The sequence below is a fragment of the Xenopus laevis genome, chromosome 2S (assembly GCF_017654675.1).
Source record: "Xenopus laevis strain J_2021 chromosome 2S, Xenopus_laevis_v10.1, whole genome shotgun sequence".
NCBI lineage: Eukaryota > Metazoa > Chordata > Amphibia > Anura > Pipidae > Xenopus > Xenopus laevis.
The window spans coordinates 152,713,815-152,785,903 of NC_054374.1; the positions used below are offsets into that span (position 1 = coordinate 152,713,815).

At 39.4% G+C, this 72,089-nt stretch overlaps 1 protein-coding gene, 2 long non-coding RNA genes and 1 pseudogene across 3 annotated transcripts; all 4 read left to right on the forward strand.

The window, feature by feature from the left end:
- Positions 1-15,706: 15,706 nt before the first annotated feature.
- Positions 15,707-16,797, forward strand: LOC108709022. Its single transcript, XR_005965697.1, has 4 exons — positions 15,707-15,759; positions 15,876-15,914; positions 16,461-16,508; positions 16,718-16,797. It is a non-coding gene; the product is annotated as an uncharacterized LOC108709022 (long non-coding RNA).
- A 1,377-nt stretch (positions 16,798-18,174) lies between these two features.
- Positions 18,175-18,955, forward strand: LOC121400367. Its single transcript, XR_005965698.1, has 3 exons — positions 18,175-18,256; positions 18,739-18,774; positions 18,891-18,955. It is a non-coding gene; the product is annotated as an uncharacterized LOC121400367 (long non-coding RNA).
- Positions 18,956-20,392: 1,437 nt separating this feature from the next.
- On the forward strand, positions 20,393-23,074 carry LOC108709023 (traf2 and NCK-interacting protein kinase). The gene is made up of 6 exons (XM_041583278.1): positions 20,393-20,610; positions 20,733-20,851; positions 21,370-21,424; positions 21,710-21,788; positions 22,407-22,558; positions 22,918-23,074. Exons 1-5 carry the CDS (start codon positions 20,481-20,483, stop codon positions 22,555-22,557), a joined length of 534 nt encoding a protein of 177 aa, XP_041439212.1. The 5' UTR covers positions 20,393-20,480; the 3' UTR covers position 22,558; positions 22,918-23,074.
- A 6,559-nt stretch (positions 23,075-29,633) lies between these two features.
- Positions 29,634-35,569, forward strand: LOC108709024 (annotated as a pseudogene).
- The last annotated feature ends 36,520 nt before the right edge of the window (positions 35,570-72,089 follow it).

Sequence of the window (72,089 nt, forward strand, 5' to 3'; positions counted from 1 at the left end):
TAGCTGTCTTCTTTATACAGGTATGGGATCCATTATCCAGAAAGTTCCAAATTACGGAAAGCCTATCTCCCATAGACTCTCATTATAATCAAATAATCAAAATTTTTAAAGATAATTTCCTTTTTCTCTGTTATAATAAAACAGTAACTTTTACATGATCCAAACGAAGATATTTTTAATCCTTTTTGGAAACAGAACCATCCTTTTGGGTTTATTTAATGTTTACAGATTTTCTAGTAGACAAAGTATGAAGATCCAAATTATGGAAAATCCATTATGCAGAAAACCCCAGGTCCTGAGTATTCTGGATTTCAGGTCCCATACCTGTACTTTGCACACTCTCCACTATGTAAATGACTACATAGGGGACTGTGCAGTGTATTTTAGGTTCACCTTTAAATGAAGTTTCAGTATGATGCAGAAAGTTCTCAGACAATTTGCAACTGGTTTCCATTTTTTAGTTATTTATTTATTATTTTGTGTTTTTTTAAAAATGATCTTGCTTTTTGTTCAGCAGCTCATCTGCTGCTGCTGCTGCTGTACCAATTTTCCCTAGCAACCAGGCAGTGGTCTGAATGAGAGACTGTAAGATGAGTAGTAAAAAAAACAAAAGCCCTGAATAGATAAGTAATAAAAAGAAGGAAGAAAACTGCAGCCTTAAAGAGCAATCTTTTTTTTAGTTGTTAGGGTCAGCTGACCCCCATTTGAAAGCTGTAAAGAGTCAGAATAAATAACAAATACAGGTATGGGATTCCTTATCTGGAAACCCGTTATCCAGAAAGCTTTGGTTTATGGAAAGGCCATCTCCCAGGCACTCCATTATAATCAAATAACTTATTTTTTAAAAATTATTTCCTTTTTCTCTGTAATAATAAAACAGTACCTTGTACTTGATCCCAACTAAGATATAACGAGCCCTTATTAGTAATTTTAAAGTGGACCTGTCACCCAGACACAAACATCTGTATAATTAAAGTCCTTTTCAAATTAAACATGAAATCCAATTTCTATTTTTTATTAAAGCATTCATAGCTGTTGTAAACTCATTTAAAAATCTCAGCTGTCAATCAAATATTGTCTGCCCCTCCTCGATGCCTTAGGCAGACAATTACTTTCACTTTCCATTCAGCACTTCCTACATGTCACTGCTCTCCCCACATTCCCCCGTTCTCTTCACCATTTAATTGTGTAGCCAGGACATGGGGATGGACATCAGGTCCCCCATTCTGGTGCACAAACAAGATTCTGAGATGATACAAGGCTTGTCTTAATAAAAGTGTCCACAAAATGGCTCCTGCCTGCTTGTTATAATTATGCATTCCCAGACTGAAGAAAACAATATTCAAATAATGTATATCATGTAATTAAAGTTCATTTTGCTTGACTAATGTGATAAAATAGGATTTTGAATAATTTTTTTGGGTGACGGGTCCCCTTTAAGCTCTGAACTTCCTGCCACAAAATGGGGGGTGTCAGATGGAGGCTGCTAATATGTGCCCTGGATACTAAGGCTGCTAAAAGGAGAGCTGTGTGGTTGTGCAAATGGAGAAGATTGGGGTGGGGGTTGGGGGAGTCTTAATATCTCCCTTGCAGCACCCAATATATCTTGTTTGAATTACATCCAGATGGAGCCACATATCAGACTACATGTCTGACACACATTGGCATTTATTGATTCTAAGGAGAAATATTCAGAGCCCGGAGAATTCTGGGACCTTGCCAAATAATATAAGGTGCTTCTCAATAATCTAAATAAAGCATTTACAGTGAATGAAACTGAGCTGGCCAGGCTACAGTAACTGCTCAATCTCTTTGGGCTTTTCCCTGATTCAACACCTACATTTGCTTGCCACAGGGCCCCTCCAAGTGCACGAGCTACGGACCCCAAAGGAATATCACACAGCAGTGAAATATACAGTGCAGGTGATTACATGTATACAGTATATACTGTATATATATATTCAAGGTTGGACTGGGGGGCCTGGGGCCCACTGGGACTGCTGTCCAGGGCCCCCCTACTGTGAAGCTTGGAGGCACAGCTCGGCGCTGCTCGGTGCGCATGTGCAAACTACGCCTTTCTCATGTGCAAACTGCACGCTCTCTGCACATGCGCAGATGGCGCGACGCTGCACGGAAAAATTCTTTTGTACAATCCCGAATAACGGGAGAGGGGGTCTGGCCCGACGGGGGCCCACAAGGGTCAGCCCCACTGGGATTTGTACCCGGTCTCCCGCCAGTAATGCAAGACTTGCAATTTGGGCACATGGGCCTATCTGGCCAACTTTAAAAGCACAGACAATCTAAATGTCTATCTAAAAGTCTTTTTTTCAAAGAAACAGAACCCTAATGAATCCAGGCCCCAACATTTACAGGCCAAGAAAGAAGTTGCTGCCACATAGCAGATCTTGCTATAGACTTGTTCCTCAAGTGTCCTTCTCAGTAGGGTGCTCAGCTGGTCAATATATTACTAGGAGTGCGCTCAGTGGCTGTCTCCCTTGAGAACAAAGGCCCATTTCAAGATTTCGAATGACTGAACTAATATTTAGTTGTATAATCAGTGTTTCTAAGAACTGCTGCACATCTGTGTTACATGGACTCCACCAACTTCTGGCACCTGTTACATTCCACAATTCTTCTGCATTTCTTGGTTTTGCCTCACAAACACCATTTTTGATGTCATCCCACAAGTTTTCTATTGGATTAAGGTCCGGGGATTGGGCTACTCTATAACTTCAATCTTGGAACCAAGATGTTGCTCATTTACTGGTGTGTTTGGGGTCGTTGGTCTTGTTGAAACCCCCATTTCAAGGGCATTTCCTCTTCGGCATAAGGCAACATGACACACTTCAATTCTATTGAAACTAATCCATGATCCCTGGTACATTATAAATAGGCCCAACACCATAGTATGAGAAACATCCCCATATCATGATGCTTGTGCCACCGGCTTCACTCTGTACTGTGACTTGAATTCAGTGTTTGGGGGTCGTCTGCAGGGCCGGAACTAGGGGTAGGCAGAAGAGGCACCTGCCTAGGGCGCAACGAAAGGGGGGCGCTGGGCAGGTACGTGACTTTTGCCTACCCCTAGTCCATGTTCGCTGCTCCTACCACTCCTCCAGTGCTCCTCCCCGCCTCCCTCCCCTCAAGCGCTTTACCCCATCTCCCCAGTCACTTTCCCCGCCTCCCTCCCCTCCCCTCAGTCAATTTCCCCGCCTCTCACCACGCTTTGCTCTGCCTCCCTGCCTCCAGCGCTGTGACACTCTCCCCTCCGGCGTTGTGCGCATGTGTGCGCACAATGGTTTCAGGAGCGTGCACGTCCGCGCGAGCGCCGAGGGGAGCACGGAGGAGATCGTGGAGGGGAGCATGTTGGGGAGCGCGGTGGCCACCCGGGTCGCCTAGGGCGCCTGGTTGGCTTGGCCCGCCACTGGTCGTCTGACAAACTGTCTGTGGCCCCTACACCCAAAAAGAACAATCTTGCTTTCATCAGTCCATAAAATGTTGCTCCATTTCTCTTTAGGTCAATTTGTTCTTTGGCAAATTGTAAGCTCTTCAGCCCATCTTTTTTCCAACAATGGGACTTTGCGGGGGCTTCTTGCCGATAGCTTGGCTTCACAGGTAACTTTACTCCTTCTTTCATCTTCCTGGAGCTGATCATTGGCTGAGTCTTTGCCATTTTGGCTATTCTTCTATCAATGCGGATTGTAGTTTTCCATTTTCTTACACATCTTTCAGGTTTTGGTGCCATTTGAAAGCATTTGAGATCATTTTAGCTGAGCAGCTTATCATATCATACTTTATATGTTTTCCCCTCTCCAATCAACTTTTTAATCAAATTACTCTGTTCTGAACTATGTCTGGAATGAGCCATTTAACTCAGATTTTGAGAGAGAAATACAGTATAACCAGCAGCACAATATTTGCTTCTTCCTTAAATAAAGGCCAGAATTTTCACAGAATGAATGAGCTCACTAATTGTACTCCACACCGCTATTATCTGGAACAAGCCATTATTATTATTTGGAACAAGCCTTAATGAATGATTCAATGAAACAGAATCAGCAGCAGGTCATGACGGGTCTGTTGGTTTCCATTACTCTACTACACCTACTAGTAAATTATTTGCCATGTAGAAATATAATTTCTACCAAAGGTTAGTGATATCGGACTGCTATTATTCTGAACACAACTGTATTTTCTTGTAGGGAGCTTAAGTAGTGGTTGTCAGATGTTTTTTTGGTTCTAGCTCCCTCTGGAGGTCTGACCTTTGTCCAAAGTTTCTCTTAATGCTTAACAAAGTTACAGATAAGAGAATGAATGTGCAGCCTCAAAATGAATGAATGTAAAATTGCTGATAATGTTCTCCGGAAGTACTTCTGCAATTTGAATATTTTGGTTTTCAAGATACAGTTTTTACACTGGCAATTTAATGAATTAGAAAAACCAGCAACACCTGCTGTTTATTTCAGCCGACTGACCACAGTTGGCAGAAAATTAAGATAGTGGAAAGTCTTGTGATGTTCTGCTTACAACAGAGAAATGGCAGATCACTCTTCTCTGCTCAGTAACAAAAATTCTTTTGCCTGCAGGTGGCATTATGGAATGGTTTTCCAGCCAATTGCCCTTTCTTCTGTATTCTCTATGTTGAAATTGCTAACATATTGTTTGCTTTGGGGAACCAGCCTTATTACATACTAATGCATATGAAAGTAGCCAATTGTTGGGAAAAAATAAAAAATTACGCCATCATGATCGACAATGGCCTTCTAACTTCATCATTATCTTCATCCTCCCCTCCATTACCTAAATGTATACTTGTTTTAGTATTTACATCATGAATGTCCAGTCTGTGGCCCTTCTGTTGTTGCTGAACTACACATCCTTGGTGTTAGGGCCTCAATATGGGCATATTTGAGATCTCTTTTTCCCAAGTTGGTGCTGCAATATTCTTATATCGCCCTGGATCCCTTCCTTCCGGCCTGAACCTTCCTAATGTTCTAGAATGCTAGCGATAGGGGAATAAAACCCCTTTTTAGTTATGTGAAATTGAGAATGCAGCCTTAGCAAGTGCTCTGAATGGGTACATTATACAGCAATGCCACAGCGCCACCTGGTGTTTTGAACTGACATTTTGTGACTGCCCAAATACTAAATATTATTGGAAATCATCGCACACCTAGAATCAATGTATTTGATATCTACAGATCATGAATCATATCTAAGGAAGTATTTATTTACACAAATAAGGTAATTTAAAAAAAGAAAGAAAACTCCAGTTCTCTTGATTGCAAACAGGTCTCTGCTTCTCCTGATTAATTCTCTACTCCGTATACAATGGGAATATCCCCTATATCTAATAAAACCACGGGCCAACCCAAAGGTGGGTCAGAAATTATGTAGAGTAGGGAAATTATTGGCAGCCTTATAGTAGTGATTAGTGATGTGTGAATTTATTCGCCAGGCGCGAATTTGTGGCGAATTTGCCCGATTCGCCGCCAGCGAATAAATTTGCGAAACGCAAAAAAACGGACGCCGGCGTCAAAAACGGGCGCCGGCGTCAAAAACGTCAGAAACGGGCGCTGGCGTAAAAAAAAACGTCAAAAACGAGACGCCGGCGCCGTTTCGCGAATTTTTCGCCGTTTTCGTGAATTTCGCACAAAATTCGCTAATTTTTCGGCGAAGCGAAACGCCGCAAATTCGCCCATCACTAGTAGTGATGTGCTGGTCGAGAAAAACTTGACCCTAACCTGATGCTCCTCCTCCAACACCTGACCCAAACCTGGCGAGCTCCCCTCTTTATATACCTGCGCTTTACTAATACTTGATCCAAGCTAAATTATAATATATCCTTATTGGAAGCATAAAAATTCTATTGAGTTTAATGAATTTATTTTTTAGTAGACTTCAGAAATGGAGATAAAAATTACGGAAAGACCCCTTTATCCAGAAAACCCCAGGTCCCGACCATTCCCTATTAATGGTCCCATACCTGTACCCATACTTTGTCCAAATACTTAAAGCAAGTGTAAACATTCAGAAAACAAGCTCCTTGTCCTCTAAGTACTGTTGCAATTCATATCTTTTTTTTCTAGTTTTTAGGATATTTTCACTTTTTTAAATTGCGAATATAATAAATGTGAAACATCCCCACCAGCTGTTCAGTTTGGACTACTGGTTCCAGCTAGCTGTGAGCAAAGTCAACATCTTGTGATGATGCTCTGCTTAGAGAAAGTTAGTGAGCAGGGAAGAGCCATGCGATACGTCTCTGGTCAGTTCTAAGAAGAGCACCAGCCTTTCGTTTTCTCACAAAATTAATTTTAACAAAAAAAAAAAGCAGGAATCAGTTTTAATAGTATAATGGTTTATTCATAAATAACAAGTTTACAGAATCATTTAAAATGTAAAAGAAAAATCGAGAGATGCCTGTAAAACCAACAGGGCAGCACAGTATTTGTAGAAGTGATTTAACAGAGGGGCAAGTTTGTTGTCTGAAGATAAATACAACTCTTTTCTATTCCTCGGAATTCATATGTTGAAAAAAATATTCCCTTGAACGGGTCCCCTTTCAGATGGGCTGCGACTTCTCTCCCTCAAAGGGTGCAAAACACTAACATGGATTTTAGATCTGTTACACTAAATGCCCAACGACTGTCTGAATAACAGGTTTGGAAATAATTTCCTGTGGAATACAGTGTGCAGCTCTTGCTTCTGAGCATAAATCCTGCTTTGCGCCACTTTGAATTTCAAAATTGGAATTTTTCATTAATTATAATCTCTAATAAGGTTCTGAGTTAGTGATGTGCGGGTTGAGGAAAAACTCGGAAGTCGGCCCAAACCCGCAAGACCCACAGGTCCCACAGGCTTCGGCAGTGGCGTAACTAGTTGTTACTGGGCCCCATAGCAAATTCAATTTAGGGCCCCAAAATATTTATAAGTTGGCCTATTTTACCAAGATATATTAAAATTGCTAATTAATTAGGGTCTCACTGGGCCCCCTACACTCCTGGGCCCCCCTGCAACCGCAGGGTCTGCTTCCTCTATAGTTACGCCCCTGGGCTTCGGGCCTCCTGTTTTCTCACGATTGCCTCTGCTCCTTTCTCTGACCTACTAACATGCACTGTCAGAGGCCTCCCCTGTTCTACTGCAGGAAAGACTACACATCCCAGCATGCATAAGGACAGAATGCAGCCTTTGGCAGTCATTTCCTAAATCCCCGCTACAAGTTTTAAGGTCCCCATACATGGGCCGATAAAAGCTGCCGACAGACCTAGTTGGCAGCTTATTGGCCATCCGATGAGCTTCCCCAATCGATATCATCTGGATCGGGCAGGTTAAAAAATCCCATTGGATCGCAGCCGCATCTGTGCATGTTTGCAGTCCCGCAATCCGACCGCACGTATCGGATGCATTATGATGCATCCTAGGGCCCACGATCGGATCAGCCCGATATCACCCACCTCAATGTGGGTGTATCGGGGAGAGATCCGCTCGTTTGGCAATCTCTTCATCTATGGCCACCTTAAGAGCACTAAGCCATGCAAAAACGCTCCATTCTGAAACACAATGGGGCACATTTACTAAGCTCGAGTAAAGGATTCGAAGTAAAAAAAACGTTGAATTTCGAAGTATTTTTTTGGGTACTTCGACGATCGAATAGGCTACTACGACCTTCGACTACGACTTCGACTTCGAATCGAACGATTCAAACTAAAAATCTTTGACTATTCGATAGTCAAAGTACTGTCTCTTTAAAAAAAACTTTGACTACATACTTCGGGAAGGTACAATGTTAGCCTATGGGGACCTTCCCCATCAGTTTTCTAAGGTTTTTTTGATCGAAGGAAAATCCTACGATTAAAATCCTTCGAATCGTTCGATCGTAGGATTTGTGGTAAATCCTTCAAATTCGTTATTCGAATTCGTAGGGTTTTACTTCGAGGGTCGAATTCGAGGGTTTATTAACCCTCGATATTCGACCCTTAGTAAATGTGCCCCAATGTGTGCTTATGGAGGCTAATGCAGGGCAGGGTGCAAAGCGTGAAAAACATGGCGGCTTGCTCTGAACATAATTTGGTCTATGATCAGAAATTACTAGTGCTTATTTATGTGATGTGGGACTTGGTGCTGCAAAATGCAAAAAATAGGTGCAAAGTACAAAATAGTAGACTTTAACACCCATAGGCACAAAAATGTGTACCTGTGGGTGCTGATGCAGGGCAGGGTGCAAAGCATGAAAAACATGGCTGTAACAGAAGTTACAAAAGTTTATTTATGTGAAAAATAGGCGCAGAGTACAAAAAAAGTGATCTCCTAGGCAACTATTAAAACCATCCAGTTTAGATGAAACACGGTCCCTTGACTTTCTAGCAGCCTGTGACCCAAAAGTTTTTGAATACTTTATCTAGATTATTCCCCACATACTATTCATTAAAATATCCCAATGTCCAGAGACACTGAAATGGAAGGAACATGAGTAATAAAAGAAATATTAATAAAAGAAACATTAATACAATTAGTTTTAGGATTAGGCATTCATTTCAGAAGGTACTGTGAGCAGGGATAACTAAACATACCCTTTTAAAGGAGAAGGAAAGGCTCGGACACTTGGGGGTGCCAAATGTTAGACACCCCAAGTGATTGTATTGACTTACCTGAAACCCCGGGCTGGTGCTCCTATCGGCAGAAAACTGCACCAGCCTGGGGTTTTTCTAGTGAACACCACAGAGAGATCTTCTTTCGGCAACTGCTTTCTTCAAATTTCTCTGGGCAAAGGCATATGGGGTGCCATTTGTCCCAAATACATTCTGTATACAAAACTGTCCCTAATACACAGAATGAATGTCTCTCATGTTATATAAGTATTTGTGACCAGACACAGAGAAAAAAATATACAAAAGACTTATTTCTATTAAAGAATGAAAACAAAATCTGGTTAGTGCACAAAAGGATGTCATTATATCACAAACTCCATTCTGTACAGTTTAACAAGCAATCTGTCTCACAAATGTATAACCTCCATGTAACGGACGCACTTATGTGCAAAGTTACTTACAGAATGAATTATGTAAAAACAAAGTTGGACATAATATATAATAGACATTCATTCTGTGTATTAGGGATAGTTTTGTATAAAGAATGTATTTGGGACAAACGGCACCCCATAGGAAAGCTTCCTATAAAAGGGATTTTGGCATAATTTTGGTATAGTTTTTATTATTAAATTACACTGCTAAATGAATAAACCCACATTTTATAGTTTATTACTGGTCCCCTGTCTGTGTAAAACAATTTCATTCTCTCTCCATCCACATTCTCTGCTGCTGCTGTGTTCCTTCCCATAATTTAGAGCTTTCTGGATAACAGATCCCATATCTGTACTAATGAGTAAAACCCAAATTGTACAGTTTTTTGCTGGTCCCCTGTCTATGTAAACAATCTCATTCTCTCTCCAATCACATTCTCTGCATCTGTTGAATTCCTTCACATAATTTGGAGCTTTCTGGATAACAGATCCCAATAACTGTACTAATGAGCAAAACCACATTTTACAGTTTATTGCTGGTCCCTGTCTATGAAAAACACTCTCCATCCATATTCCCTGCTGCTACTGTGTTCCTTTCCATAATTTGGAGCTTTCTGGATAACAGATCCTTTACTTGTACAAATTTGTTAAATGTACATTTTACAGTTTATCGCTGGTCCCCTGTCTGTGTAAAACACTATAATTCTCTCTCCATCTACATTCTCTGCTGCTGCTGTGTTCCTTCCCATAATTTAGAGCTTTCTGGATAACAGATCCCATACCTGTACTAATGAGTAAAACCCACATTTTACAGTTTATCACTGGTTCCTGACTCTGTCAATGTAAAATGCTCTCTCCATCCACATTCCCTGCTGCTGCTGTGTTCCTTCCCATAATTTGGAGCTTTCTGGATAATAGATCCCATACCTTTACTAATGAGTAAAAGTGTTTGTTGTGTTTCATACAGTTGATATCTCTGTCGCTGTGTGTACAGGCCCATTGGGAAACATGAGATTGGTTAATAAATGTGTTGCTGCCTAGAAGCGCAATGTGCAGCAAATCATCCTGTGAGTGTGGGAGTCTGTACCTTTAAAGGGGTGGTTCACAGTTAACGTAACTTTTAGTTTGGTGTAGAATGGGCAATTCTAAGCAACTTTTCAATTGGTCTTCATTATTGATTTTTTTTTTAATTATACTCCTTCTTCCTTTGACTCTTTCCAACTTTCAAATAGGGGGCCCCATCGAAAAACACAAATGCTCTGTAAGCTACACATTTCTATTTAGGCTTCTCATATTCATATTCCACTTTCTTATTCAAATCAGTGCATGGTTGCTATGAACATTTGGACCCTAGCGACAGGATTACTGAAATTGCAAACTGGAGAGCTGCTGAATAAAAAGCTAAATAACTCAAAAGTCACAAATAATAAAAAATAAGAAACAATTGCAAATTGTGTCAGAATGTCAGTCCAAGTGAGTGTATGTCAGGGACAAGCCAACACTGTGTTCCCTATTCTCATATACATGACATATAATAATGGGGCAGTCTGTGTATTATATTCATTGTACCATTCCTTATACAAATAATTATACATGCTGCAGGGCTGTCATTCCCTATACTGAGAATGGATACTGAATAAACACACTCTCATCATGGCAACAAAACCCACTGCATTTTACTCTACAACTTATTTGAAATTAACTGAACTCAGTGACCGTTATGTAACTTGCTGATATAACTGCCCTGCCTTCAGCTGCACATGTGATGTCATAATGCTCTGAGTCTTTGTGATGTCATAATGGAAAAAACGTCACTGTGATGTCATAATGGAAAAAGTCAAGCTGTACTGCTGCAGCCTGAGATTTCTCATTCTTGATCAGGCGACTGAGGTGAGTAGATCTCTGTATATTTGGGAGAAAATATTATTACAAATAATCATTTTATACTTGTACAATGTGGTATTACAGACGGCTAACAGTATCATCAATAAGTTAGAATGTATGGAGTTACAGAGAATTTTATTTTGAACTGTGTTCGGGACCCAGAGGGGTTTGTTAAGGGATCTTTCTGTCATTTGGATCTCCAGGCCTTTAATCTACAAAAACATAATTTAAACATTAACTAAACCCTATAGGATTGTTTTAACTCAAATAAGGATTAATTATATTTTAGTTGGGATCCAGTAAAAGGTATTGTTTTCTTATTACACAGAAAAAGGAAATCCTTATTAAACATTTTAATTAATTGAGTCTATGGGAGACGGCCTTTCTGTAATATGGAGTTTTCTGCATAACAGGTTTCTGGATAACAGATCCCATAGTTGTATATATCTATGTATACATGCACACACAGACATATATTGGGATTACTAAAGTGTTTCTTTTTGTCTCTACAGAGAGAATATTTTGAGATCAAACCGAACAAAACTTCAAAACAACAAAACTACAATCAGAGAACAAAAAAACTACAATCAGAGAACAAAAAAACTACAATCAGAGAAAAACAAAACTACTATCAGAGAAAAACAAATCTACTATCAGAAAACAACGATCAGAGAACAACAAAACAAGATCGGAAAACTACAAAACAGCAAAATGCTGAAATTAATCCGTAAATGCTTTTGCTTTCGAAAGGTAAGGACATCGTTCTTTCTACTGTAACATGACATTTCACATGACATTTAGAGTCAATGGTTTTTTTTTTACTTTTGGCGACTTTTTTATCCTAATGCATTAATGTCAATGGGGGATTTTCTGATGGCGACTTTTTTGTCCTAATGCATTAAAGTCAATGGGCGTTTTTTCGTATCGCGACTTTTTTATCCGAATGCATTAAAGTCAATGGGGGTTTTTCTGATGGCGACTTTTTTGTCCTAATGCATTAAAGTCAATGGGTGTTTTTTCGTATCGCGACTTTTTTGTCCTAATGCATTAAAGTCGATGGGAGTTTTTTCGTATCGCGACTTTTTTGTCCTAATGCATTAAAGTCAATGGGAGTTTATTTCGTATCGTGACTTTTTGTCCTAATGCATTAAAGTCAATGGGCGTTAGTTCTTATGGCGACTTTTTGTCCTAATGCATTAAAGTCAGTGGGGTTTTTTCTTATGGCGACTTTTTTGTCCTAATGCATTAAAGTCAATGGGCGTTTGTTCTTATGGTGACTTTTTATCCTAATGCATTAAAGTCAGTGGGGGTTTTTTCTTATGGCAAATTTTTTGTCCCAATGCATTAAAGATAATGGGATTTTTTTCTTATGGTGACTTTTTTGCTGTTATGCATTAAAGTTAAATTGGTGTTTTTTCTTATGGTGACTTTTTTGTCCTAATGCATTAAAGTCAATGGGCGTTTTTTTCTTATGACGACTTTTTTGCCGTTATGCATTAAAGTTAAATTGGCGTTTTTTCTTATGGTGACTTTTTTGTCCTATTGCATTAAAGTCAATGGGCATTTTTTTCTTATGGCGACTTTTTTGTCCTATTGCATTAAAGTCAATGGGAGTTTTTTCTTATGGCGACTTTTTTGTCCTAATGCATTAAAGTCAATGGGCGTTTTTTTCTTATGGCGACTTTTTTGTCCTATTGCATTAAAGTCAATGTGAGTTTTTTCTTATGGCGACTTTTTTGTCCTATTGCATTAAAGTCAATGGACGTCTTTTCGTGGCAAAGTTTCCCACGGCAACTTTGCACACTGTAAAATTTGGAAATGCGCAGCAAATCTATGGATGGCAAATTAATTTGCACATCACTAATTAAAACCAAATCATTCTATACAGATAACCAAATATTTCGATTGATAATAAATCCCAATACTTTTCCCCAATTTTAAGTGTTTGGATTCGGTTTCACCAAATTCAAAATCTAAACTAAAAATGTTATCTAATATGTGATTTTTTAAAATCATACTGCTATCTACATATTTACATTGTTTCTATTAACTAAGAGAAGTTGTATTTATATAATTATAGTTTCCTATTTGCTCATTTATTTTTTTCTCTCTCTTTTAGAAAAAAAGAGTTAAGATCAACAAAGAATCTGTAGTGGTAAGTGATGAAGAATTGGCGACATAAATATGTGACCCCATTTCCTACCTATTTGTGCTACAACTCCAGTTTATTTCCTTGCCTATACATTTATATATTGATGAAGCTGCGCCATATACATATTCAATTCATACTAATACAAAATAAAACCACGGGGTTCAGTGGAATTAGCCAGTCAATTCAAATCTCCCTACAATTTCTCATGTACATAGTTAGTTAGTTACATAGTGAAATCTGGTTGAAAAAATACAAAGTCCATTAAGTTCAACTCCTGCAAATAAAAACCCAGCATCCATACACACACCCCTCCCTACTCTCAAATAAATTATATATACCCATATCTATACTAACTATAGAGCTTAGTTACACAATAGCCTTTGATATTATGTCTGTCCAAGAAATCATCCAAGTCCCTGTTATAGTCATTAACTGAATCAGCATCACAACATCACCCGGCAGTGCATTCCACAACCTCACTGTCCTGACTGTGAAGAACCCCCCTACGTTGCTTCAAATGAAAGTTCTTTTCTTCTAGTCTGAAGGGGTGGCCTCTGGTACGGTGATCCACTTTATGGGTAAAAAGGTCCCCTGCTATTTGTCTATAATGTCCTCTAATGTACTTGTAAAGTGTAATCATGTCCCCTCATAAGCGCCTTTTTTCCAGAGAAAACAACCCCAACCTTGACAGTCTCCCTCATAATTTAAGTCTTTCCTCCCTCTAACCAATTTAGTTGCACTTAGTCTCTGCACTCTCTCCAGCTCATTTATATCCCTCTTAAGGACTGGAGTCCAAAACTGCACTGCATACTCCAGATGAGGCCTCACCAGGGACCTATAAAGAGGCAGAATAATTATGTTTCATCCCTTGAGTTAATGCCCTTTTTTATGCAAAAATTTTATTTGCTTTAGTAGCCACAGAATGACACTGCCCAGAATTATACAACTTGTTATCTACAAAAACCCCAAGATCCTTCTCATTTAAGGAAACTCCCAACACACTGCCATTTAGTGTATAAACATTCCAGTTTGCTGCCCAGTTTCCTAATTTAGACAAATCACTTTGCAAAGTGGCAGCATCCTGCATGGAACCTATAGTTCTGCACAATTTAGTATCATCTGCAAAAATAGAATCAGTACTTTCAATGCCCACCTCCAGGCCATTAATAAACAAGTTGAAAAGCAAGAGACCTTATCCTTTATTAACCCTTCAAAAAGCTTTCCTACCACTGATGTTGGACCAACTGGCCTATAGTTTTGAGGCTGAGAACGGGATCCTTTTTTGAATAGCGGCACCACATTAGCAATTCACCAGTCTCTCAGTAGTGATGGGCGAATTCGCGGCGAATTTGCACGTTTCGCCGCCAGCGAATAAATTCGCGAAACGCCCGCGAAAATTCGCCGGCGTCCAAATTTTTTTTTCGAAAAAACAGACGCCAGCGCCAAAAACGGGCGCCGTTTCGCGAATTTTTCGGCGAAGCGAAACGGCGCAAATTCGCCCATCACTAAATATGACTTCATAATCTGTGCTTTTATTTATTTATCAGATGACCCCCCCCCTCTTATATTAAAGGTCCCACCCCATGTAGATAATAATCAATTTGTCCATGACTTGATAACCATGGGACCTTCCTTACTTACATTGATGACACATTTCATACAGAATGAACTTTATTAAAACTTTTTTCTTTCTTGATGATGAAATCTCATTATCTCATTTCAGAGGGATAACCCCTTGGATTTTGCATTATTATCAAAATAAATCCCTATTCTTACCCTGCATTTATTTATTTTTGTTATTATTATTATAACATATTTACACACATTAGTTATATCTAATCAAAAGCATATGTTTCCAAGACTAATCATACTCCTTTAGAATGAATGACAGACCTTTAATTACATGAAGTAACACCATCTTTTTATCACTCAACCAGGTGGAAGCCTTTGTGAAACCCCACGAGATTATCTGCTTGGTAAGCAATGAAGCAGTTGGTATCAAACAGTCCTAATATTTTATCTTTCCTTAAATGTTGTGTTAGAAATGCAGTGGTTAGATTAGATTCCTTCTGTTTGAGCCCTCCCCTCCCAGCCAAGTTTAAAGCCTTTTCTAGGGGGCCCAGCTCCACAAGTTTGTAACCATATTTCTAACATGAAAACTGTTCGCTCAGTGCTCCCCATTGGAACATCACCATATTCCCAGAGGAGAGATCTGATATAACAGTTTTTTATACCATTGCTCTTAACCAGTATAATCTGGTGAACACAGAAGAAGTGGTATAAAGTGATGGGAATAACATAGACAGTTGTTTTGGCAAACTGGTTACTCTTAATGGAAACATAAACCTTTACCATTTAACATGATGGTTTGCAAACAGCAACTATAATCAATTAACCCAAAAACAGTAATATAAATATGATTTATATCCACAAATGGATTTGTACATACAATAGATATATCCCCCGCCTCCCTCTCACCAGTGATATGTGACTCTGATCTATTTTCCTTTCTTAACCAGGTACAACCAGCAGAAACTGGCAATACCATCTGCCAAGTAAGTGCCAAATAATTACAAATATAACAATCCTAAAATATTCAATATTGAACTGTAGCATTATAAGAAGTTGAACATATCACTTATTTTATCCCTCTTAGGAGGAAAAACCAGAACAGCAACTGGAGCTGGACACGACCAACTGCCAGGTAAGCATAAGAGAGGGAGAATAGGGGAAAATAAAATCCCCCTATATCTTATGCAAGATTGTATTTTATCTTCTTTGCAACAGAAATAAAACAATGTTTTTCCTTTATTTTTTAAGCTGGAGATTCCAGAAACCCCTGATGTTAAGATCAGTCAGGTAAGATAAAATAATATTAAACCTACATTCACATTGGGTGGCAATTAGTCACACCCCTGGTAAGCCTGTCCCATCTACTATTCCAAATTGCATGTAAATTCAGTGTGTTTATGGTCTTATGGCTACAAACACAGGAGTGTGACTGTTGCCTCAAAAACATCAACGAGGTACGAGCAGAAAGATCTCATTAAACCTTTTTTATTAATTTATTAATTATATCTCCAGAAAAGCACATTAATACTTGCAGCAGACTTGTACCTAATTAATCCGGGAAAATCAATATTTTCACACTAAACTGGAATTGCAGAATAAAAATCCCACATTAAAAATAATAAACACAGGGAATACATTACATACACAATGCATTGACATAATCTCACTTGCTTCTTTACAAGGCTGGTTTCAGAATATTTTTTTATTGGGCTAAACCCCCCCCACCAAAGCAGTGAATCCAAACATACTTTATTTTTATGTATTGGGGTACAGTGCAATACATACTTTGAGCTTTACAATATTGGTTTTTGACCATTTTTTTGTCTTAACCAGGAGGAAGAACAAGAAGATCAGGAGAAAGCTGATAGCAGCCCCTGTCAGGTAAGCAGCTCTCACTGTACACACGTCAATCAGAGAAATAAGGGTTTTAACAATAATGATACTGACAAACAACAATCATTCATCCCACTCCACAGCTCTGCTTTCTTCACTTACCTTTGGACATAAATATAGAAAATTGAATGTTGCAGTTTATCTTTAAAATCAAGGTTTCAGTTTATCTAAACATACATGTCCTTTGTCCTAAATAGGAGATACCAGAGGAACCAGGCTCTAACACCTGCGAGCCTGAAACATACAACAGCTCCGAAGAGCAAGCGGAAGCCCTGGAACAACAGGTAGGCCTTAAAGCCTTTAAAATGGTTTGAGCAGAATTATTTAATTAAACCTTCTGTATAATGAGCTGCTCTTATCTCAAAGACTAATATATCTGCTTGTAGTTTGAATTAAGAACTTGACTTAGAAGCCCTCGGTTTAAACAAACTGCTCTCTCTCACAAACCCTGATCATTAAAATACACTTAAAAAACAAATATAATGTCCATTGACGCACCTGCACTTGAGAGTTGGGGGTATATTTATCAAAGAGTGAAGTTCCGCCACTAGAGTGAAATTCCGCCACTAGAGTGAAATTCTGCCACTCTCCATTCATTTCTATGGGATTTTTATAGGCGTATTTATCAAAGGGTGAACTTTCACTTTCACCCATTGATAAATACGCCTTTCAAAATCCCATAGAAATGAATTGAGAGCTGCGGAATTTCACTCTAGTGGCGGAACTTCACTCTTTGATAAATTTACCCCTTGATCTCACTTGCTTATATACAAGGCTTGTGTCCAATACCTTTGGAAATAAATATAGAAAATTGCATTTCATCTTTAAAATCAAGGGATCAGTTTATCTAAACATACATGTTCTTTGTCCTAAATAGGAGATACCAGAGGAATCAGGCTCTAACACCTGCGAGCCTGAAACATACAACAGCTCTGAAGAACAAGTAGAAACCCTGGAACAACAGGTAGGCCTTAAAGCCTTTAAAATGGTTTGAGCAGAATTATTTAATTAAACCTTCTGCTCTTATCTCAAAGACTAATATATCTGCTTGTAGTTTGAATTAAGGCATGTCTATGGTTTTTGTATCTTCTTAAAAATAATCACCAATTGACTTAGATGCCCTCTGTTTAAACAAACTGCTCTCTCTCACAAACCCTGATCATTAAAATACAGTTGAAAAATAAATATAATGTCCATTGAAGCACCTGTGCTCCAGAGTTGAACTCACTTGCTTCTATACAAGGCTTGTTTCAGAATGTTTTATTAAGCTGAACTGATAAAATAAGGGGGTTATTTATCAAAATCCAAATTTATCTCAATATTTTGTGCTACAAACCCCGACTGCGTCTGTCGGATCAACGCTGCAACTTCAATGCATTCACTTATCTTATTTCCGTCACATCTGTTTTGACACCTGCGTTTTTGCGCAGCACGTTGGATTGCTCCAAAATCATCAGTGTAGTCCGACCCATAATGGTTTGATTTTTGTGAAGTTGAGTGAATTTGCTTTATACAAAAAACATTTCAGATACTGCATTATAGTATTATCAGTATTTGATCATTAACTTTATACCACTTAGGAGATAAAACCAGAGGAAAAACCAGAAGAAAATCCAGAGGAAAACCCTGAGGAAAAACCAGAGGAAAAACCTGAGGAAAAACCAGAGGAAAAACCTGAAGAAAAACAAGAGCAAAAACCAGAGCAAAAACTGGAGTTAGCCACTAGCAACTGCCAGGTAAGAGAGGGAGAGTAGTGAAGAATAAAAAGATCACCTATTTTATGCAAGATTGTAGTTTAGCTTCTTTACAACAGCATTAATATAATGCTGTAATATTACAATTAATACTATTTATTTTATTAACTGATGGTTACTGGGTTGGATTCCTTTGGTCTAGTCTCCCTTAGTCAGGTCCCTAGCACTTTTTAGTGGGGCATCCTTTTTAATTTTTCACCCATTTTTTTAATATATATATATATGAGAGCTGTTAGCTTGGTGCTTCCCAGGACATCACCATATTCCCAGAGAAGAACATTGATCTAACATCTTATACCATTGCTCTTAACCAGGATAACCTGCTGCTATAACCAATTAACCCACAATTTGTGATACAAATATGATTCACATCCACATATGGATCTGTACATACAATAGTTATTCCCACTGCCCCTCCACTTAGCAAAGGTGTGTGGCTCTGATCTATTTTCCTCTCTTAACAGGAACAACCTATTGAATCCGGCAATACAATCTGCCAAGTAAGTACAGAATAATTGCAAATAAAACACCCATCCCTAAATATTACATTTAAATTATTTACACTTCTTCTCTAAAATGAGTTGATTATATAACTTGTCTTTTATCTCTTAACCAGGAACCACCAGAAAACCCTGTCAACCAGGAACAACCCATAGAATCTGGCAATACCATCTGCCAAGTAAGTACAGAATAACTTTCTAACATATAGACACCCCCTATCCTTGTCCTTTAAATTATAATTTTAGCAGGTTTCCAAAAACAGTTGATCTAAAAAAAACTTTTTTTGTCTTCCCCAGGTGAATCAAATTAATATTGGAGATAAATACATGGTAAGCAGCTGTTGAACTGTATTTTGGAACACTAAACAACACAAAAGCTCAACTTTAATGGTTTGAATTAAATTTTCCAACCCTCAACCTTCTCCCAAATACACCAATTCCCAGTTCCCCCTATACTTCCTGTGCTTCTCTCATGTGCTTCTCTCATTGTTTTTTTTTTTTAGAACCCCAGGAGATATCTGCAGCTCTTAGAGCCGGGGTGTGAGGACAACTATGGGATGAACTATAATGTAAGAGATGTTAAAATGGCACATTTTGTGTCATGTTTTGGTTAACTCTGTTTATTCTGCCATCTGGTTGTACCTCTAGAGTTTTATCCCTTCTGTGTTTTTCTTGTGCTTCTAAATCTACCAATAATAATGTTCCACACAGTAATAATCAGAGTCTCTTTTTCTACTTTTGTTGCAGGGATGGCACCGTAAACAGCAAAAAGAAGTGGCCATCACCATTGTTAAGGATATTGAGGTAACATGTCTTGATACGATTACTAAAATCAGATACTAATAAGCCTTTAGTTACACATTTATTATGATTGTTTAATAGGAGAATTTTCTGACCAAATATTGGCATGTTCTCATTTCTGCACCAGTCAGTGTAATATCCTGACCCCTATTAATTATGTAATTATTAAAATAAGTCAACAAGTACTGTATGAGATTTAAGAAGTAAAAGAATAGAGTCAATCATATTATACAAGTTTTATGTAGGGGACAAGCTTTTATTTTTCAGAACTACAAGTTAGGTTGGGGTATTTGAAATGGTCATTTTATCCATTGTATTAACTTTACTTCTTTTGATTGAAACTAGAACAAAAAAGGAATCCTGCGAGAAGTTGAAATCCTAGAAGCAGTTAAGGGCCACAAAAATGTGATTGGCTTTTACGGGGCATTTTACCACCCTGCCTCTGTGAAGATGCCGGAACGTGAAGGACTGTGGGTAAGGAAGTGTTAATTCACATATGTTACACCTTTATGCATCAACAGCTCTAATACAAGCTAGCATTTGGATGCAAATATAATTCAGTTTGGTAAGAAAGGGTCCGGTGCATGTGGACCACATTGTTCTCAGTTGTACCAGATATTGTATTTACATCCAGAATGCTTGTGTAACCTATTTCTGACTTACACCCTTTCCCCAGACATCTCAATAACATTATAGGCCACACAAATCTTATGTATCAATCATTCTCTGTTTGTGTTCTAGATTTCTATGGAGCGTTGGTCTGGTGTAACCGTGCAAGATCTCATCAACACCAGACGCTCCCTGTCAGAGGACTGGATTGCCTATATCTGCAGGGAGGTGCTACAGGTATGTCTCATGTGAATCTCCTCAATACTCTTTTGTATGAATCTAATTAATTAAAGAGCATGACAAATATTTATACTTTTTCTTTATTTATTCCCCAGGGCCTGTGTCATCTGCATAAACAGGAGGTCATCCATCACGACCTGAGGCCCCAGAATATAATAGTGACATCATCCGCTGATGTAAAGATCAGTAAGTGACACTTGGAATCTGAGCAAAGGGATAGTATCTTCTATCTCTATGGTGTATATTGGTGGGTCACATTAATAAATGAACATTAACATAAAATTCGCGCTTTTTCCCTATAATTTCAGCCGACTTCAGCTCTGCCACCATGGGGACAAGCAGTGTTAGTACTTCTGGGACTATACCATACATGGCCCCAGAAGTACTCAGCAACATTAGCACCAAGACCATCCGCTACAACTCTAAGGTATTGTGATGTCTTCTCTCTCGCTTTATATGTAACGTCACTCACTTCACATGCCCCTCTCATAACAGTGAATCCAAAGCTGTAAAGTGGCTTCAGGGCACAGGGATATTAGAAACCAACTATATTTGACTCTTTATGGGGTTTTCCAACTCCTTGAGACACACTCAGTCTGGGGTCTTTGGGGTCACTCTTTAGAGATGACAGTCACAATTATTTTATATCAGTATAAAGGTCAACCTTAATTTCACAACCCTGATTTTATGTTTTTCTACAGTCGACAGCATTATCAAATATCACAAACATTACCTTGAGTTTATATGTTTACACCATTTTTTTCTGGTCCTTTGAAACACCTAAAATATGGGTTCTACTATATTTTGGTATTGTTCATTCCAAATAATATCACTGTCAGGGTGTGGATAGATACACAGCAAAAATGTCTGAATGTAACTAGAATTCTTCATGTGACCTGTGTATAATCTTGTCTAATTGTCTTTTTCCCAAATTCTAATATTTAGGCTGATATATGGTCATTGGGAATATCAGCGCTGGAAATGGCAGAAGGATATTATCGTAAGTAAACCTCAGTATGTGTGAACTATAGTGAATAAATAATGCTTTGTCAAAAGGTTAGAGGGTATTTATATGTATTATTAAATATGAAAAACTAAGGGGCTGGTATACAAAAAATTTTATTAAATAATTTAATATTACGTTTCCAATCCTGGGAACACAATTGAGTGAATTTGACTTTTTTAAAGATGTAAAGAAGCTTAAAAGTTCAAATTTGTGCAAATTGCCCCCCATGTTGTGATTGTCATTTGTCATATTCTCATTTTGTATTTTCTTACAATTTAGCATTCAGCAGATTTCCTGAAAATAAGATGATGAAGAGGGTTATGCACGGTCCCGCACCAACATTACTATGGGACAAATGGTGAGTTATTTGTACTGAATCAGGGAAAGAGAGTGAGAAGGAGAGGTGGGGAAATGAAAAAGAAATTGGGGAGAGGGTGGGGATTGAAAGAGGGTAAAAGTGTGTGTAAATGGGAAAGTGTCAAGAAAACTTGGGAATTGAGGTGAAGTAAGGATGGTAAATGGATAAATGGGAGAGAAGTAAAGGTGAAGGTAAAGAATTGTGTAGCTCTTGAATGCTCAGATGCAGAATCTCATGATTAGCTTGAGATCTTGGGGTTATTACCTGGCAGCCAATAAAACCCAGGCCAAGACGTTGGCAATATATTATGGTTGGATCTGGCGGCTAGGGTCAAATAGACCACTTCTTTTTAAGGCAGATCAGTTGAAGCAATATAAGGGAAGGGGCTCATCCTCTATTGGCTTCTTGAACAGATTCTGCCTGTGTTGTGATTGGGTGCAGAGTGACATCATCAATGTTTAACAAAAAGGCTGTCAGTAAAATAGAGGCTTATGGGGGATACAGGGCACATGGCTGTGCTGGTTCTATGCACAGTCTTTTACATGGGTGAGCTCTGCAAATGTAGTTATTATATAACATGAACAATTGTAATTTTTCCTCTGTTTTTTATTTTTCCAGGAGTGACAACTTTCGTGCATTCATCAGCAAAATCCTCCAAAAGAATGCAGCGTGGAGACCCTCTGCAGAGCAGCTACTGTCACACCCCTTCATATCAAATATCCCAAATGAGAGGGGTGTGACTGATTCCATCAAGTGGTACCTGCATTAAGGTAAGGGAACTGCTCATTCTCATTATAATTCACTTGATGTATAGACTATATCCATCTACTGCTCTTATTCATACAATATTCTCGGCCTTTCCTACATATACTATAATTCTATAACTAAAGCTGCCCATAATAAAGGCTGAGATTGTATAAGGGCAGAGGTCACTGAACTAGGCCAAATCTGTGAGAAACAAACATGATGAGATGGGAGAAAATGTTATTATTAAATAGTTGTAGTTGACCTTTAAATTAACAAATGAGAAGGGATATAAAACATGCAACACATATAAAACAGAGACAAAATGGCACAATTATTATACAAACAGCTTCTCCATGACTAACACTGATCAATCTTTCCTTAGGAATGAAGAACTGAAGAAATAGCAGCCATCGGGGGAGGGACGGGGGCACAATTGTGGGGCCCTAATGTCATCTTTGGGCCCCGCTTAAAAACATGGTCCCGATGGCGGCTTCAGAAGATTAACAACATCAGCTTTAGAAGATTACCATCAATTTGATATTTTACCATATTCAATAAACATCTTAAAATTACATTAATCTCTAGTGTGTTTTTTTTTAAAAGGGAGACATCCCTAATAACCTCCAAGCCCACTCTTGGCTCATATTCATCTTCCTTTTAATATTAGTTCTAATGACCTGGACACAATCCCATAAACACTTACAGTGTTGGTTTTATCCATCCTGGTCCTGCTGGTAATTCCCGGGGTCTCTTAGTGGGTTCCATCAATATCTTTTCTAGCAGCAAGTGAAATAGTCACTAATACCCTTATTAATGCTGCACGTACTGGAGCAGTGAGCCAGGTTAAATATCTGCAATATTGTATTCATTCTAGAGCTATAAAAGAGCTGTTCATTCCAACTTAATAATAGTTAAATAAATCTTAATAATAGTTAAATAGAAATCTGAGTGAAACCTTTGCAAATTCTAGTTGATCCAGAGGAAGGTTAAAAAAAAGCTAAAAAAAACCATCAACAATTGAAGCCTCTCCAATGTTCCCTTTCTGAGAGGGAAACAATTCCTTCTTGACTCCATGGAAATTGGAAGAGTCCCTGGACTCTAGATTTTAGATTTTTATTCAGCAGTTCTCCAGTTTGTAATTTCAGTAGTCTGGTTGCTAGTGACCAAATTACCCTAGCAACTATGAATTGATTTAAAGGAAATATTGGAATATGAATTGTAGAGAGCCTGAATAAAAAACAAAAGCAAGTACCAATAACAATAAATGTATATCCTTGCAAGTCGTTGTTTAGATGGGGTCAGTGATCCCAATTTGAAAGCTGGAAAGACTCAGGAGAAAAATAAATAAATATTAAAAGAAATATAATGATGACCAATTGAAAAGTCGGTTAGAATTTACCATTCTATAACATACTAAAACCTGAAAGTGAACCATCCATTTAATATTACACTATGGGGGGCATGTGCAAGGCCTCTCTGCCAGTTACATTACATGAACATTACACAAGTCCAGTAACAGAAATATCAAAATAGACTTGGAGTTTTATATTGCTGTAAATATCTTCCTTGCCAGAGATCTGTGACTGGACTCTGAAGGGGTGACTGGGGGAAGCCAGGATCTGCATCTTCAGGGGATAGTATGGTCTGGCCCAGATTATTTGGCAGACACTGGCCTATTTGCCGAAACATTTGCCAGTAACTTCCTAATAATTTTCCCCACTGGCACCCGGCATAGGACGAAATAAAACAACAATCTATTTGGGTTATTAATGGTCAACTTTATGGTTAAACATTTTGCATCTTATTTTGAGCCTTCCCCAGTATATGTGTGAGTCTGAGTGATGGGACCCTGTATAGGAGAGTAAGAAAGAGGAGAGAGAGGAGAGAGTAGAGAGAGAAGAGAGTGTGATCGGGCACTGTATAGTATAGAGAAGAGAGAGCAGAGACGAGAGAAGAAAGGAAAGAGAGAACAAATGCCAAGCACCCTGGTCTCGGCTCGTGCTTCACCTGTAGTGTGACCGCCTTTGGCCTCAGGAGGAGCCCTCAGCTACTTGGATGCCACCAGGACTTAAACAAAAGGTGCAAGGCTATGGGTTCTGGATAGGCAGATGGGCACGACTGTAAAGCAAAGTCTTTGGGCAGAAGGTTGTAGTACAAGGCGTTAGGCAATAGAGTAGTTAGATCAGGCTGGGTCGAGGCAGGCAGAGAATAAACATAGTCAGGCAGGCAAGGGTCAAACCAGGAAGTCAATCAGAGGGTTAAGCAGAAGAGGTAGTCGGTATACAGGGAAGGGTCAGGATCCAGAGGTCAGAATAGTCAAAAGCCAGGCATGGGTCACAACAGGAATCAAACAGGTTCAAAACAGGATTAGCAAATGCTCAGGAAGCACCAGGAACAAACTCATATCATGGGCAAGGTCCCACAGCCCTAATGGGCTCTAAATAGTTTTTGAATTTCTCGCCATTGCACACTGACATCATTACGTCAGGGCGACTGTGCCTTTAAATCTCCCAAGAACGCGCCACATGCGCCCTAAGATGCCAGCGCCTGCTGCCTAATGGAGGCCGCTCGTCGTGGCAGGCGTCCCTGCCGTCCCCCCACTAGACCACCAGGTACATTCCTTACAGCAGGTGTGTGATGAGGCACTATATAGGAAATAGAATAGAAAGTAGATAGTGAAGAGCGAGTACAAGAACTATTTGGTTGGGAAGGAAAGTGGAAGGATATGCCTCATGATGAAAACTAATAGAGAATTAACACATGTGATCCCGGTGCAGTCGGACGGAGATGGAAAATCAGCTGATTGGCCGGGCCCTAAACCCGAGCACAGACAGGCCATGAGTTTCCCTTGAGCGATGAGCAGCGGGAATTCGTTTCATTACCCTGGGCAGCAGCTGCACCATGTCTGTATGTACAAGGATCCCACAGCCACCTGCCCCTCCTGCCCCACAGAGCTCTCACTCACTCACTCACCTGGGGCAGGTGCAGGTCACTTCCTGCCTGTGACTCACGTGGGAAGTTCTGCTGCTCTGTTCCTAACACCCCCCTTGCTCTCCTGATGCAGCCAGACCATCCAACGGAAGTCCTCCAGCTCTGGCAGCTGGTGACACCTGGAGAAGAGGTCCACCAAGTCTGGATCCTCAGTCACAGTGGTGTTTATGGTGCCCCAACTGCTGTTCCTGCTGTTCATGGACCCTGAGTGTTACCACCAGTTGCCCCGGTGCTGGGACTTTGATTTGGAGGTGGAAAGGCTGAGGGACCTACAGGAGTCTTCTGCTGCACCATAGCCTGAGCCTAGAATTAGATCCTCCAAGATCTTCAAGTTGTACATTCCAGCCATTGGAGCTGATCAGGAGAAGCCCAAGGTATATTTGGGAAATGTTTGCCTACACTGCGACTTGGCACCCCATGGGCATTGCCATCCCTTGAAAAGTGTAGATCCCCATAGTACTGACTGTCAGGTCTCTCTGTTCTCCAGAAGGTGCAACAAGGACTGAAGTTGCTACAAAGTCGCTACATGATCCAGTTAGGGACAGAAATCCTATTTAATGTTCCCCCGGCTTCCTCTCTCTTTGCAGATCGAAGAACGTAAACCCCCGGGTAATAGTAATAACCAGGGGATAGATCTGATTGATCCAGAGAAGGGAACAGACCCAGCCCACTCTCTGTAAAGTTCTCTGCACTGTGCAGCCTGACTATGACTGGGCTCTGCCTGCAACTGCTGCCCGGACAGCCACCAATCAGCAGCTCCCAGGGAAGAGCACAGCGTTGCCGTGGAAATGCTAGTGAGTTTTAGGTGCCGACTCCACCAAGGTATCAGGCTCACTTTGTAGAGTGGATGGATGGGATTCGCTTAGAGCAGGAAAAACATTTTCCCATGTTTCCAGCAATTATTTTAAAGGGGTGGTTCAGACCAGAGCTGACAGAGAGCCGAGGGGGGTAGGGCATGGCCTGCCAAAACCAAGATAAAAATTGGCACAGCAAGCATGCCCTACGTGCCTTTGAGAACCTTGCAATCTGGACACAACTTTATCCCTCTGCTGGGTTGTGGGCTCTATCGGGGGTGCAGGGCCATGGGCCCTTGTGCCGATGCACCCCTGGTAGTTCCGCCACTGCAGTTAAACTTACCTCCTGTCTCAGGAAGTGACCTCACCATAGACCAGAAGTGACATTACTCCGGCGCCTATTTAGCAGGAAAGGGAATAAAAATTTGTCTGCAGCACTAGGAAGGGAGGGCCGGCTACCCAGGATTTTCTGACCAAAACCCACCCACTTTGCAAGTATTCCACAGGTACCAGGACTCTACTTTAGGGCCCCATACAAGGGCCTATAAGCTGCCTACTCGGTCTGGAGGCTCCAAGTTTTTAATTGCCTGGTGATCCTATGATTTGACTTTTGTGCGTTATCCTGTATCATGAGTACCATTGAGTATTACCCAGTATTCCCAGTTAGTTAAGTTCTTGCCAATCCACCCATAGTCAGAAGATCTGCACTCATGATTTCAGTCTGTAAAATCCTTGACCATTGCCACCACCTGGCTGCCCTTAACCTAATTACTTTTACTTTATTATTTACTGGAGTCTTTAGTCTTATAAAGAAGCCTTTGTGCTGTGTGTGGCACTAGATCATACCCTGAGCTGTTTGAGATCATAACAAGACACACAGTGTGTGATTTAGGGCAGCAGAATAAACAGTTAACCTGGATAGGCAGGACCTGGTTGATTGAAGTCAATGTCTAGTCTAGTCTAGTCCACCCTCCTTCAGTAAGAACATGCTCAGGTCCTCAAAGGGAACTATATCCAACATTTTATTCCAGCAGCATTGTGCACAGAATAGGGTAATAGCTATTGTGTATAGTATTCCTCTGTACAGACAATAAGCAGACTTGGGTAGACTAATACATAGTCAGACATATCAATTCACCTGCAGTAGCTGGTCTGTCACCATCTGTCACTAATTTTCTACTTACCCACTCCATTGAAATGCATATAAACATCACCCAAGTCCTCTGATATCTGTCTGAAGCAATTAAAGGACCAGTAATACCAGTATTTTTTTTATGTAGATAAACCGCTGTACCCTGCTCCAATAACAGCTCAATTCTTCATAAAGTTCATTATATTCAATGCTTTACCATTATAAAACTCGGCTTCCAGATGTCTTCCCAGTAAGGCGAAAGGGCGACATGTACTCTGCAAGATCCAAGGTGCGGTGATCCACATCTCCTCCTAGCCAGATGTATAAGCTAGAAGCTAATTCTTGCAGCTTTAAATCAGATTTTTCACCTTACCTTTAGTTTAGGTTATGTAACAGGAGAGGGTGTGTGTGTGGGCAATTTACATCTTTAAGAGCTACAAGTGGGGAAGGAATGTACCATGTTGACTTATGGGGTCTTGTGTTCGATGTATGTCTGACTGGTGTGCAGCCTTTACCGCTCGCAGCAGGAACAGAGTTAAAACAAGCAGAGAAATAAGGGAATAGGGGCTATAAAACTTTAAGTATAGCAGCAAGAAGTAGCTTCCAGTTAAGAAGTCTGTCTAGGAGGAGATGTGGAGTGCCGCATCATGGATCTTACACAGTTCATGGTGCCATTTCACCTTATTGGTAAGACATCCAGAAGCAGAATTATATAACAGTATTTTTGATAAAGAATATAATAAACTTTAAGAAGAATGGAGCTGTTATTGAAGCAGGGTACAGTTGATTTCTTACATACAGTTTTTTTTAGTGTTACTGTTCCTTTAAGCAGGGAGCAGACATGGACAAGAGGCAACTGGATACTTTCAGATCCCACTTGGCATCTCTGTATGTGATAAGGTCAAAAGTATGTTGACACCAACCTGTCCATCATGTCATTCCCAAACCATGGGATTTGAATGCAGACAAGGCATGAAACTGACTGTAATGGGGAGGTGAAACAAAGCTTTGTTGTTCTTTCTTTGAGACCAGAACCAACAGACACAAAGCACCAAAATATTCTGCATGTGATTCTTTAATGTGTCCCTGTCTCTAAATCAGCAGCCACTCTGCTGACAACTGTTAATGTTCAATGTACATTTCTCAGCAAAGCCTTGTTAGGTTAAAAATATCTCATTATATCTGAATCTAGATAAAATCCATCTAGCATGATAACCGGGTATTCATATGACTATTCACATATAGTGCCCATTGTTCTTTCCCCAAAAGCAGATGAATCCATTTTTGCATATATTAAGGTTGTACATCATGGATGGATTAAAGACATTCAGTATCACAAGTTTTGCTAATTGTGCGCTGAAAGCCTGGTACTGTCATGTGACATGAGTTATGTCCCTTATGTCCTGCTTATTATTATGGAACCATAATGGAGTATTGTTCTTACCCCTCTTTGTTTGTCTCTTCACACATAGACAGAATCCTTTTTTCCTTTTCTCTGATTTATACGTGCCGAACTCTATATGGCTTTCACATTTCATAGGGTGGAGTATCTAATAACCCTGGTCTGTGTGCTCCATTCGTATTCTACCTTTCTATACTCGGTGGGTCCGATTCATCGTCATCATCATTTCAATATCATCATCGTTTATTTATATAGTGCTAACAAGATATGCAGTGCTTTTCATAGATTCATAAAAACAAATGTTCGGCATGACTAGTAACTCAGTGAGGACAGAGGTTTTCATTTTATAAGTTCTGATTTGGTAGTCAAGTAGATCACCCTACTATTTTCTTCATTATTTGGTTCTGGGGCACTCTCATTAAAGACTCAAGCTGACTAAACAGAAACAGATTTGTGTTCCTAACTTGACAATCCATGACCTAGTTGGTCCATGTATGAGCGCAAAACAATCCAATATTAAGATCCTGAATGGGGCTTTTTCAGACATTTGTTGGGCAAATACCACGTCAAGTTTTAGATACAGTTATTCTGCAATACATATGCATGGTCCCTTGTGTGATACAGTTGTTCATCCGTTTGGCCCAGACCTTGTTTAGCCAGGTTTTCCCATGTATGGCCAGTGTAAAAAACATTGAGCATACAGTACTCTCCTAATTCAATTTTGAATAGTTTTCATTTTCAAAAAGATCAGATTATGGATAAAGGGGCTACTGTTTCCTCATCTTTGGACTTTGTGTGAGTATGAGGTGCCATAGTATCTCTGCTGTTAAATACCCTGTGACGTATAGGTGGAGAGGTGGAACGTGGAATGTAGTAGTGGGAATGAAAGGTGTAAAGGAGCAGTCTAAAGGAAAGCAAAATGATGTGGGCTGGTTTAAACAGGATCAAGACCCCAGCCTAGGATGTTCATTATGGATTCTTCTTAATTTTGTTGCCATTCCAAGTCAAATTCAGCCTATAAAGTATATATCCAGCATATGTGCAGCGGCTGAACCAGAATATATGCCTTTTTTGTTATTTTCAGGTTCCCAAATAAACTGCTTTGCCCCCACTTCCTTCTCATGGCGCCAGGCTGCTTATGTCGACTCTTTCTGTTGGGCAGCAGTTCAGCAAAATCACCTGTCTCAGAGCGACTCTGGGAATGTCCCCCTGTGGCTACACAAGGTACGTCCCACATAGTAGTGTATACTGGAACACGGCACGTCCATGAACTTCATGATATTGTAGGGGTGCAGTTGTCCTGTGTATTATATGTGTATATTCTGAGTGATGTGCTGCTGTGTCCTTCCAATTATCCCTCAGCCCAACTTCTAGTAGAGTGCATGCACATTACACAAAGTCCAGTGGGGGACACATGGAAGAAGAAGAAGATGGCAGCACAGATTTTCCCTATGTTTCACGCTGTTCCTTTGTCGTCATGGATTTTAAAAAGAACCTAGAGATGGGGTATGTTTAGTTGCTGCCCTGTATTGCCATGATATGTCTTCATAAAAAATAATATTCACCCATATTGCCATGTCACACTGGCACAAGAGTATTCCATGCCTTGCACAGCTTAGTGTAAGAGCTTTGACTTTCCACCTGTTATAAGGTATTGCCCTTCCCTATGCTTGGGGGATACATGGTTGCTAGCTGGCTTCGAACATTCAGTGCTGGGTCTGCCAGACTATATCAGGGCTTAAAGGAACCATGATCCCATTTTTATTATTGTAAGTTTAATGTAGTACGGCATAGCCATGTGTTGTAGATCTGCTCAGAACTCTCTATAATTTACTTAATCTCTTATAGCCTTGGATGTAACTGTTCTTACATTGTGTGGTCCTCTAGACTTTTATCTAGCCACTTATTATTTGACACCCTCCATTTAATGCATTAGCATCGGACGACTGAAATAAACACCACTACATGGAACCAGAATTATGTCTGTCATTATGTCTGACTGTCGCTGGAGGCTCATACATTGTAGACCTTAGAAGTCTGGAGACGTTTAAGTAATGTACAGAAGGTGGCAGTGCAAGACCACTTGTTTTTCATGTATTGTTATGCTCAATGGCCCATTGCACTCTATTTAAAGGTAAAGTAATTAAAATAGATAAAGTATTTTGTTTCTCTCATTCACACACACACACACACTGCAGAACTCTGCTTATGAAATGCTCAACTTTGGTGCTTGCCTATTTCCTTCCAGTTCTTCCCATATATCCTGCTCCTTGTCGCCATTCTCAAGGCTGCCAATAACCTCTCCAATCCTGATAAGAGAGATTGAGCCGACTCCCCCATTGTTAGCGCGAACCTTCAACAGAGGTAAGAATTTATGTAGAGGGCATGACTGTTACCTGCTGCAGAGGTGAGTAGGGGCGTGGCTATATAAAATCTGTTGCAGAGATGAGGTAGGGGTGTGACTATGTTACCTGCTGCAGAGGTGAGTAGGGGCGTGGCTATGTATAATCTGCTGTAGATGCGAGGTAGAGGTGTGACTATGTTAGAGACCTGTACGGGTCTATTTTTCAAAACCCACACCCAACTGTTTTTCCCCAAGCCTGACCCAGACCTGCTTACCTGCCTTTTCATGTTCATGAATTTTCACCCAGCCCACTTCCAGCAGTCTTCATTGCATTGACCAGAAGTGATGTCACAGAAAGCGTTTTTAACCATTAGCCATTTCCACTGCTTTGTCCATTGGTCCCCCCTATTGCATATGATCAGGTACCTCCGTGGCACCAGCACAGTGGGTAAAAGAAGAATAATCCACCCGAGTCCCAATCATATCGCTGGTATCCCGACTCGATGCAGGACTCAGACTATGTTACCTGCTGCAGAGGTGAGTAGGGGTGTGGCTATGTAAAATCTGCTGCAGAGGCGAGTAGGGGCGTGACTGTTACCTGCTGCAGAGGTGAGGTAGGGGTGTGGCTATGTAAAATCTGCTGCAGTGGTGAGTAGGAGTGTGACTATGTTACCTGCTGCAGAGGTGAGTTAGGGGACAGGCTATTTTGAACCTGCTGCAGAGGTGAGTAGGAATTAGTAAAAACTATAGATAACATTTATTTTTTGTTTAGTGGAGGAGCAAGCAGGTTGCACCTCCCATACAATCTGGGCAGCTAAGTGGCAAATGAGATTCAGTTTTGATAAATTGATAAACTTGGCTGTAGCAAGCAATGTCAGTCAGCAGCATCAAGGGCAAATAAGGTCTTGAGCTGTATTAAAAGGGGCATAGAGTCACGGGAGGAGGGGGTCATTCTTCCACTGTATAGAGCACTGGTAAGGCCCCATCTAGAATATGCCGTACAGTTTTGGTCTCCATCACTCAAACAGGACATTATTGTATTAGAGAGGGTACAGAAAAGGGCAACTAAGCTGGTAAAAGGTATTGAAAATCTGAGCTATGAGGAAAGACTGGCCAAATTGGGGATGTTCACGCTGGAGAAGAGGCGCTTAAGGGGAGATATGATAACTATGTATAAATATATAAGGGGATCATATAATAATCTCTCTAATGCTTTATTTACCAGTAGGTCTTTCCAGCTGACATGAGGTCACCCATTACCATTAGAAGAAAAGAGGTTCCGCCTAAATATTCGGAAGGGGTTTGTTACAGTGAGAGCTGTGAAGATGTGGAATTCTCTCCCTGAATCAGTGGTACAGGCTGATACATTAGATAGCTTTAAGAAGGGGTTGGATGGTGTTTAGCAAGTGAGGGAATACAGGGATATGGGAGATAGCTCATAGTACAAGTTGATCCAGGGACTGGTCCCATTGCCATTTTGGAAGGATTTTTCCCCCCTCTGAGGCAAATTGGAGAGACTTCAGATGGTTTTTTGCCTTTCTCTGGATTAACTGTCAGTTAGGCAGGTCAAAAAAAAGTGAAAAGGTTGAACTTGATGGGAGTGTGTCTTTTTTTAACCTAACTTACTATGTTACTATGTATTATGGAATCCCATTCCATATAATCATAATTTATGTTTATATAGGACAGAGTCAGTACCATTTTAATTTATCGAACACCATGTGTCTGTCGTTGTTCCATTCTTCTGAGTAAAACACTTATTTTGCTTGTGGCTCTATAAGTTCTGCAACCAGTGTCGGACTGGCCCACAGGGATACCAGGAAAACTCCCGGTGGGCCCAGGTGTCAGGGGGCCCTCATGCTGCTAAACTTTTGGCCTATTTCATGGTCATTCCCTATTCTATAAGAAAAAAAGAGGCTAAATAGGTGGAATAATAGATTATAGTATGTAAAGAAAAGAGACTAGGAGAATAGAGGTTGAGTGAGGAGAGGAAGAAAATAGTACTGAGGGTGGGCCCCTGGTCTAAAAACTTTTGGTGGGCCCCTGGTCTAAGGTTTTTTGGTTGGCCCCTGGTTTCCCAGTCCGACACTGTCTGCAACCAACTTATATGTTTATGCTCTTTTATTCCAGCCTGTGGGAAATCCCTCTAAGCCACTACAAGTACCCAATTGTGGAGCAGTATCTGAAGACGAAAAAAAAATCTTTTGCCTAATTATCAAATATCTAATTTGCCGGACGATGAGACCAATCATTGCATTCACAGCGTGTATCTGGGCTATTATATCAGCCTGTTCTCTCTGACAGACGAGTTCACCAGTAACATCCGCACGGGAATATTAAAGAACGACACAACTTTACCTTCTTTAGTGCAGTGCAAGCTTATAGCCGTGGGACTCCTCCGGTTTCTCAGTTACATCAATCTCATTGTCTACATCCTGACGATGCCGTTTATTATTTACGCCATATTTGTTCCCTTTAGGGAAACTATCAATGTCCTCAAGGTTAATGTGGCGCTTCCTAAATTCAGTGTTCAGCAGACTCCAGCCAAATCCTACGATGACCACAGCCTGTTCCTGGAAGAGAATGTTAGTGAGCTCAAATCATACAGGTTCCTCAAGGTGTTGGAGAATATTAAGAACACTGGAGAGAATTTTGACACCATGCAGTACTTAATATCCTTAGGAACTGTGAAGATGGACACAGTGGATGGAAATCTGACATTTAAATGTGCATCTGAGGTCCCAGATAACAAGGAAAAGGATGTAGTTGAGCTTGCAGGTACATTCACAACTTTCAGTGTACCCATTCAAAACCACAAAGATGCCATAGGGCTCATTAACCAGCCTAGTGCACTACATGGATGAAAATTTACGTTGCAGTGTTTCCATAATTTCAGGGTGATAGTTGACCCTTGCTAAATAGCATCCACTGCACCTTGCATGAAATGCACCAAATATTGGATTACGATTGGATTACAACAAAGAGACTGGGTGCTGACAGGATGAGCACCGCATCGACTAACCAATGTGGTCCTTGATCTCCAGAAAAATCCATTGGGAAGACCCATCGGAAACCCCCATGGCCACATTAAAGGAACAATAACACCAAAAAATGTAAGTGTTTTAAAGTAATGAAAATATCATGTAGTGTTGCCCTGAACTGGTAAAACTGATCTTTTTGCTTCAGAAACACTACTATAGTTCATATAAACAAGCTGCTGTGTAGCAATGGTGGAAATTGAAAAACGGCTATATGGCACAGGTTAACGAATGGATAACAGATAATACCATTAGACTGACAGAGCTTATCTGCTGTGTAACTTGAGCTTTTTCTCCTTGGAATGGCTGCCCCCATTGCTACACAGCAGCTTATTTATATACAGTAAATAATAGTAGTGTTTCTTAAGCAAACACAGCAGCTTTACCAGTGCAGGGCAACGCTGCATTATATTTTCATTACTTTAAAAGACTTTTATTTTTTGACATTACTGTTCCTTTAACTCTGAAAATTTGCTGAATCCACTTTTAAAGCCATAAATGTTTCTTTTCGATGGACAGACAATACTATAAATCTAAAGGTATAGCACTCACCCCTTACCTATCCTTATTTCTTTTTTAATTTTAAATAATGTGTTAAAACTAAGGTACAGTAAGTTTACTTTTTGGTCACTGCTTATCTATTCGCTGCCAAAAAAAATGTATCCTCTATTCATGGCCACTAGGTGGTGATGTTTATTTTCTTTGAGACCATTACTAAAATCCTGGTGTGTTTACAATAATAGCATTCTGCAAACAGGTGGAACCTTTTCATTTTTAGTTAGTCAAAATGAATTCAGTGAAAATCTAATTTTTTAAACGGTTGGTTTTTTTCTTTTCCAGTTCAGCCCTTGAGCGACAATGCAAAAACAGAAGAGAAGAAAGTTCTGCAGCGCCTGCTGGATTCATCCTACTGAGTGTTAGCTGTGTGGATAATTGCTAAAACCATGTTCAATGGGGAATCTTCAGTGGAACTGGCACCACCCGTAAGGCCAAGATCCCATTCTGACAGTGTCTATAGGAATCCCCACTCAGGTGTTATGGTTTTATAGAAAATATAGAAGACTGGAATTGCCATTCTGTGCAGTTTGCCCGGTCTTTTCCTAATGGTGAACCTGTTATTTAAAAGTGAGACAATGGCCCGACAGGTTTTCCCGACACTTTTGAAAGACAAGTCTGTGGCTGCTATTCACGGATACTGCACCTGAGCATCAGGGAGGTCCTGTCTGCAGAATCCAAATTGCACTTTTCTGGGAGTTGTGCTACAGTTCAACAAAGCTGCACAGGAGCCGTCTGGGTCTCCCTAGTGGAAAGTAATAATGTATTGTATTATTTTAGGTATTTTTACAGTTTGTATCTTGTTTGCAAAGGTTGTTTCATTTCTTATTTATATTTAAAAAGTTATTCAAAGTTCTCAGCCACCATCATATTGAATGTTATTTTTTATTTTAAACTGTTTACAAATCATGCTAAGCATTATGTAGCTTTCTGGTTTGATCCTTGTTTTACGCCAGTGCTATAAAGCTCGGGTTCAGCAGTCGCATGGACTGGTGACAAGGACAACGTGTTTTTTTACAATATCGTGTGGGTGAAGATCATATCACTGTTTGTGATGGAACATTTATGTTTACAGCCAGCCAGGCCCCGGACGTTTGGGAAAATTTATTGAAATGCTGACCCGATCAGTTTATTGGGCATGGTCCATACTGGATTGATAGACATCATTTCCTACAGCTGCATCTTCATATCTTTAATACTGACCCATATGGTTGGATTTTGTGTGTGTTTTCTATACATGGACAAAATTGTTACCAAAGCCACTCTTCCAGCCATCAGTGTGCCTAAAGCGCTCATCAAAAGCTCCGCCAGGGTATTTTACTGCTTCAGTGGGTTGTGTGAGTGGACTCATAAAGGAAGCTTAAAATTATTTTTACATGATAAAATGGCCATTCGCCTAAGATTCTGCTCATTGGTCGGGTCTCTTATCTTCTAGATATTCGCTCAAACTCACCATCCCAGTAGTGGGCAAAGATGATTCAGATGTTTCACCTGGAACTGGTCATGATGAGGCTGGATTTCCTGTAAGGCCCAGTCATTGGCTGAAAGAGCAATTTGATTGGTTGGAAGCCAAGTTGGTATCTGACCATCTATAGTCTCCTTTAGGCCAGGGCCAGATGATTGCAGATCTAAGCCTGTGTTTCTCTGAGCTCCTGCTCTGACAGCACCCAGAAGCATCGGCTCCACTCAGGTGCAGACAGACATGGTAGATTTTAGCACTGGAATTTAAATTCCAAACTTAAATATTATTTGACTTGTGCTGTTTTGATAATTTATGATGATCCCTAAGCAGCCCAGACCACACTGAGCATGTGCACAGTCTTGGTCTTGCAAAGATGTATAACAAAGTTACAAGATGGTGACCCCCTGTGGCCAAATTTGAAAGCATAAATCATTTGTTTTATTAGGCTTGTGGTGCAGTAAGTTCATATTTATGTTTAGTATACAAAATACAGCATTTTTAGCCTTATTATATTTTATACTTTACTTCCCCTTTAATCCTAATTGTGGTCATATAATAAAATAGTGGCCGTACACCCAGAAATTTGACTATGAGCTTTCTTCATGACAAACGTGTGTACTGTGATTTCCCTTTTCTCACCTTAACATTTCCCAAACTAAATGAAAAACAACTTTATCCTTTAAAGAGGTGGTTCGCCTTTAAGTTAAAGGGATACTGTCGTGGGAGAATTTTTTTTTCCAAAACAGAATTCTGCACTGAAATACGTTTCTCAAAATATTTATTTGTGAAATCTGACATGGGGCTAGACATATTGTCAGTTTCTCAACTGCCCCCAGTCATGTGACTTGTGCTCTGATAAACATCAGTCGCTCTTTACTGCTGTACTGCAGGTTGGAGTGATATCACCCCCCAAACAGCCTAACAACAGAACAATGGGAAGGTATCTAGATAACAGCTCCCTAACACAAGATAACAGCTGCCTGGTAGATATAAGAACTGCACTCAATAGTAAAATCCAGGTCCCACTGCGACACATTCAGTTACATTGAGTAGGAGAAACAACAGCCTGCCAGAAAGCAGTTCCATACTAAAGTGCTGGCTCTTTCTGAAAGCACATGACCAGGCAAAATGACCCGAGATGCACCTACACACCAATATTACAACTAAAAAAATACACTTGCTGGTTCAGGAATAAAATGTTATATTGTAGATTGAATTATTTGCAGCGTAAACAGTGTAATTTAGAAATAAAAACTACACCATAAAAATCATGACAGAATCCCTTTAACTCTTTATATGTTATAGAATGTCCAGTTCTAAGCAACTTTTCAATTGGTCTTTGTTATTTTGTATAGTTTTTTAATTATTAGCCTTCTTCTTCTTTCCAGCTTTCAAATGGAGGTCACTGACCCCATCTAAAAAACAAATGCTATGTAAGGCTACAGATGTATTGTATTGTTTCTTTAATTACTCATCTTTCTAATCAGACCCTCACTAGTGATTGCCGGTGCTTCCCTGAGCCGCAACGGCTTTTGTTGTGTCCGATAAGGCAACTTACATACCTGAACTGTGTCTGTGACTTTCTGATGCCCGTGGCTTTCCATTGATTGAGTAACAAAGACATTCTGAGAACCCTGCCCTGTCATTGCATGAAAATTCCATGAAAATGGAAAGTGAGACTGGGTTTACGTCCCAGAATCCCCCTTTTAAAAGTAGGCCAACAGAAACCCATCAAGAGACCCATGTAGCCATTATGTGTGACTGTCTTTGAGTCACCTACATCATCATCATCATTCACCAGTAAGAACCGAATCCCAATTGCTTGGTGCAGTTCCTTATGTGTTCTGTGCTGAAGTCCATAGTCTTCTTGCTTCAAAGATCTGCACTTTCTGTGTGACATAGAATAAGATTCAACAACGTGAGGAGCAAAATAAGAATTGAGTGTAAATGGTGGTCTTCACACCTCTTGTGTTTATGATGGAACATTTGGCCAGGGTCACTATATATATAAACGCATGGCTTTAGGTTCCTATTGTTCATCCTGATCAAGTTCCATGAACAACAAATACTTGAAATCTCACCCTCACTGGCTTTCATGGTGGGTTTCCAGTAATATCATGGAGGTCTGTGCATGCTCTCCTGAGCTACAAAGGAACAATGGTACTCACTGCCCCCCCATGCTGCCCATACTATATACCCATTATCTTATTTCCACTACACAATATAAGGCAGTTGGGTAGCATGGGGCTTCTTGTTTTGCCCAAACAGCTGCTATTGAGCGCATTTTTGCACCCCCTCATTATTGTATACCCTAGAAATCACTGAAAGCTTCCCACAGAGATCCCCCCACCCCCATTCTGACATCTATTTATCTATCTGTAATCTACTGTATCTATCTACCTATCTCACTATCTGTCATCATTCTACCAATATTTCATCTAATGTATCTACTAATGTGATAAAATAGGATTTTGAATATTTGTTTTGGGTGATGGGTCCCCTTTAAAGTATGATAATTATGGAAAGATCCATTATCTGGAAAACCCCAAGCATTCTGGATAATAGGTCCTGTACCGGGAAAAATAAACCGCAGTTCTCTGTCAGATTTGGCACACACAGGGCAATAATGGGCTGCCCGGGCCCATAGTTTCCTGGGAGGCTAGCAGTGTGGGTGGGAAGGGGGCGGAGTTAGTGTGAATAGGGCAAGGAGTAGGGGAGGAGACATGCCACTGCCCAGGGTCAATGCCAATCTAAATCCACCCATGTTACGATGGCAAGACATTTAGATACATTTTAAACAGGCCTATTATGTCTTTTGAGGAGTGTGTAATAGAATGTGAAAGAATTGTTCTTGATACTACGAGGCACATTTATCGAAGGTCGTATTTTGAATTCATGTGAGTGTCTAAACTCGGAAGAATGTAATTGACCCGAAAACTCGAATCAAATTCAAATATAATTTTTAAAAAAAATTGGAATGTTGGGAAGGCTGCAAACAACTCAAAATTGATCCCTGGACGTCTCCCATTGACTTAAAGGGCAATTCGGCAGGTTTTAGGTGGCGAATAGTAAAATTTGAGTTCTTAAAGTGCCAGAGTATGATAAATATCTAAAATCAAATTAGAATTTTTTTTAAAAAAATTCAAATCGAATTTGAACAACTCCCTAGTCGAATTTGACAGTTTTGACCATAAAAAAAAATCAAAAATTTGAATTCAAATTTTAAATTTTATCCTTGATAAATTTGCCCCTATGTTTCCCTTTAATGATGAATACAGGTCCCCCCCCAAGAAGTGGCCCCATGGGTTTAAGAGCTCATTGTGGAACTGCACCTATAACTGTCACTGCTGCAGTCATCCCATAGCCTCCCAGATCTCAACTAGACCATGAATTCCGTGCAGACGATACAATATCCCCCATGTAGCCAAATATTTGTCCTAAGAAACCAGTATAGGGGAATTGATCTGATCCCAGGCACATGCCATAATAACACAGCAAATAGCAACAAGGAAACGATAATGTACATTATAAACATAATGTTCCAATGGGGGCAGAAGTCAGCAAATGGGCAGCATCTCAACTACTTAAATTAGGGCTGCATTGGGAGTTAATCAAATGTGGTTAGTAATAATGAAGGGGTGACGGGAGTTAATCACATGTGCTTAGTAATAATGCAGGGGTGTCGGGAGTTAATAACGTGTGCTTAGTAATAATGCAGGGGTGTTGGGAGTTAATAATGTGTGCTTAGTAATAATGCTGGGGTGTCAGGAGTTAATAATTTGTGCTTAGTAATAATGCAGGGGGGTTGGGATTTAATGACATGTGCTTAGTAATAATGCAGGGGTGACGGGAGTTAATCACGTGTGCTTAGTAATAATGCAGGGGTGTCGGGAGTTAATAATGTGTTCTTAGTAATAATGCAGGGGTGTCGGGAGTTAATCAAATGTGCTTAGTAATAATGCGGGGGTGTCAGAAGTTAATCAAATGTGCTTAGTAATAATGCAGTGGTGTCGGGAGTTAATCAAGTGGGCTTAGTAATAATACAGGGGTGTCGGGAGTTAATCACGTGTGCCTAGTAATAATGCAGGGGTGTCGGGAGTTAATTAAATGTGCTTAGTAATAATGCAGGGGTGTCGGGAGTTAATCACATGTGCTTAGTAATAATGCAGGGGTGTCGGGAGTTAATAATGTGTGCTTAGTAATAATGCAGGGGTGTCGGGAGTTAATCACATGTGCTTAGTAATAATGCAGGGGTGTCGGGAGTTAATCACGTGTGCTTAGTAAATATGCAGGGGTGTCGGGAGTTAATCACGTGTGCTTAGTAAATATGCAGGGGTCACAATTTTAAATGTGTAAAAACTCTAAAACAAAAATCTCATAAATCACAGAAGAGAACTCTGAGCTATTTTGCCTTAATTTGTATGGACAGGTATTGAGCTACAATGAATAAGTGGGGTTTATTTACTAACATAGGTACTACATGCATCAGTGTAGTTGTAAGAGCTAGCAATCAGTTTGTGATCAGCCTAATAGAACTAAAAAATGATAGGAAAGGTCTTATTGGCTAAACTGGTAAAATGTAGCACCTAGGAAAGCCTCCTATAAAAGGGATTTTGGCATGATTTTGGTATAGTTTTTATTATTAAATTACACCAAATGAATAAACCCATATTTTATAGTTTATTACTGGTCCCCTGTCTGTGTAAAACAATGTCATTCTCTCTCCATCCACATTCTCTGCTGCTGTTGTGTTCCTTCCCATGATTTAGAGCTTTCTGGATAACAGATCTCATACCTGTACTAATGAGTTAAACCCAAATTGTACAGTTTATCGCTGGTCCCCTGTCTATGTAAAACAGTCTCATTGTCTCTCCAATCACATTCTCTGCATCTGTTGATTTCCTTCCCATAATTTGGAGCTTTCTGGATAACAGAACCCAATAACTGTACTAATGAGTAAAACCACTTTTTACAGTTTATCAATGGTCCCTGTCTATGTAAAACAATCTCGTTATCTCTAAATCCATATTCTGTGCTGCCGCTGTGTTCCTTCCCATAATATGGAGCTTTCTGGATAACAGATCCCATACCTGTACTATTGAATAAAACACACATTTTACAGTTTATCGCTGGTTTCCTGTCTATGTAAAACACTCTCTCCATGCACATTCTCTGCTGCTGCTGTGTTTCTTCCCATATTTTGGATCTTTCTGGATAACAGATCCCATACCCGTACTATTGAATAAAACCCACATTTTACAGTTTATCACCTGTCCCCTGTCTGTGTAAAACACATTCCAAGTTGCTGCTGTGTTCCTTTCCATAATTTGGAGCTTTCTGGATAACAGATCCTTTACCTCTACAAATTAGTTAAACTGTACTAATGAGTAAAACCACATTTTACAGATTATCGCTGGTCCCCTGTCTATGTAAAACACTGTCATTCTCTCTCCATCCACATTCTCTTGTACTGTTGTGTTCCTTCCCATAATTTGGAGCTTTCTGGATAACAGATCCCATACCTTTACTAATGAGTACAGTTGTGTTTCATACAGTTGATATCTCTGTCGCTGTGTGTACAGGCCCATTGGGAAACATGAGATTGGTTAATAAATGTGTTGCTGCCTAGAAGCGCAATGCGCAGCAAATCATCCTGTGAGTGTGGGAGTCTGTACCTTTAAATGGATAGTTCACAGTTAACGTAACTTTTAGTTTGGTGTAGAATGGCCAATTCTAAGCAACTTTTCAATTGGTCTTCATTATTTATTTATTTTCATTTTTTTAAATTATACTCCTTCTTCCTTTGACTCTTTCCAGCTTTCAAATAGGGGACCCCATCTAAAAATACAAATACTCTGTAAGGTACAAATTTCTATTCAGGCTTCTCATATTCATATTCCTTTCTCTTATTCAAATCAGTGAACGTTTGCTATGAACATTTGGACCCTAGCAACAGGATTAATGAAATTGCAAGCTGGAGAGCTGCTGAATAAAAAGCTAAATAACTCAAAAGGCACAAATAATAAAAAATAAGAACCACTTGCAAATTGTGTCAGAATGTCAGTCCAAGTGAGTGTATGTCAGGGACAAGCCAACACTGTGTTCCCTATTCTCATATACATGACATATAATAATGGGGCAGTCTGTGTATTATATTCATTGTACCATTCCTTATACAAATAATTATACATGCTGCAGGGCTGTCATTCCCTATACTGAGAATGGATACTGAATAAACACACTCTCATCATGGCAACAAAACCCATTGCATTTTACTCTACAACTTATTTGAAATTAACTGAACTCAGTGACCGTTATGTAACTTGCTGATATAACTGCCCTGCCTTCAACTGCACATGTGATGTCATAATGCTCTGAGTCTTTGTGATGTCATAATGGAAAAAACGTCACTGTGATGTCATAATGGAAAAAGTCAAGCTGTACTGCTGCAGCCTGAGATTTCTCATTCTTGATCAGGCGACTGAGGTGAGTAGATCTCTGTATATTTGGGAGAAAATATTATTACAAATAATCATTTTATACTTGTACAATGTGGTATTACAGACTGCTAACAGTATCGTCAATATGTTAGAATGTATGGAGTTACAGAGAATTTTATTTTGAACTGTGTTTGGGATGTGGGGTTTTTTTTGATAAGGGATCATTCTGTAATTTGGATCTCCAGGCCTTTAATCTGCAAAAACACAATTTGAACTAAACCCTATAGGATTGTTTTGCCTCAAATAAGGATTAATTATATTTTAGTTGGGATCCAGTAAAAGGTATTGTTTTCTAATTACACAGAAAAAGGAAATCCTCATTAAACATTTTAATTAATCGAGTCTATGAAAGACGGCCTTTCTGTAATATGGAGTTTTCTGCATAACAGGTTTCTGGATAACAGATCCCATAGTTGTATATCTATGTATACATGCACACACACACACATATTGGGATTACTAAAGTGTTTCTTTTTGTCCCTACAGAGAGAATATTTTGCGACCAAAACGAACAAAACTTTTAAAACAACAAAACTACAATCAAAAAACAACAATCAGACAACAACAAAACTACAATCAATCAGAAAACAACAAATCTACGATCAGAGAACAACAAAACAACGATCGGAAAACTTAAAAACAACAAAATGTTGAAATTAATCCGTAAATGCTTTTGCTTTCGGAAGGTAAGGACATCGTTCTTTCTACTGTAACATAACATTTCACATGACATTTAAAGCCAATGTGGGTTTTCTCTTATGGCGACTTTTTTTCCCAAATACATTAAAGTCAATGGGCTTTTTTCAATTGGTGACTTTTTTGTCCTAATGCATTAAAGTCAATGGGCGTTTTTTTTATTTGTCTTAAGGCATTAAAGTCTATGGGGTTCTTTTCTTATGGTGACTTTTTTGCCCTAATGCATTAAATTCAATGGGCGTTTTTTCCCATGGTGACTTTTGTGCCCTAATGAATTAAAGTCAATGGGTTTTATTCTTATGGTGACTTTTTTGTCCTAATACATTAAAGTCAATGGGCGTTTTTTTTATTTGGCGACTTTTTTGTCCTAATGCATTAAAGTCAATGGGGATTTTTTCTTATGGTGACTTTTTTGCCCTAATACATTAAAGTCAATGGGCGTTTTTTCTTAAGGTGACTTTTTTGTCCTAATACATTAAAGTCAATGGGCGTTTTTTTATTTGGCGACTTTTTTGTCCTAATACATTAAAGTCAATGGGAGTTTTTTCTTATGGCGACTTTTTTGTCTTAATGCATTAAAGTCAATGGGCGTTTTTTTTATTTGGCGACTTTTTTGTCTTAAGGCATTAAAGTCAATGGGGGTTTTTTCTTATGGTGACTTTTTTGCCCTAATGCATTAAAGTCAATGGGCTTTTATTCTTATGGCGACTTTTTTATCCTAATACATTAAATTTAATGGGCGTTTTTTCCCATGGTGACTTTTTTTGCCCTAATGCATTAAAGTCAATGGGCTTTTATTCTTATGGTGACTTTTTTGTCCTAATACATTAAAGTCAATGGGCGTTTTTTTATTTGGCAGCTTTTTTGTCCTAATACATTAAAGTCAATGGGCGTTTTTTTATTTGGCAGCTTTTTTGTCCTAATGCATTAAAGTCAATGGGCGTTTTTTTATTTGGCGACTTTTTTGTCCTAATACATTAAAGTCAATGGGTTTTTTTTCTCTTATGGCGACTTTTTTGCCCTAATACCTTAAAGTGAATGGGGTTTTTTTTCTTATGGCGACTTTTTTGCCCTAATACATTAAAGTCAATGGGCGTTTTTTCTTATGGTGACTTTTGTGCCCTAATACATTAAAGTCAATGGGCGGTTTTTCTTATGGTGACTTTTTTACCTTAATACATTAAAGTCAATGAACATTTTTTCTTATGGCTACTTTTTTGTCCAGATTAATTTTTTGTGGCAAAGTTTCCTGCGGCAAATGGTGAAATTATGAAATTTGCAGCAAAGCTATGGCTGACAAATTAATTTGTACATCACTAATTAAATCCAAATCATTCTATTCAGATAACCAATTATTTCAATTGCTAATAAGTGCCGATACTTTTTCCCAATTTTAAGTGGATTTGGTTTCAGGAAATTCAAAATTTAAACTAAAAATTTTATCTAATATGTGATTTTTTAAATCATACTGCTATCTTTTCAGGGGACCAGAGAAAAATGATGTAAATCCAGGAAAATGTAAAATTAGGGAAATGTATTATGCATAATATATAGGCGGGACCGCGAAACAACAATATTAAATGAGGGAAAACTTAAAATCAGGGGATGTAAAATGAAGGTTCTACTGTATGTGATTTTTTAAAATCATACTGCTATCCACATATTTACATTGCTTCTATTAACTAAGAGAAGTTGTAGTTATATCATTTATATAATATAGTTTTCCTATTTACTTATTTTTTTTTTCTCTCTCTTCATTAGAAAAAAACAGTTAAGACCAAGAAAGAATCTATAGTGGTAAGTGATGAAGAATTGGCGACATGAATATGTGACACTATTTTCCTACCTATTTGTGCTACAACTCCAGTTTATTTCCTTGCCTATACATTTACACCTTGATGAAGCTGCACCATATACATATTCAATTCATACTAATGCAAAATAAAACCAAGGGGTTCAGTGGAATTAGCCAGTCAATTCAAATCCCCCCACAATTTCTTATGTAAATAGTTACATAGTTACATAGTTCAATCAGGTTGAAAAAAGACAAAATCCATCAAGTTCAACTCCTGCAAATGAAAACCCAGTATCCATACACACACCCCTACCTACTTTCACATAAATTCTATATACCCATATCTATACTCACTATAGAGTTTAGTTACACAATAGCCTTTGATATTATGTCTGTCCCAGAAATCATCCAAGTCCCTCTTATAGTCATTAACTGAATCAGCATCACAACATCACCCGGCAGTGCATTCCACAACCTCACTGTCCTGACTGTGAAGAACCCCCTACGTTGCTTCAAATGAAAGTTCTTTTCTTCTAGTCTGAAGGGGAGGCCTCTGGTACGGTGATCCACTTTATGGGTAAAAAGGTCCCCTGCTATTTGTCTATAATGTCCTCTAATGTACTTGTAAAGTGTAATCATGTCCCCTCGCAAGCGCCTTTTTTCCAGAGAAAACAACCCCAACCTTGACAGTCTTCCCTCATAATTTAAGTCTTCCATCCCTCTAACCAGTTTAGTTGCACTTAGTCTCTGCACTCTCTCCAGCTAATTTATATCCCTCTTAAGGACTGGAGTCCAAAACTGCACTGCATACTCCAGATGAGGCCTCACCAGGGACCTATAAAGAGGCAGAATTATGTTTTCATCCCTTGAGTTAATGCCCTTTTTTATGCAAAAACTTAGTTTGCTTTAGTAGCCACAGAATGATACTGCCCAGCATTAGACAACTTGTAATCTACAAAAACCCCAAGATCCTTCTAATTTAAGGAAACATCCAACACACTGCCATTTAGTGTATAACTTGCATTTATATTATTTTTGCCAAAGTGCATAACCTGCATTTATCAGCATTGAACCTCATTTTCCAGGTTGCAGCCCAATTTCCTAATTTAAACAAATCTCTCTGCAAAGTGGCAGCACCCTGCATGGAACCTATAGTTCTGCACAATTTAGTATCATCTGCAAAAATAGAAACATTAGTTTCAATGCCAACCTCCAGGTCATTAATAAACAAGTTGAAAAGCAAGGGACTAAGTACAGAGCCCTGCGGTACTCCACTAACAACACTGGTCCAATTAGAAAATGTTCCATTTACCGGCACTCTTTGTAGTCTATCTTTAAGTCAGTTTTCTATCCAGGTACACATACTATGTTCCAGGCCAACATTCTTTAATTTAACCAGAAACGTTCTGTGTGACACTGTATCAAATGCTTTAGCAAAGTCTAAGTAAATCACATTCACTGCCATCCCAGAATCGAGGTCCCTGCTTACCTTCTCATAAAAAGAAATTAAGTTAGTCTGGCAAGATCTATTACGCATAAATCCATACTGGCACACACTCATAGTATTATGATTTGCTATAAAGTCCAGTATCTTATCCTTTATTAACCTTTCAAAAAACTTTTCTACCACTGATGTTAGACTAACTGGCCTATAGGTTTGAGGCTGACAACTGGATACTTCTTTGTATAGCGGCACGACATTAGCAATTTGCAAGTATCTCAGCACTAGGCCAAACCTAAAAAATTAAGTAAAGAGGTTTGGCAATCACAGAGCTAAGCTTGCTAAGTACCCTGGGATGAATACCCTCTGGCCCTGGACCTTTGTTTATCTTAACATGTTCTAGTCTCTTTTGAATTTCCTCATGTGTGAACCATGTATCATTAGTTGTATTATTAGAATTGGGACTATTAAGAAGGAAACCTTCATTAACTAGTTCCTCATTTGTATAGACAGACGAAAAATATGAATTCAGAATCTGTGCTTTTTTTGTTTTCGTCAATCAGCCGACCCTCCTCTGATATTAAAGGTCCTACCCCAATGTAGATAATCATTTGTCCATGACTTGATAACCATGGGACCTTCCTTACTTACATAGATGACACATTTCGTAACAGAATGATCTTTATTAAAACGCTTTTCTTTCTTGATGATGAAATCTCATTCTCTCCTTTCAAAGGGATAACCCCTTGGCCTTTGCATTATTATCAAAATAAATCCCTATTCTTACCCTGCATTAATTTACTTAATATTATTATAACATATTTAGACATATTAGTTATATCTAATCAAAAGCATATGTTTCCAAGACTAATCATACTCCTTTAGAATGAATGATAGACCTTTAATTACATGAAGTAACACCATCTTTTTATCACTCAACCAGGTGGAAGCCTTTGTGAAACCCCACGAGATTATCTGCTTGGTAAGCAATGAAGCAGTTGGTATCAAACAGTCCTAATATTTTATCTTTATTTAAATGTTGTGTTGATTACTATTATTATTATCATTACCAAAGTTCCTTTTTATTTGGCAGTGGTTAGATTAGATTCCTTCTGTTTGAGCCCTCCCCTCCCAGCCCAATTTTAATCCTTTTCTAGGGGGCCCAGCTCCACAAGTTTGTAACCATATTATTAACATGAAAACTGTTCGCTCAGTGCTCCCCATTGGAACATCACCATATTCCCAGAGGAGAGATCTGATATAAAAGTCTCTTATACCATTGCTCTTAACCACGATAATCTGGTGAAGGCAGAAGAAGTTTTATAAAGTGATGGGAATAACATAGACAGTTGTTTTGGCAAACTGGTTACCCTTAATGGAAACATACACCTTTACTATTTAACATGATGGTTTGCAAACAGTAACTTTAACCAATTAACCCAAAAACTATAGTATAAATATGATTTATATCCACCTATGGATTTGTACATACAATAGATATATCGCCCGCCTCCCTCTCTCCAGTGATATGTGACTCTGATCTATTTTTCTTTCTTAACCAGGTACAACCAGCAGAAACTGGCAATACCATCTGCCAAGTAAGTGCCAAGTAATTACAAATAAAACAATCCTAAAATATTCAATATTCAATATTGAACTGTAGCATTATAAGAAGTTGAACATATCACTAATTGTATCCCTCTTAGGAGGAAAAACCAGAACAGCAACTGGAGCTGGACACGACCAACTGCCAGGTAAGCATAAGAGAGGGAGAATAGGGGAAAATAAAATCCCCCTATATTTTATGCAAGATTGTATTTTATCTTCTTTGCAACAGAAATAATACAATGTTTTTCCTTTCTTTTTTAAGCTGGAGATTCCAGAAACCCCTGATGTTAAGATCAGTCAGGTAAGATGAAATAATATTAAACCTACATTCACATTGGGTGGCAATTAGTCACACCCCTGGTAAGCCTGTCCCATCTACTATTCCAAATTGCATGTAAATTCAGTGTGTTTATGGTCTTATGGCTACAAACACAGGAGTCTGGCTGTTGCCTCAAAAACATCAATGAGGTACGAGCAGAAAGATCTCATTAAACCTTTTTTATTAATTTCTTAATTATATCTCCAGAAAAGCACATAAATACTTGCAGCAGACTTGAACCTAATTAATCCGGTGAAATCGATATTTTCACACTAAACTAGAATTGCAGAATAAAAAATCCCACATTGAAAATAATAAACACAGGGAATACATTACATACACAATGCATTGACATAATCTCACTTGCTTCTATACAAGGCTGGTTTCAGAATAGGTTTTATTGGGCTAAACCCCCCCCCCCCCACCAAAGAAATGAATCCAAACATACTTTATTTTTATGTATTGGGGTACAGTGCAATATATACTTTGAGCTTTACAATATTGGTTTTTGACTCTTTATTTGTCTTAACCAGGAGGAAGAACAACAAGGTCAGGAGAAAGCTGATAGCAGCCCCTGTCAGGTAAGCAGGTCTCACTGTACACACGTCAATTACAGAAATAAGAGTTTTAACAATAATGATACTGACAAACAACAATCATTCATCCCACTCCATAGCTCTGCTTTCTTCACTTACCTTTGGAAATTGAAAATTGAATGTTGCAAAAAATCAAGGTTTTAGTTTATCTAATCATACATGTCCTTTGTCCTAAATAGGAGATACCAGAGGAACCAGGCTCTAACACCTGCGAGCCTGAAACATACAACAGCTCCGAAGAGCAAGTGGAAGCCCTGGAACAACAGGTAGGCCTTAAAGCCTTTAAAATGGTTGGAGCAGAATTATTTAGTTAAACCTTCGGTATAATGAGCTGCTCTTATCTCAAAGACTAATCTATCTGCTTGTAGTTTAAATCAAGGCATGTCTATGGTTTTTGTATCTAAAAATAATCACCAATTGACTTAGATGCCCTCGGTTTAAACAAACTGCTCTCTCTCACAAACGCTGATCATTAAAATACACTTGAAAAACAAATATAATGTCCATTGACGCACCTGCACTTGAGAGTTGGGGGTATATTTATCAAAGAGTGAAGTTCCGCCACTAGAGTGAAATTCCGCCACTCTCCATTCATTTCTATGGGATTTTTATATTTCACTCTAGTGGCGGAACTTCACTCTTTGATAAATTTACCCCTTGATCGCACTTGCTTATATACAAGGCTTGTGTCCAATACCTTTGGACATAAATATAGAAAATTGCATTTCATCTTTAAAATCAAGGAATCAGTTTATCTAAACATACATGTTCTTTGTCCTAAATAGGAGATACCAGAGGAATCAGGCTCTAACACCTGCGAGCCTGAAACATACAACAGCTCTGAAGAACAAGTGGAAGCCCTGGAACAACAGGTAGACCTTAAAGCCTTTAAAATGGTTTGAGCAGAATTATTTAAGTAAACCTTCTGCTCTTATCTCAAAGACTAATATATCTGCTTGTAGTTTACATTAAGGCATGTCTATAGTTTTTGTATCTTCTTAAAAATAATCACCAATTGACTTAGAAGCCCTCAATATAAACAAACTGCTCTCTCTCACAAACCCTGATCATTAAAATACACTTGAAAAACAAATATAATGTCCATTGACGCACCTGCACTTGAGAGTTGATCTCACTTGCTTCTATACAAGGCTTGTGTCCAATACCTTTGGACATAAATATAGAAAATTGAATATTGCAGTTCATCTTTAAAATCAAGGTTTCAGTTGCTCTAAACATACATGTTCTTTGTCCTAAATAGGAGATACCAGAGGAATCAGGCTCTAACACCTGCGAGCCTGAAACATACAACAGCTCTGAAGAACAAGTGGAAGCCCTGGAACAACAGGTAGACCTTAAAGCCTTTAAAATGGTTTGAGCAGAATTATTTAATTAAACCTTCTGCTCTTATCTCAAAGACTAATATATTATATATACACCAATTGACTTAGATGCCCTCTGTTTAAACAAACTGCTCTCTCTCACAAATCCCGATCATTAAAATACAGTTGAAAAATAAATATAATGTCCATTGAAGCACCTGTGCTCCAGAGTTGAACTCACTTGCTTCTATACAAGGCTTGTTTCAGAATATGTTTTATTAAGCTGAACTGATAAAATAAGGGGGTTATTTATCAAAATCCAAATTTATCTCAATATTTTCTGCTACAAACTCCGACTGCCTCTGTCGGATCAACGCTGCAACTTCAATGCATTCACTTATCTTATTTCTGTCACATTTGTTTTGACACCTGCGTTTTTGCGCAGCACGTTGGATTGCTCCAAAATCATCAGTGTAGTCCTACCCATAATGGTTTGATTTTTGTGAAGTTGAGTGAATTTGCTTTATGCAAAAAACATTTCAGATACTGCATTATAGTATTATCAGTATTTGATCATTAACGTTATACCACTTAGGAGATAAAACCAGAGGAAAAACCAGAAGAAAATCCAGAGGAAAGCCCTGAGGAAAAACCAGAGGAAAAACCTGAGGAAAAACCAGAGGAAAAACCTGAAGAAAAACAAGAGCAAAAACCAGAGCAAAAACTGGAGTTAGCCACTACCAACTGCCAGGTAAGAGAGGGAGAGTAGTGAAGAATAAAAAGATCACCTATTTTATGCAAGATTGTAGTTTAGCTTCTTTACAACAGCATTAATATAATGCTGTAATATTACAATTAATACTATTTTTTTTATTAACTGATGGTTACTGGGTTGGATTCCTTTGGTCTGGTCTCCCTTAGTCAGGTCCCTAGCACTTTTTAGTGGGGACTCCTTTTCAATTTTTCAACCATTTTTTTAATATATATGAGAGCTGTTAGCTTGGTGCTTCCCAGAACATCACCATATTCCCAGAGAAGAACATTGATCTAACATCTTATACCATTGCTCTTAACCAGGATAACCTGCTGCTAAAACCAATTAACCCACAATTTGTGATACAAATATGATTCACATCCACATATGGATCTGTACATTCAATAGTTATTCCCACTGCCCCTCCACTTAGCAAAGGTGTCTGGCTCTGATCTATTTTCCTCTCTTAACAGGAACAACCTATTGAATCTGGCAATACAATCTGCCAAGTAAGTACAGAATAATTGCAAATAAAACACCCATCCCTAAATATTACATTTAAATTATTTACACTTCTTCTCTAAAATGAGTTGATTATATAACTTGTCTTTTATCTCTTAACCAGGAACCACCAGAAAACCCTGTCAACCAGGAACTACCCATTGAATCTGGCAATACCATCTGCCAAGTAAGTACAGAATAACTTTCTAACATATAAGACACCCCCTATCCTTGTCCTTTTTAATTATAATTTTAGCAGGTTTTCAAAACAGTTGATCTAAAAAAAACTTTTTTTGTCTTCCCCAGGTGAATCAAATTAATATTGGAGATAAATACATGGTAAGCAGCTGTTGAACTGTATTTTGGAACACTAAACAACACAAAAGCTCAACTTTAATGGTTTGAATTAAATTTTCCAACCCTCAGCCTTCTCCCAAATACACCAATTCCCAGTTCCCCCTATACTTCCTGTGCTTCTCTCATGTGCTTCTCTCAATGTTTTTTTTTTAGAACCCCAGGAGATATCTGCAGCTCTTAGAGCCGGGGTGTGAGGACAACTATGGGATGAACTATAATGTAAGAGATGTTAAAATGGCACATTTTGTGTCATGTTTTGGTTAACTCTGTTTATTCTGCCATCTGGTTGTACCCTCTAGAGTTTTATCCCTTCTGTGTTTTTCTTGTGCTTCTAAATCTACCAATAATAATGTTCCACACAGTAATAATCAGAGTCTCTTTTTCTACTTTTGTTGCAGGGATGGCACCGTAAACAGCAAAAAGAAGTGGCCATCACCATCGTTAAGGATATTGAGGTAACATGTCTTGATACGATTACTAGAATCAGATACTAATAAGCCTTTAGTTACACATATATTATGATTGTTAAATAGAAGGAGAATTTTCTGACCAAATATTGGCATGTTCTCATTTCTGCACCAGTCAGTGTAATATCCTGACCCCTATTAATTATGTAATTATTAAAATAAGTCAAGTACTGTATGAGATTTAAGAAGTAAAAGAATAGAGTCAATCATATTATACAAGTTTTATGTAGGGGACAAGCTTTTATTTTTCAGTATTACAAGTTAGGTTGGGGTATTTGAAATGGTCATTTTATCCATTGTATTAACTTTACTTCTTTTGATTGAAACTAGAACAAAAAAGGAATCCTGCGAGAAGTTGAAATCCTAGAAGCAGTTAAGGGCCACAAAAATGTGATTGGCTTTTACGGGGCATTTTACCACCCTGCCTCTGTGAAGATGCCGGAACGTGAAGGACTGTGGGTAAGGAAGTGTTAATTCACATATGTTACACCTTTATGCACCAACAGCTCTAATACAAGCTAGCATTTGGATACAAATATGATTCAGTTTGGTAAGAGAGAGTCCGGTGCATGTGGACCACTTTGTTCTCAGTTGTACCAGATATTGTATTTACATCCAGAATGCTTGTGTAGCCTATTTCTGACTTACACCCTTTCCCCAGACATCCCAATAACATTGTAGGCCACACAAATCTTATGTATCAACTTTGTTTGTGTTCTAGATTTCTATGGAGCGTTGGTCTGGTGTAACCGTGCAAGATCTCATCAACACCAGACACTCCCTGTCAGAGGACTGGATTGCCTATATCTGCAGGGAGGTGTTACAGGTATGTCTCATGTGAATCTCCTCAATACTCTTTTGTATGAATCGAATTAATTAAAGAGCATGACAAATATTTATACTTTTTCTTTATTCATTTCCCAGGGCCTGTGTCATCTGCATAAACAGAAGGTCATCCATCACGACCTGAGGCCCCAGAATATAATAGTGACATCATCCGCTGATGTAAAGATCAGTAAGTGACGCTTGGAATCTGAACAAAGGGATAGTATCTTCTATCTCTATGGTGTATATTGGTGGGTCACATTAATAAATGAACATTAACATAAAATTCTCGCTTTTTTCCTATAATTTCAGCCGACTTCAGCTCTGCCACCATGGGGACAAGCAGTGTTAGTACTTCTGGGACTATACCATACATGGCCCCAGAAGTACTCAGCAACATAAGCACCAAGACCATCCGCTACAACTCTAAGGTATTGAGATGTCTTCTCTCTCGCTTTATATGTAACGTCACTCACTTCACATGCCCCTCTCATAACAGTGAATCCAAAGCTGTAAAGTGGCTTCTGTGATGTCTGATGGGGAATCTGAAGTGAAGGAGAGAAATGCAGTCTAACTGCAGGGCACAGGGATATTAGAAACCAACTACATTTGACTCTTTATGGGGTTTTCCAACTCCTTGAGACACACTCAGTCTGGGGTCTTTGGGGTCACTCTTTAGAGATGACAGTCACATCACTTCACTCCTTGAAATGTTTTATATCAGTACAAAGGTTATGCTTTGTATTATACAGAGAAACCTTAATTTCACACCCCTGATTTTACATTTTTCCCACAGTCTACACAGTTTTGTTGTGACCCCAGCATTATAAAATATCTCATAAATTCCCTTGCGTTTATATCTTTACACCATTTGTTTCTGGTACCCTAAAACACATAAGATATGGGTTCTGCTATATTTTGGTGTTGTGCATTTCAAATAGAATCACTGTCAGGGTGGATAGATACATATCAAAAGTGCCTGAATTTTCTGTAATTGGAATTCTTCATGTGGCCTGTGTATATTCTTGTCTAATTGCCTTTTTCTCTATAATTTTTAATGTTTAGGCTGATATATGGTCATTGGGAATATCTGCGCTGGAAATGGCAGAAGGATACTATCGTAAGTAAACCTCAGTATGTGTGAACTATAGTGAATAAATAACGGTTTGTCAAAAGGTTAGAGGGCATTTATATGTATTATTAAATATTAAAAAATAAGGGTCTAGAATACAAAAATTTTAATTCAATAACATAATATTACGTTTCCAAGACCGGAACACAATTGAGTTAATTTGACTTTTTTTTAAAGATGTGAAAAAGATTAAAAGTTTAAATTTGTGTAAATTGCCCCCCAAATGTTGTGATTGTCAGTCATCATATTCTCATTTTGTATTTTCTTACAATTTAGCATTCAGCAGATTTCCTGAAAATAAGATGATGAAGAGGGTTATGCACGGTCCCGCACCAACATTACTATGGGACAAATGGTGAGTTATTTGTACTGAATCAGGGAAAGAGAGTGAGAAGGAGAGGTGGGGAAATGAAAAAGAAATTGGGGAGAGTTTGGGGATTGACAGAAGAGTAAAGGGGTATGTAAATGAGAGAGAGAGTCAAGAAAACTTGGGAATTGGGGTGAAGTAAGGATGGTGAATGGATAAATGGGAAAGTAAAGGTGAAGGTAAAGTGTAATATGTGTAGCTCTTGAACGCACAGATTCTTAATCTTATGATTAGCTTGAGATCTTGGGGTTATTATCTGGCAGCCAATACAACCCAGGCAAAGACATTGGCAAAACATTATGGTCTGATCTGGCGGCTAGGGTCGAATAGACCCCTCCTTTTTTAAGGCAGATCAGTTGAAGCATTATAAGGGAAGGGGCTCATCCTCTATTGGCTACTTGAACAGATTCTGTCTGTGCTGTGATTGGGTGTAGAGTGACATCATCAATGTTTAACAAAAAGGCTGTCAGTAAAATAGCGGCTTATGGGGGATACAGGGCACATGGCTGTGCTGGTTCTATGCACAGTCTTTTACATGTGTGAGCTCTGAAAATGTAGTTATTATATAACATGTACAATTTTCATTTTTCCTCTGTTTTTTATTTTTCCAGGAGTGACAACTTTCGTGCATTTATCAGCAAAATCCTCCAAAAGAATGCAGCGTGGAGACCCTCTGCAGAGCAGTTACTGTCACACCCCTTCATATCAAATATCCCGAATGAGAGGGGTGTGACTGATGCCATAAAGTGGTACCTGCATTAAGGTAAGGGAACTGCTCATTCTCATTATAATTCACTTGATGTATAGACTATATCCATCTACTGCTCTTATTCATACAATATTCTCGGCCTTTCCTACATATACTATAATTCTCTAACTAAAGCCGCCCATAATAAAGGCTGAGATTGTATAAGGGCAGAGGTCACTGAACTAGGCCAAATCTGTGAGAGAAACAAACATGATGAGATGGGAGAAAATGTTATTATTAAATAGTTGTAGTTGACCATTAAATTAGCAAAGGGGAATGGATATAAAACATGCTCCATGACTAACACTGATCAATCTTTCCTTAGGATTGAAGAACTGAAGAAATAGCAGCCATCGGGGGAGGGACGGGGGCACAATTGTAGGGCCCTAATATCATCTTTGGGCCCTGCAGAAAAACATGGTCCCGATGGCGGCTTTAGAAGATTAACAACATCAGCTTTAGAAGATTAACATCAATTTGATATTTTACATTATTCAATTCAATAAACATCTTGAAATTACATTGACCTCTAGTAAGTTTTTTTAATTGGGAAACATCCTTAATAATCTCCAAGTCCACTGTTCGCTCATATTCATCTTCCTTTTAATATTATTTCTAAAAAACCTGGACACAATCTCATAAACAGTTAGGGGCATATTTATCAAAGGTGGAAGTTCAACGTTTGAAAAAAACATTGAACTTCGAATTCAAACGTACGATTGGAAATAGCACTACTTCAATTCAAATTTTTTTTACTTCGACCTTCAATCTCCCAAACTCCCCCAATTGCCTCCATACAGGTTCTAGGAGGTCCCCCATAGGCTAAAACAGCACTATGGCAGCTTTTAGGTGGCGAATGGTTGAAGTTTTAAAGAGACAGTCATGTTAAAGTTCGATATTTGAATTTTGAAGTTTATTTCAACTTCGAATCGAAGTTGGACTATTCAATGGTCGAAGTACCCAAAAATTACTTCGAAATTCGAAGTTTTTAACTTCAAACCTTCATTTCGACCTTTGATAAATCTGCCCCTTACTGTGTTGGTTTTATCCATCCTGGTCCTGCTGGTAATTCCCAGGTTCTCTTAGTGGGTTCCATCAATATCTTTTCTAGCAGCAAGTAAAATAGTCACTAATACCCTTATTAATGCTGTACGTGGACAGAGGGAAGGCATTCTGGGAGATTAGTCACCGCAAAGAAGAGGCGATTAGTCGCCAGGCGACTTAATCTCCCCAAATCACCAGGTGTGCCCTTACCCTTAATAATAGTTCAAATAAATACTCTGAGTGAAACCTTTGCAAATGCTAGTTGATCCAGAGGAAGTTAAAAAAAAACAAAAAAAAACAATAACAATTGAAGCCTCTCCAATGTTCCCTTTCAGAGAGGGAAAAATTCCTTCTTGAGTCCATGGAAATTGGAAAAGTCCCTGGATCAATTTTGTACTAAGAATTCATTTTAGTAAGGACAAAACAAGAAATATAACTGCTGCTGTCTGTCCAATAGAGACTTGTTGCTGCTGTAAAACAGCATCAAATCTAGATTGATTTTGACCCAAATCCAAGTAAGTAGGCTCCAGATGTGGCTGGAGATGTAGTTTATCAGCAGCATCAGATGTGGCTGGAGATGTAGTTTATCAGCAGCATCAAATGTGGTGGGAGATGTAGTATATTAGCAGCATTTGATGTAGTGGGAGATGTAGTTTATCGACAGTGTTAGATTTAGCGAGAGATGTAGTTTATCTGCAACTTTAGATGTAGAGGGAGATGTAGTTTATCAGCAGTGCCAGATTTAACGTGAGATATAGCTTACCAGCAGTATTACATGTAATGGGAGCTATAGTTTATTGGCACCGTTAGATGTAGAGGGAGATGTAGTTTATCAGCAGCGTCAGGGAGATATAGTTTAGCAGCAATGTTACATGTAGCAGGAGATATCGTTTATCGGGAGCATTTGATGTAGCGAAAGATGTAGTTTATCAGCAGTTTTAGATGTAGCAGGAGATGTAGTTTATCAGCAGATGTTAGATTGAAGCCCATAGGATGGCTAACACTCAATGTATATACTGAAAACATCAGAAAGGTGCCTCTGCCCTACAGTGGTGTAACTACTCGCTGGGGGGCCCTGGTACAAGATGGGCACCCGGGGCCCCCTGTCGGGTGCTCCCCCCTATGAATGACTTAGATTAGAAAATGGAAATAAGACAAAATGACATCAAAATGAAATTAATAAATTTAACTAGAAACCAGCCAAGCTTTAGTATTTTAAGTGACAATTACTTTATACTTTGTGAGTGTGATTTAATTATCTGTTACAGGTATAGGATCTGTTATCCAGATCCTAGGTCGCAAAGCTGGGGAGGCGCCAGGCACGCACCTCCTCTGTCGCCTACCCCCAGTCCGGTGCCCGACTCTGTGTGGTCTTTACTTCTTCTTGCGCTCCTGCGCATGCGCCCGAATGTATTTGTCGGCAATTTGCGCATGTGCACATTCGCGCATGTGCAGAAGCGCAAAAGAAGTACGCACGCGAGCGCCACCTTGCGCATGCGCACTTGGGCTAAGCCGGCGACGCGTCCGCCGGCTTGCCTTGGGCACCTGTGCGGCGTGGCCTGGCCCTGAAGAAGACAGAGAGAAGAGAGGAGACAGACAGATGGGAGACAGACAGGAGACAGACAGGAGACAGAGAGAAGACAGACAGAGGGGAGAAAGACAGAAGGCAGACAGAGCACAGACAAAGGGGCAAATTCACTAAGATTCGTAGTTGCGCCAGGCGTAGTTCGTAGTAGGCACTTCGCCACACTTCACCAGGCGTAGTTTCGCTTGCGCTCCGCAAATTCACTAAAATCCAAAGTTGTACTCAGGGGTAGCATAAGGTTGCAAAGTTGCGCTAGCGTTGATTTGCTAAGCGAAGTGAAGTTACGCTTGCGATGGTTAATTTGCATATGGCACCAAATTTAAATTTCAATGGAGGAATATGCACTACAATTGCCTGGGAAACCTTCAAAACATCAAATAAAATTTTTATTTGCCCTACACATGTGCCCACTGTATAGTTAAGTTGCCATGAGTTAGGAAATGTAGGGGGGAAGGAGGGGAGCCTCAAAAAATTTTTCAATCTTTTTCAGCCTATCACCCATAATATAGAAAAAACGCCAGCGTTTTTTGGGACTTAGAAAAAATTTGAACTTTTTTTGAAGCAATCCCTATCTATTCTATTGCACTTCGCCTGGTCTGAGGTGGCGAAGGAAGTCTAGTGTAAAAGGTAGCGCGTTCAGTATAATGCGCGCGTTAGTGAATTTGCGTAGTTACGTCCGTTGCACAAATTTACCAGGCGTAAGGGTGCGAAGTAACACTAGCGAATGTACGCCAGCGTTCTTTAGTGAATTTGCGAAGTAACGAAAATGACCAATGCTAGCGAATTGACGCTAGCGTTAGGCGCTTCGGCGCTTAGTGAATTTAGGTGAGAAGTCTGTTGATGAAGAAGGGAGTGACATCACTGGCAGCGCTGGAACTGGCCACAGAGTACCCGGGGGTCCAGATAAACGTTAGCTCATCTCTTGGGTTCCAGGCCCTGGTGCAGCTGCAGCCCTAGGGTTGCCAGTAAAATTGATGGTTGATCCCAATGTTATTAATAGGGAAAAAAGATAAATATATAGGAAGGCCGGTATTTTTTTTACAAGAAAGGTGCAACCCTATCAACCCACAGTAGTTCCGGCCCTGCTGCCTTAGTAAATGTACCCAGTTAGTAAAACTGACCGACCGCATAGAAGTAATCTAACCATTTTATGAGCAGAAATCAGATCTCAGTGTCTGCCATCAGCTGCTGAACTACAGCTAATAAACCACGTTTTTATTCTAATGAGAACAAAGCACGTGACAAGAGAGTCCCTTTATGCCCCATGTGACCCTGCTGCTGCCCCATAGCAACTCCTAATACTAATACTCCTTCTGGCCAAACTAATGTCACTCCCCCTATCAGGTGCATTAGCAGCTCATGTCCAGACAGAGAGCGTCTTGCCCCGCCTCCTTCTTACACATTTGTCTCCAATTACTGCGCGCGCACTCTGGCTCCTCCCACCCAAGGCGCGGGCACGCCAAGCACATTAGCAGCATGCTAGTGAGTTTGTTTTGGGTGATTGTAGTCTGAGAGTCCGGTGACAGCCCCACTCTCCTGTCATGACTTTAGCTCATATCACCACTGAGATACTTCTCCGACTTCCTGCTCAAACATTCCCCGGAGTCCAAGAACAAGGGGCTGGGGCTGGAGCTGGTGGTGGATAAGCTCATGTCCTGCATTGCTGTGGGGCTGCCCTTGCTGCTCATATCTCTGGCCTTCGCTCAGGAGATCACTCTGGGTGAGTGGCGCCGCATGCTGGGGGACTCTGGCTCCGCCCATGAGAGCAGTGTTGGGCTTTACAGGGGATGCTGGGAATTGTTGTCAGACAGTTAATTGGTTGTTGGTTGAAAGAGCAGTGTGTCCTGGCTATTGTACCAGTCTGGAAATACATTCACTTTGTACCCTTTATGTTTTGCATAATAAACTGGTTAAGTGTCAGCTCTGCAGCCTTTATACTGGACACCTATTATACTCTGTCTGGTACTTGGGTCAGTTCTGCAGCCTTTATACTGGGCACCTATTATACTCTGTCTGGTACTTGTGTCAGGCTGAGATCCTTTATAATGTTAAATCGTTTCTTCACCTTTGACTTAACTAGTATAATGTAGAGAGTGATATTCTGAGACAATTTTCTAATTGGTTTTAATTTTTTATTATTTGTGGTTTTTGCGTTGTTTAGTTTTTTATTCAGCAGCTCTCCAGTTTGCAACTTCAGCAATCTGGTTGCCAGAGTCCAAATTCCCCTAGCAACCATGTATTGATTTGATTAAGAGACTGGAATATGAATAGGAGAGGCCTGAATAGAAAGATGAGTAATAAAAAGTAGCAATAACAATACATTTGTAGCCTTGCAGTGTTTGTTTTTTAGATGCGCTCAGTGACCCAAATCTGAAAACTATAAAGAATCAGAAGAAGGGACAAATAATACAAAAACTATACAATGAATGAAAGTATCCATAACAATACAATATGTAGCCTTACACAGTATATTTAGATGGGGTTACCAAAAAGAGTGAGAAGAAAAAAGGTACATTTTTAAATGTACCTTTCATGAGCTGATCGACAAACCTAACCGGCTGGGTCACTGAACTGCCAGACTGAAACACCAGAAGAGGCAGGAATGTTGAAACTTCAATACTTCCGTTTTAGAAAACTGATAAAAATAGAAAGCAACTGAAAAAAGGCATTTTTATTCTGATGAACAGTCTGAAAAAAACTGAACTAAAAGTATTTGGAAGGTGAAAAACCTCTTTAAAGGAACAGTAACAACAAAAAATGAAAGTGTTTTAAATAAAAGACAATATCATATAGTGTTGCCCTGCACTGATAAAACTGGTGTGTTTGCTACAGAAACACTACTATAGTTTATATAAACAAGCTGCTGTGTAGCCATGGGAGCAGCCATTCAAGCACAGGATACACAGTAGATAACAGATAAGTACTACTATAGTTTATATAAACAAGCTGCTGTGTAGCCATGGGGGCAGCCATTCAATCACAGGATACACAGTAGTTAACAGATAAGTACTACTATAGTTTACATAAACTAGCTGCTGTGTAGCCATGGGGGCAGCCATTCAAAGCTGAAAAAGGAAAAAAGGCACAGGATACACAGCAGATAAAATATAAGCTCTGTAGTATACAATGGGATTCTTGAGAATTTATCTGTTATCTACTGTGTATCCTATGCTTGAATGGGTGCCCCATGGCTACACAGCAGCTTGTTTATATAAACTAAAGTAGTACTTATCTGTTATCTACTGTGTATCCTGTGCTTGAATGGCTGCCCCATGGCTACACAGCAGCTTGTTTATATAAACTATAGTAGTACTTATCTTTTTACTGATCCATGTGGGATGAAACAAACCACTTGCACAATATATAGACATACCTACAAACATGCATGCACATAGTTACACACATCCTATTGCTGGAAAAGCTTTTCATAATCCAGACTAGCTCATTTTAACAATATGCTTCATAATCGCTGGGGGTTTTCAAACTTTAGCAATAGTTTGTTGTGCTGTGAGCTTGAGCTGCGTATTATATTGTTGTGGAGTTTATGAATCATTTTGGGGAAAGCGGTCAGGCCAGTAGAGCGAAAAGCCAAACTTTAACGAAGAAGTCAGCTATTTCATTCTACTATGAATGCGTCTGCCCCAGGAATTTTGAAGAAAGAAGAAGCAGGAAGAGGAGGGCTCTGTGGTGCTCCCTGGAATAGACCCCAGGCTGGTACAGTTTTCTCCTGATAGGAGCACAGGCCCTAGGTGTCAGGTAAGTTGGGGGTGTCTAACCTTTGGCACCCACAAGCGAGGTTGGACTAAGGTGCCCGTGGCCCACCAGTGCTGGTGTCACAGGCCCCCCTGTGCGGATGCGTGCACACACGTTATGTATATAATATGTATATATATATTATGTATATATTATGTGTATTATTTTTCGGGTGCTCACGGCAGGAATCTGTGTGTGGATCTGGGCCGGCGCAGTCCGACCCTGCCCTAGGGTTGCCACTCACCCGGTATTTTACCGGCCGGTAAAACACCTGCCAAGGCCGGGTCCGATATTACAAATTTGTAATACCCTTAAGAAAAAGCGTTTGGCCGCCCCCAATCGCTCAGTACTCACATTTTTTTAAGGTTTCTGTCCATCGCGCACGTTGCTCCACCACTTTTGTGTCACTGTGCGAACCGGCTCCCTTTTGCGCCACGTTCCACCCCTTTTTGTTCCCACCCCCTGCCCCCAAGTGCCAAATGACTTTTCTTCTCCTTTAAAAGCAGCTTCTTCTACCAATATGACTGACAAAGGATAACCATACAAAGTGCAGTGAGGCAAATTGCTGATACTTTGCTTAGTTGTTACAGCACAGTGGCGGCAGGAGGCCTGAATAATATCTTATACCAACCTAGTAGCAAACTGTAGCCTAAAAAATCTATTCAATTAGATTAATGGGGAATTCACTGGCTCAATGGTAGGGGTAGAGATTACCATGTAGGTAAGGATAGTAGTAAAAATCTATATTTATTAATTCATTTAAAAACACATATGAAAAATCAAAAGTGGATGAATCAAAGCAGGGGAGTGCATGGCTATACGTGTTTCATGACTATATCGGTCACTTCGTCAGAAGCCAGCGTAAAAAAGCTCCTATTCTGTGCCGTTCAGTAGGGGAAACTGTACCCCATCACGCGACAAGGGTTATTAATTTATTTATTATTTATATAATTATTTTTTAGTTCAGTATGTCCTTTAAGAAAGAAAGCAATCGATTGAAAAAATGTATATTCATATGTAGAATGCAAAAAAAAAAGTGCGGTATGAATCTTTAAGGATTTTTAACCCTAGAATAGAATTTAAAAATATTTGGCGGAATCTTAAGGGTACGGGCATAACTGGAGGTTTGGGGAGATTTAGTCGATCGGCAACTAAACTTCGGGCGACTTCGGAAATCGAAGCGCCGCGAGTGCATTGGCGCAAGTGTTTTTTCATTGAAGTAGGCAGAAGACACGGGGAAACAGTTCAGGGAGATTAGTCGCTAGGTGACAAAATCTCCCCGAATCTCCAGGTGTGCCCTTACCCTAAGGTTTTGTGAAGCTAACACAATTTGTGTCTTCTATGTTTGTTATATAGTCTGTATTTCTTGTAATTCTCACTGGCAACATGTTAGATGTATAAAGCTGACGTTGTATTGTTTCTTGTCCTTGCACAAAGGGAACCAATAAACTTGCACGGGCCCACCCCTTTTATGACATCACAACAGGGTGGGTCCAGCGCAGGTATATTAAGAAGGGAGTACACCGGGTTAGGGTCGGGTGTGGGTAGAGGTTTTTCTCAACCCACGCATCACTAATAAATAAAGTTCATCAATGAGCTAACATGCAAGGTGGTTTGCCTTTCAGTTAACTTTTAGTATGTTCTAGAATGGCTAATTCTAAACAACTTTTCAATTTAAATTTTTTACATTGTTTTTGAAATATTTGCCTTCCTCTATTTCCAGCTTTCAAATGGAGGTCGCTTACCCGCTAAATAACAAATGCTCTGTAAGGCTACAAAATGTGTTGTTATTGCTACTTTTTATTACTCATCTTTCTATTCAGATCTATCCTACTCATATCCCAGTCTCTTTTTCATATTAATGTATGGTTGCTATGGTAATTTGGGCCTTAGCAACCAGACTGATAAGATTTCAAACTAGAGAGGTTCTGAATAAAATGTTAAATAACTCAAAAACCAGAAATAAAAAATGGAAACCACCTACACCAAACTGCATTAGTATATATATAGAAAGCCTGCTTTTATGTTATGATGGTGATAGCTAAGTTTGGAATCTAATATACAAAAACCTGTTATCCAGAGGGTTCCAGCTGCTATTTTCCCCTAGTGTCCTTTCCAGCAAACAATCCTTGAGCTCCACATTACAGAAACTCCACCTTATCCTGGCAAGTCTTGGGCATTCTGTGTATTACATCCCATATCCATAGTAAATGAGCCCTATGAGGCACAGCTCCAGGCCTGAAATTGAATGATAAGATACTAACAAACTCAGGCTGTGCCTCCAAATCAGCTTTTCATCCTTCAACATAGTGATGGCTCAGAAAAAAACAGTTATTGAATTTAGGATTATTGCTCTCTGCTCCCCAGGGCTGTAAATCCCACTTCAGCCATAGTGAGAATATATTCAGAAATACATTATGAGGCATAGTAAAAGAAAGGAAAAGGCCTAATGACACCAGAAATTTATTCACTAAAGGTTTAAATATTTTAAAGGAGAACTAAACCTTACAAATTAATATAGCTAAAAATGCCACGTTTTATATAGTGAACTTATTGCACCAGCCTTAAGTTTCAGCTTGTCAATAGCAGCAATGATCCAGGACTTCAAACTTGTCACAGGGGGTCACCATCTTGGAAAGTGTCTGTGACACTCACATGCTCAGTGGGCTCTGAGCAGCTGTTGAGAAGCTAAGCTTAGGGCTCGTCACTAATTATCCAGCAGAAAATGAAATTCCCCTGTAATATAAGCTGATGCTACAGGGCTGATTATTAAATTCTGATGTTGTACTGGTTTCTGTGCTGCCATGTAGTAATTATCTGTATTAATGACTAATCAGCCTTATATTGTGACATTTCTATTCTATGTGTACTGTATATTGTGAGTGGGTCCCTAAGCTCAGTAAGTGACAGCAGCACAGAACATGTGCAGTGAATCAGCAGAAAAGAAGATGGGGAGCTACTGGGGCATCTTTGGAGACACAGATCTTTACTGCTGAAGGGCTGTGGTTGCCTTGGGCTGGTACAGAAGCACAAAATATAATGTACAACATGTATAGCTACTTCTTTAGTTTTAGGCTTTAGTTCTCCTTTAAACCACATTTGGAAGAGGGTGTTGAGGCCGACCAGCTCCCACTAACCAGTATTTCTCTTTCTCCATTATTTTTTCTTTTCTGTGCTCCAACCAATCTTACCTCCCAGTGTCGGACTGGGGTGCCTGGGACCCACCAGGAAACCTGATCTCAAGGGCCCACACCACCATACACTTCTGCACTTTCTGCCCCACTTTACTTTTCTCTCAATTTCTGCCATTTTGCTCTGCAAATGTCTTTACTCTCAATTTTGCTTTTGTATCACTGCAACCTCTCTTCTCTCTACAGGTACTTTTCTTGTGTCTGGTCTCCTTTTCATTCCACCGCTCCTTATCATACACATTCCTTGTCTTACCTGCTCCTTATCTTCAACATGCTGCGTGTGTTTTCCCCCTGCCCCTTCTCACTTCCACTCCTGGGCCTGCACTTAACCCTTAACCTTCTTGCCAACGCGTTGCAGAAATAAAACAAATCATTTGGATCGCATCACAAGCTTGTCCAAATAAAAGATCAATGTCATTCAGCTGTCCTGAGTCTCTAATATCATCAGTGCACTGCTTAGTTAATGTGCAGAGAGGTGCGCATTTTGGGCCATTTATTCCGCAAGCGTTCTTAAATTATGACAATGGACAAGTCTGGGGCCCACCAGAATTACCCTGCTTTGCCCTGATGCAGTTTTTGGCTGCTGCTGATGACATCACATGCCTGTTCTGGCAGTAAACTTGCCCACACTTTACACTTAAAACTTTTTCCAGAAACTTACTTCCCCTACAGGCCATGGGCCCTAGTGCATTCTCACCCCCGGCTTTGCACCCCCGGTAGTTACACCACTGCTGGGGACGAGGACGGAACAGACTTACTTACTACTGTTCCGTAGTCCTTTTTCCATGTAACATGGGGAAGCCTGGAAACACGACCATAATGTCTGCTCTTCAACTCCAATTCTCATTATGACAGTATTACTGCTAGAGTACCTGAGCGCTAGAAGCAGGGAGTTGCTCACTTACAGGCAAGTTGTCAAGTTGAATGTGAGCGCCCACACGTTGCTTTGCTGGGACAGAGCAGCTCTCAGTGTAAAGTCACACTCAGCACAAACGAATGTTGCGAGTCTGGGCACAGACCATTGGGTGGCAGCTGCGGCACAATCTGTCACTCAAGCGCAGTGTGAGCGGGGGGGAAGGGGAGGGGCAGCAGCGGCTGTAGCTGGACACTGGCCACCCCCCTAACAACAGCTGCCTGGCCAAAAATAAAATAAACACACCGGACTCCAGCCTCCCGGGACTAACCCATCAAGATTAAAAGGGTAGGGGGAGAAGAGGAACCATCAGGGAGCTGGTCCTCCTTGATGGCAAAATTCCAGGGGGGGTATCTGTCCCCCTTGCCCCTATTTGCGGACACCCATGCTCCCACTACATCTAATGGTGCAGATGAACTACATTTCCCCCTTTATCTAACACTGCTTCATCAAATGCTGCTGATAAACGATATTTCCTGCTACATGTAACACTACTGGTAAACTACATCTCCCTCGACATCTAACAGTGCTGATAAACTACATCTTTTGCTACATCAGACACTTCTGATAAACTACATCTCCCGATACATCTAACTCTGCTGATAAACTACATCTAAAGCTGCTGATAAACTACATCTAACGCTGGCGATAAACTACATTTCCCGCTACATCTAATGGTGCCAATAATTACATCTTTCACTACATCAAACTCTGTCAATAAACTATATCTCCGGCTACATCGAAAGCTGCTGATAAATGACATCTCCCTCTACATCTAATGGTGCCGATAAACTACATCTCTTGCTACATCTAACACTGCCGATAACTACATCTGACGCTGCTGATAAACTACATCTCCCGCTACATCTAAAGCTGCTGATAAACCACATCTCCCGCTAAATCTAACACTGTCGATAAACAAAATCACCCAATACATCTAACGCTGCTGATAAACTACATCTCCCTCTACATCTAACATTGCCAATGAAATACATCTCCCACTACATGTAACACTGCTGGTAAACTACATCTCCCTCTAAATCTAACGCTGACAATAAACTACATCTCCCTCTAAATCTAACGCTGACAATAAACTACATCTCCCATTATATCTGCCATTGCAGATAAACTTCATCTAACCCTGCTGATAAACTACATATCTCACTAAATCTAATTCAGCTGATAAACTACATCTCCCGCTACATCAAATGCTGCCAATAAATGACATCTACCGCCACATCTGATGCTGCTGATAAACTACATCTCCCATGATTCCTACAAGAGCTGGAGCCTGCTTACTTGGACTTGGGTCAAAAGTTTTACAGCAGCAATAAGTCTCTATCGGACAGGCAGCAGCAGTTATATTTCTTGTTTTGTCCCTGAAGTTGATACAGGGAATCTTCAAAATTCCATGGAGTCAAGAAGGAATCGTTTCCCTTTCAGAAAGGGAACATTGGAGTGGCTTCAATTGTTATTGTTTTTTGTTTTTTTTTACCTTCCTCTGGATCAACTAGCATTTGCAAAGGTTTCACTCAGAATAAGTGTTGATGGGATTGTGTCCAGGTCATTAGAACTAATATTAAAAGAAGATACATATGAGCAAACAGTGGGCTTGGAGGTTATTAAGGATGTTTCCCAATTAAAAAACCACACTAGAGGTCAATGTAATTTCAAGATGTTTATTGAATGTAAAATATCATATTGATGTTAATCTTCTAAAGCTGATGTTGTTAATCTTCTGAAGCCGCCATCGGGACCATGTTTTTTGCAGGGCCCAAAGATGACATTAGGGCCCTAAAGTTGTGCCCCCGTCCCTCCCCCGATGGCTGCTATTTCTTCAGTTCTTCATTCCTAAGGAAAGATTGATCAGTGTTAGTCATTGAGAAGCTGTTTGTATAATAATTCTGCCATTTTGTCTCTGTTTGTGCTGCATGTTTTATATCCCATCCCCTTTGCTAATTTAATGGTCAACTACAACTATTTAATAATAACATTTTCTCCCATTCCATCATATTTCTCTCAAAGATTTGGCCTAGTTCAGTGACCTCTGCCCTTATACAATCTCGGCCTTTATTTTGGGGGCTTTAGTTAGAGAATTATAGTATATGTAGGAAAGGCAGAGAATATTGTATGAATAAGAGCAGTAGATGGATATAGTCTATACATCATGTGAATTAAATTACTGCATATCTTGTCGGTGCTTTATAAATAACTGATGATAATTATATTGAGAAATGAGCAGTCCTCTTACCTTAATGCAGGTACCACTTGATGGAATCAGTCACACCCCTCTCATTCGGGATATTTGATATGAAGGGGTGTGACAGTAGCTGCTCTGCAGAGGGTCTCCACACTGCATTCTTTTGGAGGATTTCGCTGATGAATGCACGAAAATTGTCACTCCTGGAAAAATAAAAAACAGCGGAAAAATTAAAATTGTTCATGTTATATAATAACTAAATTTGCAGAGCTCACACATGTAAAAGACTGTGCATAGAACCATCACAGCTATGTGCCCTGTATCCCCCATGAGCCTCTATTTTACTGACAAAATGTTTGTTAAACATTGATGATGTCACTCTTCCCTTATAATGCTTTAACTGATCTGCCTTAAAAAAGGGGGGCCGATTTGACCCTAGCCACCAGATCCGACCATAATGTTTTGCCAACGTCTTGGCCTGGGTTCTATTGGCTGCCAGATAATAACCCCAATATCTTAAACTAATCATGAGATTAAGAATCTGAGCATTCAAGAGCTACACAGATTACACTTTACCTTCACCTTTACTTCTTTCCCATTTATCCATTCACCATCCTTACTTCACCCCAATTCCCAAGTTTTCTTGACTCTCTTTCTCATTTACACACCCCTTTACTCTTCTGTCAATCCCCAAACTCTCCCCAATTTCTTTTTCATTTCCCCACCTCTCCTTCTCACTCTCTTTCCCTGATTCAGTATAAATGACTCACCATTTGTCCCACAGTAATGTTGGTGCGGGACCGTGCATAACCCTCTTCATTAATTTTTTTTCGGGAAATCTGCTGAATGCTATGTTGTAAGAAAATACAAAATGAGAATATGATGACCGACAATCACAACATTTGGGGGGCAATTTACACAAATTTTAACTTTTAAGCTTTATCCCATCTTTAAAAAAGTCAAATTAACTCAATTGTGTTCCGGGATTGGAAACGTAATATTCTATTGATAAATTAAAATTTTCATACACCAGCCCCTTATTTTTTATATTTAATAATACATATCAATGCCCTCTAACCTTTTGACAAGTGTTATTTATTCACTATAGTTCACACATACTGGGGTTTACTTACGATAATATCCTTCTGCCATTTCCAGCGCTGATATTCCCAATGACCATATATCAGCCTAAACATTAAAATGTTGTGAAAAAGGCAATTAGACAAGAATATACACAGGCCACATGAAGAGTATTAATTCAGGCACTTTTGCTATGTATCTATCCACACCTTGGCAGTGATTCTATTTGGAATGCACAATACCAAAATATAGCAGAACCCAAATTTTATGTATTTCAAGGGACCAGAAAAAAATGGTGTAAACATATAAACTCAGGGGGATTTATGAGATATTTTATAATGCTGGGGTCACAGCAAAAATGTTTAGACTGTGGTAAAACATAAAAACAGGGGTGTGAAATTAAGGTTTCTCTGTATGATACAAAGCATAACCTTTATACTGATATAAAACATTTCAAGGAGTGAAGTGATGTGACTCTAAAGAGTGACCCCAAAGACCCCAGGAGTTTGAAAGCCCCATAAAGAGTCAAATATAGTTGGTTTCTAATATTCCTGTGCCCTGCAGTTAGACTGCATTTCTCTCCTTCACTTCAGATTCCCCATCAGAGATTACAGAAGCCAATTTACAGCTTTGGATTCATTGTTATGAGAGGGGCATGTGAAGTGAGTGACGTTACATATAAAGCGAGAGAGAAGACATCACAATACCTTAGAGTTGTAGCGGATGGTCTTGGTGCTTATGTTGCTGAGTACTTCTGGGGCCATGTATGGTATAGTCCCAGAAGTACTAACACTGCTTGTCCCCATGGTGGCAGAGCTGAAGTCGGCTGAAATTATAGGAAAAAAGCGAGAATTTTATGTTAATGTTCATTTATTAATGTGACCCACCAATATACACCATAGAGATAGAAGATACTATCCCTTTGTTCAGATTCCAAGTGTCACTTACTGATCTTCACATCAGCGGATGATGTCACTATTATATTCTGGGGCCTCAGGTCGTGATGGATGACCTCCTGTTTATGCAGATGACACAGGCCCTGGGAAATTAATAAAGAAAAAGTATAAATATTTGTCATGCTCTTTAATGAATTCGATTCATACAAAAGAGTATTGAGGAGATTCACATGAGACATACCAGAAGCACCTCCCTGCAGATATAGGCAATCCAGTCCTCTGACAGGGAGCGTCTGGTGTTGATGAGATCTTGCACGGATACACCAGACCAACGCTCCATAGAAATCTAGAACACAAACAGAGAATGGTTGACACATAAGATTTGTGTGGCCTACAATGTTATTGGGATGTCTGGGGAAAGGGTGTAATAATCTACACAAGCATTCTGGATGTAAATACAATATCTGGTACAACTGAGAACAAAGTGGTCCACATGCACCGGACTCTTTCTTACCAAACTGAATCATATTTGCATCCAAATGCTAGCTTGTATTAGAGCTGTTGATGCATAAAGGTGTAACATATGTGAATTAACACTTCCTTACCCACAGTCCTTCACGTTCCGGCATCTTCACAGAGGCAGGGTGGTAAAATGCCCCGTAAAAGCCAATCACATTTTTGTGGCCCTTAACTGCTTCTAGGATGTCAACTTCTCGCAGGATTCCTTTTTTGTTCTAGTTTCAATCAAAAGAAGTAAAGTTAATACAATGGATAAAATGACCAATTCAAGTACCCCAACCTAACTTGTAATTCTGAAAAATAAAAGCTTGTCCCCTACATAAGACTTGCATAATATGATTGACTCTATTATTTTACTTCTTAAATCTCATACAGTACTTATTGACTTATTTTTATAATTACATAATAGGTGTCAGGATATTACACTGACTGGTGCAGAAATGAGAACATGTCAATATTTGGTTAGCAAGTTCTCCTTCTATTTAACAATCATAATAAATGTATAACAAAAGGCTTATTAGTATCTGATTCTAGTAATCGTATCAAGACATGTTACCTCAATATCCTTGACGATGGTGATTGCCACTTCTTTTTGCTCTTTACTGTGCCATCCCTGCAATAAAAGTAGAAAAAGAGACTCTGATTATTACTGTGCGGAACATTATGGGAAAGCAAACACATATACTGTGTGGATACGGGAAGGTTTATTGGTAGATTCAGAAGCACAAGAAAAACACAGAAGAGACAAAACTCTAAAGGGTACAACCAGTTGGCAGAATAAACAGAATTTACCAAAACATGACATAAAATGTGCCATTTTAACATATCTTACATTATAGTTCATCCCATAGTTGTCCTCACAACCGGACTCTAAGAGCTGCAGATATCTCCTGGGGTTCTAAAAAAAAACAAAAAACATTGTATTAAAAACATGACAAATATAATGACAGTGGACAAATCAGAGAAGCACAGGAAGTATAGGGGGAACTGGGAATTGGTGTATTAAATGGGAATTGGTATATGAGAAGGCTGTGGGTTAGAATATTTAATTCAAACCATTAAAGTTGAGCTTTTGCGTTGTTTAGTGTTCAAAAATACAGTTTAACAGCTGCTTACCATGTATTTATCTGCAATTTTATGTTGATTCACCTGGGGAAGACAAAAAAATATTTTTTTTTATAGATCAACTGTTTTTGGAAACCTGCTATAATTATAATTGGAAGGACA

What these genes read in the sequence shown, in the direction of transcription:
- LOC108709023 (XM_041583278.1), top strand. Translation starts at nt 20,481, where the DNA reads ATGACAAATATTTATACTTTTTCTTTATTTATTCCCCAGGGCCTGTGT. An exon ending in ATCCGCTGATGTAAAGATCA is followed by an intron (nt 20,611 to 20,732) that starts GTAAGTGACACT and finishes CTATAATTTCAG; the next exon opens with CCGACTTCAGCTCTGCCACC. An exon ending in CCATCCGCTACAACTCTAAG is followed by an intron (nt 20,852 to 21,369) that starts GTATTGTGATGT and finishes TCTAATATTTAG; the next exon opens with GCTGATATATGGTCATTGGG.